The 60,948-nt window shown below is 50.4% G+C and overlaps 1 protein-coding gene across 1 annotated transcript; it reads left to right on the top strand.

Annotated features, from left to right (window-relative positions):
• On the top strand, window positions 13,712-38,158 carry A4GALT (alpha 1,4-galactosyltransferase). The gene is given in 4 exon segments (XM_018048862.1): window positions 13,712-13,799; window positions 35,111-35,252; window positions 36,671-36,903; window positions 36,906-38,158. Coding segments are annotated over 2 exon segments (1,065 nt in total). The 5' UTR covers window positions 13,712-13,799; window positions 35,111-35,252; window positions 36,671-36,710; the 3' UTR covers window positions 37,778-38,158.

The raw sequence follows: 60,948 nt of genomic DNA, 5'->3' as shown, positions 1-60,948 counted from the left end.
AAATCCTTGCTATTTATTTCTTATATATATAGTGATGTGATCCCAAACTCCTAACTTATCTTTCCATAGTAGCTGTATCAATTTACATTCCTACCAACAGAGTAGGAGGGTTCGTTTTTCTGCACACCCGCTCTAGCATTTATTATTTGTAGACTTTTTGATGACGGCTATTCTGACTGGCGTGGAGTGATACTGACAGGAAGAGAATAGGATAGTTACACAGATAGTTGTAGCAGTCCCAGCAGGGGACTGTAGATAGAGAAGGAAACCTAGGAAACTTTTTGGGAACCACTGTAAGTTAATGATGGCTCAAGAAAGCTATTGGAACACTGTTCTGTGAAGTAGGCTTGCTTAATGATAAAACCATAAGCAAAACCACAAGATACGCCCGAAGCCATTAGATGGAAGAAAAATGTCACCACCCTTCTACTAATATAATAATCCTAGTTTGACCTCATAGGGTCAGACACTTTCCTGCCTACCATGAAGTGGAAGCGAGTGATATATGTCTACACCTGCGTCCCCTTGAAAGTGAGACTGGAAAGAATTGGTGCCATTTCTTTTCCAAATGATTGGTAGAATCCACCAGTGATACACTCTGGGCCCAGCGCTTCCTGTTTGGGAAGGTTAGGAAGGAGAAACTTTCTATAAGCTTTTATTTAAATCGCTATGGTTGTTGTTTTTATTTTTGGTAGGCCAGAGTCCCTGGGCTGTGACCTTCAGAAGAGTTTCATGGCCCATTTTTCTTCCCTTTTGTAAGACCAGAAGGTTAGAGTGAGTGGAATTGACTAATTTCCCTTTCCTGGGTGGGATAAGGCTCTGGCTCCCCACCAAAGGCTGCCTTCTTACTGAAGGGGCTCGGGACATCCCCCCCCAACCCACCGCCCGGCACCCCCACCTCACCACCGAACTTGCCACACTGACATGCTATTTTGACTTCAAAGCTCTCGAGAAACAGCATTTGAATGAAGGGTACATTCTGACTTTCCTTTTCTTTCTGAAAACAGGAGGCAAAATTTCCAAGTGAAAGATGTCCTCTCTGTTCCAGGAAGAGAAAGCATTCTTATCACCAGAGGCAGGGAGTTAAGAGAAATCTGTGCAAACAGACCCTATTATCAATACAGCATCTCTCATCTCCCTATAGTCCTCCCATGTAATCTCCTGTACTTTGTCGCTCAGTCGTGTCCGACTCTTTGCGACCCCAAGGACCATAGCCCACCAGGCTCCTCTGTCCATGGGGACTCTTCAGGCAAGAATTACTGGGTTACTTGTCCACAGTTGCTGCTCTTTCTTTAACCGAGTATGAAGAGCACTTGGATCTCATCACTTCTCTGGGCCTTTTTGCTGTGAGGGCTCCAACTCTGCTTTGCCGCTGTTACTCTGTTTTATGCCAGTTCGGCTGGCACCTTAAGAGGGTAGATGGACCGTTCTTACTTTCCCTACACTGCAGACGGAATGTATTTCAACATGGCTCGTGTATTTCAGAATGTGTTTCAAAATGGTTGGTTTCCTCTCTCCCTGCCCAAAGCACCGTGTGAGTTCCTTTGAGTCTTTAACTCCCAGGCTTGGCTACGCTGAGCTGTCTGCAGTGTCCGGCTCCAGCTGCAGGCTTCTGCTCATGTACAGCTGGAATCCTCTGCACCTGCCTCTCCCTCCGGTTTTCAGGCCGCTGCTTTGCCCTGCAACCTCAGTTCTCTGACGGATCTGAGAAGAGCTACTGATTTTCAGCTTGTTCAGATATTTTTTTCTTGTTGTGTGAATGGGAATGATGACTTCGAAGTTCTTTACTTGCTTGACCCCAAAACTGGAAGTTCTCATTATTTCTAACAGGAAAAAAAAAAAAAAACACGTTATCACCCTGATAGCAAACATCTGGCAACTCTCCTAACGGACCATGAACCTAATGCCCCTCAGGGCTCTGCCAAGGTGTCCATCACTCTAAGCCAGTGACTTCCCACAGCCCAGACCCAAGCTAGGGGCTCTAGCACCAAGGTCCCTCTGCCTTTGCCCCCCACCTGGATGGCACCGGTGCCTCAAACACACCTCTCACACGCATTAACTTGAATTCACCATCTTTCTCCCCCAAACTAATCCACAACTCGGGTTTCCTGTCTCAAGTGGCCGGCACAAATCTCAGCTTCATTTTGGATGCTCGGCTCTCCCTACCCCTGCAGTGCCTGCGAGCCACTGGGTTTCATAAACTCTGCTTCTCCCTGCTGGCAACACAAGGTCAGGTGACCCTTGCACCTGCTCGGTCCTCCCACCAGAATCCCTTCTGCACTCCCAGCATTCTTCTCCTCTGAAACCACTTACTTCCTTTCTAGGACAGACCAAGGGTTCTTGCTCACTTTTGAGTGAGCTGTAAGCAGCAGGCAGGTCAAATGTTCCAGGTGAATGTAACATTTGCCCACCCCTCCCCCCGCTCATTCTGCCAGGGTCAGCTCGGATGTCGTCTCTTCCAGGAGGCTGTCTCCATCTCCCAGACCTGGGTGAGCTGCAGCCTCATGTTAACCACTTGCTCTGCAGGGAGTCCTGATTTGCAGCCTTTGCCAATTTCCGTGGTGTAAATATTCCCAGCTTAGCCGATTTCACGCTACCAATGTGATATCACTGAACTTGAGCTGGGAAGAGATGCTGACATCTGTCAGCTCAAGCTCGCACCAGGTGGATGAGCCTCTTGGGGGCTCACATCACACCTTGTATAACCCTCCATCAAAGCAGGGCTCACGGGTTACCCCAGCGGCTCAGTGGTAAAGAATCCTGCAATGCAGGAGACACTGGTTCCATCCCTGGGTTGGGAAGATCCCCTGGAGGAAGGTATGACAACCCACTCATTTTCTTGCCTGGAGAATCCCATGGACAGAGGACCCTGGTGGGTTACAGTTCACAGGGTCGCAAAGAGTCAGACACGACTGAGCAAATGAACATACATGCGTGCTAAGTCGCTCAGTCGTGTTCGACTCTTTGCAACCCTGTGAACTGTAACCCACGAGGGTCCTCTGTCCATGGGATTCTCCAGGCAGGAATACACACACACACACACACACACACACACACACGAAGTATGGCTCACAAGAAAATGCTCAAAAACAAAAACTCTGGTGGTCCAACAGAAGGATAGGTCGAAAGGCTTAGCTCTAATCCCCACTCAATGCCTTCCTGGCTGTGTGACCAGAGGTAAGTAACCAAGCCTCTCCGAGCCTCAGATTTGTTGTCTATAAAATGGACAACATAACATGCTTTTCCTAAACTTGTATAGAAATTAAATGAATGTAAACACTGCAAAATCCTAAGAAGTTAGAGGGTCAGTCAAGGAGTAGGGAGGGACATTCATGGGGTGACGACCAGCAGGAGAGCAGAGAAGCAGGATGTACTATCTTAGTTGGAGCCGACCTGGGAACCCTGGGTGGGAAGGCAGTGGGGAGGCCCAGGAGGGTGGTGTTTGGAGGGCAGTGTAAAGGGGCTGGGATTCATGCTCAGCCCTGGGAGCTTTGGGAAGCTCAGAAGAAAAATTAAATCGGCCGTCTTAGAAGCAGGAAACCATTCAGGAGCTGCTGGTGGGCGAGGGGCACAGGGCTGGTCAGGCCAAGGCCCTTTCAGAGGTTGGAGTGGATGCCATGAGAGGGAAAGGGGTTGAGGGCCGCAGTGTCTTTTCCTCTCAGGAAATGGGGTAAAAACCTCACGCATCTTAGTTATCAAGCTCAGGAGGCAAGAGGCTCACTAGGCATCGTGGGAAATTCCCCTATCCAGCCAGGAATAGGAGAAGAACCCTGTCCTAGGGAAGATGATTTGATGAACTAACCCAGATGACTGCATTTGCCCTGGAGACCTTAACTGGGTCAGAAGAACTCTTCCCCCTGGGACTCCATGGCCCTCTGCCCACACTCTTCTGCAAGACTCAAAACCCCTGTGTAACCCAGGACCTTGTTAGTCAAAGAATAGGTCTGGAATCACTAGCAGCAGCAGCAGTACCTGGGAGCCTCTTAGAAATGCACAGTCACAGGCCCCAACTCAGACCAGTAGCACCAAAATTTGCATTTTAACCAGTCCCCCGGAACTGGTGTGCTCCGTGAAGCTTGAGAAGGGCTGGCATAGGCTCCAAATGGCAGGACCTGGTCCATCTTGTGTTTCTAGGACCTTAAACACTCAGAGAGTACCGAGGGACAGACTGACAGCTGTCTGAGGGCTGTTGTAGGGGAAAAGAAAGGAGAAGGCATGTTTGAAAGGGTGAGAAGGTGAGTTCAGCAAGACTGGGTGGTCGATTGGTTAAGGGAGTGGGAGAGACGAGACGAGGGCCCAAGAGGGTTGATGCTGCCGTTTCACGAGGTTGACCAAGTGGTTGCTCTGAGTACCTACAACTCCTTTGCGGTCTGAACAAAGTTTCAGCTTTGGAAGGAGGCCAGGGTGAGATGGAGGTCAGGCCACAGCTGCAGGAGACACCTGGGCAATGTGCAGGGCCAAGGGAGAAGGGGCTAGAAAAGGGCCCAGGGGCTCCGGTGTGTGGCAGGGGTAGGTTGAGAAAGAAAAGTCCACCAGAAGATGACCAGTCCAAGGGGCAGGATGCCAAGGGCACGGATAATTCATGGTCAGCTGTCAAATGCCACCAGGAGAATCAGAGAGGCAGCCTATAAACCACCCACTGCATTTACTGATGCAGTTGTTGCTATCAAGACGTCTCACTCCCCGGATCTAGGCAGACCTGAAAGCTCTTCTATCTCACAAATAAAATTTAAAAATCCAATTTTTCTTGAGTATCAAATGTGATTACAAACTTGAGTAAGTAACCCTCTGTCGATTTAAAGTGCAATTACACCTTTTTTTATGGCGGCATCCAAGAACACTGTTATAACAATTATACTTAAAACTCTTGTAAAATGTCAAGACCACGAGCATCATTTCCATCCTGGCTTTTATTTCTTCTTAGGGATTTTGCCATACTTGTGGTTTCTCTCCAGGGCTTTGCTGATGAAATCTGGATACCCTCTCATGTTTGTGATAATCTTCCAAAACTAACTGAGGTCACTGTATCCGGATATTTGACCTTGGTCTTTGGCTAGGACACTAGGGCTTGACTGCCTTTCCTGGAGAGTGTGCGTGTGTGCGTGTGTGTGTGTGTGTGTGTGTGTTCAGTCGCCAAGTCATGTCCGACTCTTTGTGACCCCATGGACTGCAATATGCCAGCCCTCCCTGTCCCTCACCATCCCCTGGAGTTTGCCCAAGTTCATGTCTATTGAGTTGGTGATGTCATCCAATCATCTCATCCTCTGTCATCCTCTTCTCCTTCTGCCTTCAATCTTTCCCAGGATCAGGGTCTCTTCTAATGAGTTGGCTGTTTGCAATAGGTGGCCAAAGTATTGGAGCTTCAGCTTCAGCATCAGCCCTTCCAATGAGTATTGAGGGTTGATTTCCTTTAGGATTGGCTGGTTTGATCTCCTTGCTGTCCAAGGGACTCTCGAGAGTCTTCTCTAGAATTCAAAAGTGTCACTTCTTCTCCTCGGAGTTACACTTGGCTAATTAATCATTGTGGATATTTTCTGTGAACCCTTCTTTCCCGGGACAACTGAGACTGACCCCATGTTGTGAACCTAAAGGAGCCTCACCTGCCTGAGGTTCTGTGCGGTCACCATAAGTTACCCCTGTTTCTGTGGTACAGTTCCTGCCTCCCCCATTCCTTCAAGATAATTACAATTACCTTGTAATTGCACATACAAAGCAAACATGTCTCTCCGACTAGCTAACACTAATAAAAGAAAGAAGATACACAAACTAACACATCCCAACTTAATAAGCTCCGTGAAAATCCAAACAAGTCATACAGCAGTCATCTTTCTTATACTACAAGCCCCTTTGAAGGTGTTACGGTCATGTTTCATTTTAAAGTGTCATTATAGCCACGGCTTTTCACGGAGTGAATTTATTCAAATTAACTATAATTGTTTCCATTAACAACTTTGATGCCTGTATTGCTACGGGTTGACTAGCACTGGGGGAGACTTCTAACTGTTCCCTCATCTTAGCCTTATTCCCTAATATTTCTGAGAGTGGCCTTCCTTCCTGCCACAACAGGGCATTCTGGATCATTAATATATACATATATATATATATGTACACATTTACTTATTTGGGCTTCGCTTGTGGCTCAGCTGGTAAAGAATCCTCCTGCAATGCACAAGACCTGGGTTCAATCAATAGGTTGGGAAGATTCCCTGGAGAAGGAAAAGGCTACCCACTCCAGTATTCTGGCCTAGAGAATTCCATGGACTATATAGTCCATGGGGTTGCAAAGGGTCACATATGACTGAGTGACTTTCACTTCCATATATTTATTTATGTTCCAAGGAATCCATTTTCCTTTGGTGGAGAAGGTCTTAGAAACCAAAGTCTCAGCACTGGGGTGCCCCCTGAGACTTGGGGTTGGCAGAGCAGAAGCTAATGTGGCTTTTGGGTCACTCTTGTCAGAAACAAGGCTGGAGATATTTTTTAATTTTGAGATCTTAATTTGACAGTAAATTCTTTCAGCTTGTTGTTTTGTGAACAGAAGTTAAGGATACTGTTGTTAATCCTGTCTTGATGGGACTGGGCCACAAGCAGGAGCCTCCATCCTCAGTAGGAGTTCAGTTCAGTTCAGTCGCTCAGTCATGTCCGACTCTGCAACCCCATGAATCACAGCACGCCAGGCCTCCCTGTCCATCACCAACTCCCGGAGTTCACTCAAACTCACGTCCATCGAGTCGGTGATGCCATCCAGCCATCTCATCCTCTGTCATTCCCTTCTCCTCCTCCCCCTAATCCCTCCCAGCATCAGGGTCTTTTCCAATGAGTCAACTCTTCGCATGAGGTGGCCAAAGTATTGGAGTTTCAGCTTTAGCATCAGTCCTACCAATGAACACCCAGGATTGATCTCCTTTAGAATGGACTGGTTGGATCTCTTTGCAGTCCAAGGGACTCTCAAGAGTCTTCTCCAACACCACAGTTCAAAAGCATCAATTCTTTGGTGCTCAGCTTTCTTCACAGTCCAACTCTCACATCCATACATAACTACTGGAAAAACCATAGCTTTTACTAGACGGACCTTAGTCGGCAAAGTAATGTCTCTGCTTTTGAATATGCTGTCTAGGTTGGTCATAACTTTCCTTCCAAGGAGTAAAGGTCTTTTAATTTCATGGCTGCAATCACTATCTGCAGTGATTTTGGAGCCCCAGAAAGTAAAGTCTGACACTGTTTCCCCATCTATTTGCCATGAAGTGATGGGACCAGATGCCATGATCTTGGTTTTCTGAATGTTGAGCTTTAAGCCAACTTTTTCACTCTCCTCTTTCACTTTCATCAAGAGGCTTTTTAGCTCCTCTTCACTTTCTGCCATAAGGGTGGTGTCTTCTGCATATCTGAGGTTATTGATATTTCTCCCAGCAATCTTGATTCCAGCTTGTGCTTCTTCCAGCCCAGTGTTTCTCATGATGTACCCTGCATAGAAGTTAAATAAGCAGGGTGACAATATACAGCCTTGATGGACTCCTTTTCCAATTTGGAACCAGTCTGTTCTTCCATGTCCAGTTCTCATTGTTGCTTCCTGACCTGCATACAGGTTTCTCAAGAGGCAGGTCAGGTGTCTGGTATTCCCATCTCTTTCAGAATTTTCCACAGTTTATTGTGATACACACAGTCAAAGGCTTTGGCATAGTCAATAAAGCAGAAACAGATGTTTTTCTGGAACTCTCTTGCTTTTTCCATGATCCAGCGGATGTTGGCAATTTGGTCTCTGGTTCCTCTGCCTTTTTGAAAATCAGCTTGAACATCTGGAATTTCACGGTTCACATATTGCTGAAGCCTGGCTTGGATATTTTGAGCATTACTTTACTAGCGTGTGAGATGAGTGCAATTGTGCGGTAGTGTGAGCATTCTTTGGCATTGCCTTTCTATGGGATTGGAATGAACACTGACCTTTTCCAGTCCTGTGGCCACTGCTGAGTTTTCCAAATTTGCTGGCATATTGAGTGTAGCACTTTCACAGCATCATCTTTCAGGATTTGAAATAGATCAACTGGAATTCCATCACCTCCACTAGCTTTGTTCGTAGTGATGCTTTCTAAGGCCCACTTGACTTCACATTCCAGGATGTCTGGCTCTAGGTGAGTGATCACGCCATCGTGATTATCTGGGTCATGAAGATCTTTTTTGTACAGTTCTTCTGTGTATTCTTGCCACCTCTTCTTAATATCTTCTGCTTCTGTTAGGTCCATACCATTTCTGTCTATCGAACCCATCTTTGCATGAAATGTTCCCTTGGTATCTTTAGTTTTCTTGAAGAGATTTCAGTCTTTCCCATTCTGTTGTTTTCCTCTATTTCTTTGCATTGATGATAACTGAGGAAGGCTTTCTTATCTTCTTGCTATTCTTTGGAACTCTGCATTCAGATGCTTATATCTTTCCTTTTCTCCTTTGCTTTTTGCTTCTCTTCTTTTCACAGCTATTTGTAAGGCCTCCTCAGAGAGCCATTTTGCTTTTTTGCATTTCTTTTCCATGGGGATGGTCTTGATCCCTGTCTCCTATACAATGTCACGAACCTCTGTCCATAGTTCATCAGGCACTCTGTCTATCAGATCTAGTCCCTTAAATCTATTTCTCACTTTCACTGTATAATCATAAGGGATTTGATTTAGGTCATACATGAATGGTCTAGTGGTTTTCCCTACTTTCTTCAATTTAAGTCTGAATTTGGCAATAAGAAGTTCATGATCTGAGCCACAGTCAGCTCCCAGTCTTGTTTTTGCTGACTGTATGGAGCTTCTCCATCTTTGGCTGCAAAGGATATAATCAATCTGATTTTGGTGTTGACCATCTGGTGATGTCCATGTGTAGAGTCTTCTCTTGTGTTGTTGGAAGAGGACATTTGCTATGACCAGTGCGTTCTCTTGGCAAAATTCTATTAGCCTTTGCCCTACTTCATTCCGTATTCCAAGGCCAAATTTGCCTGTTACCCTAGGTGTTTCTTGACTTCCTACTTTTGCATTCCAGTCCCCTATAATGAAAAGGACATCTTTTTTGGGTGTTAGTTCTAAAATGTCTTGTAGATCTTCATAGAACCATTCAGTTTCAGCTTCTTCAGTGTTACTGGTTGGGGCATAGGCTTGGATTACTGTGATATTGAATGGTTTGCCTTGGAAACAAACAGACGTCATTCTGTCATTTTTGAGATTGCATCCAAGTACTGCATTTTTGTGGGGGGCGGGGAGGGGGGCTTCCCTGGTAAAGGGTAAAGCATCTGCCTGCAATGCAAGAGACCTGGGTTGGATCCCTGGGTCAGGAAGATCCCCTGGAGAAGGAAATAGCAACCTGCTCCAGTACTCTTGCCTGGAAAATCCCATAGACAGAGAAGCCTGGTAGACTACAGTCCATGGGATCGCAAAGAGTTGGACCCAACTGAGCGACTTCACTTTCTTTCACTTTCACTGCATTTTGGACTCTCTTGTTGACTATGATGGCTACTCCATTTCTTCTAAGGGATTCCTGCCCACAGTAGTAGATATAATGGTCATCTGAGTTAAATTAACCCATTCCAGTCCATTTTAGTTCGCTGATTCCTAAATGTCGATGTTCACTCTTGCCATCTCCTGTTTGACCACTTCCAATTTGCCTTGATTCATGGACCTAACATTCCAGGTTCCTATGCAATATTGCTCTTTACAACATCGGACCTTGCTTCTATCACCAGCCACATCCACAACTGTTGTTTTTGTTTTGGCTCCATCCCTTCATTCTTTCTGGAGTTATTTCTCCGCTGATCTCCAGTAGCATAGTGGGCACCTACCGACCTGGGGAGTTCCTCTTTCAGTATCCTATCATTTTGCCATCTCATACTGTTCATGGGGCTCTCAAGGCAAGAATACTGAAGTGGTTTGCCATTCCCTTCTCCAGTGGACCACATTCTGTCAGGAGGAGAGGAAGCAGAAAACAAGCTAGGGAGACTGGGGAGGGCAGGATCAGAGCACGAGGAGGTGACTCTTGGAACAAACCTGGTTGGAGGCAGGAGAGAACTGGAGGTAACAGGGCAAGGGGCGGGGGTAGACTTGGCTTTTTGTTTTCTCGTCCTTTTTATTAGAATGGGAGAGGCTCCAGGTGGAGCGGAAAGTGCTGCAGTGAGAGCTGTATCAATTAGGATTCTTCTGTGTTCAAGTGGAAAAGAACCCAGCCCATCTTGTTAAACCAAGCTGCATAAAGGGGAAGCCGAGGGCCAATCAGATCAAGCCGTGAAGGACGCAGAGGCGCCAGGGATGCTCCCCAGCCTGTGTCTAGCCTCCCTGGGGGTGGGCTCTGTTCTGAGACAGGCCCTCCCTTCTTGTGGTGGCCAGGAAGCAACACAGCTCTGGTCTCCCCACTCCTCCTCCTGAAGAAAGAGAGTACACCACACACCCACCCTTCTCTCCCAGACTTCAACAAAAGTCCCTGGAAGGCCAGGCTGTGCTTCTCAGGTAGCACTTTATAGATCGGTAAACAGTGGCCAGCCCCCTCAAACTCCCCAGTAGCTGCCCCAGCAGCCAGGCCAGCTCAAATGAGAGGAGGCTTGGCCTCAGAGGCCCCTGAGGACTTGGGATCTGGCAAACTCAAATCCCAGTCTCTGCCCACCTTAATATGCCCTGTGAGCTTGGGCTGGCTTCCACCTCAGCCTCAGCGTTCTCCTCTATAAGATGGCGAGGTGATGACGGCATGATCTCAGAGGGCTGTTGTTCAATTAGCCAAGCTGAGAGGCGGTAGATTCCCTGGGGACATCTGAGCACAGCACTGGCGATGGCTTCCAGGAGAAAGCCATTGCCCTCTCGATTCTGGATTTTTTTTTTTTTTTTTCAGTTCTCTGCTAAGGTCCAGGTCCAGAGTTGGTCTCTACTGGGTGCTGGCCTGCCTTCACCACCTTTCTACACCTTGTGAATCTCACTCTTTCACAGGAAGAGGGCAGGAAGTGGCTCAGCCCTTAGACAGGCGATGGGACCCCCAGAACCTTAGAACACTTTCATTCTCATGTTTAAGCTAGTGATAGTGGTGCTCCGCCTAGGGCAGTAACATAAAGTTTCCTTTTAAAATACGTTTATTAGAATCAAATAGCCAACATAAGGGGCTTTCCAGGTGGCGGCAGAGGTAAGGAACTCGCCTGCCAATGCAGGAGACATAAGAGACGCAGCAGGTTCTATCCTTGGTTCAGGAAGATCCCCTGGAGGAGGGCATGGCCACCCATTCCGGTATTCTTGCCTGGAGAATCCCCATGGACAGAGGAGCCTGGCGGCTATAGTCCATGGGGTCGCAGAGTCGGACACAACTGAAGCGACTCAGCGCACACACACAGCCAACATAAAGGGAAAGTATTGTAACATCAGCAGCAGTGAAGGGGTATGGGCTGATCCATTCCACAGACGTTTACTGAGTTGCCCACTTACTGTTCCAGACACTGTTTCAGGAGGAAATCACAGCAGGGAACAAGTATAATAAGTCAGCAGGAACCCCCTGCCCTGGGAACTCACATTCTAGGGCAGGGGGTTGGCAATAAAGTGAGTGCCCGAGAGAAACAAGAAGCAAGTCACATGTGGTGATGCTGATAAGCGTGGGGGTGGAGGAGTCAAGAAGGAAGGCGGTGGGGAGTGCAAGACAGGCGTGTCTGGAGGCCATGCACGTCTCACGGAGGAGCTGAGCCCAAAGCTTGAACCTGGAGAGAAGTAGCTGCAAGGGTATGTGGTCAAGGCTGTTCCAGGCAGGGGAGTGCCAATAGCAAAGGCCCTGGACCGGGAGAGAGCCAGCAGGGAGGCCAGCGTGACTAACCCGACCCACGGAGAGGAACGGGATGTGGCTAGAGGACAGGGGTGAGGTTTTTCTTCTGAGTTCAGCGAGGAGCGTGAGGTTCCTGAGGAGACTGAATTCGCTGGAGCAGGTGGGGCAGAGGAGAGATGTGAGCTGGATCTCGTTCTGCCACCATCCCTCTGGCTGCTGTTTGACCAGGGGGCTGGGGGAGGCAGGGATAGCAGTGAGAAGAGGCCCCTGCACTCGGCCTGGGGAGGGGCAGGTGGCTTGGACAGAGGGAGGGGTGAGAATGTCAGCTTCTGGGTGTGTTCTCAAGGCGGAGCCCATGGGATTCGCTGTTGGAGAGGATGTGGGGTGTGCGGTGGTGGGCAGAGCGAGGAAGCCAGGGGTTTTTTTTTGCCGGTTTTGTTGTTCAGTTGCTCAGTCGTGTCCGATTCTTTGCCACCCCATGGACTGCATGCATCCCTATCCTTCACCATTTCCCAGAGCTGGAGTACCTAGAAAACGGGCTTCCCAGGTGGCTCAGGGGTAAAGAATCCTCCTGTCAATGCTGGAGACGTGGGTTCAATCCCTGGGTTGGGAAGATACTCTGGAGAGGGAAATGGCAACCCACTCCAGTATTCTTGGCTGGAGAATCCCATAGACAGAGGAGCCTGGTGGACTCCAGTCCACTGGGTCACCCAAGAGTTGGGCAGAACTTAGCAATTAGACAACCACCACCTAGAAAATGGAGCTCTCATTAACTGAGAGGAAGATGCAGGATGCCAACTCTGGGGAAGGAAGACGGACATTGGATGGAGCGAGATAAGGGAGGTCTCCAGCACACAGATCTGTGAGCTTTGGAAGAGGGCCAGGCCACTGGGTGTCCTCAGCAGATAGAAGCCGCAGGTTGGGGTGACATTCAGAAGCTGGGGGCTGCTACAGAGGAGAATGGGGGTCACTGAGGAGCAGGAGGAGAACCAGGCAAATGTGGTATTAGGGCAGCCAAGAGAAGAGGGTGCATCGGAGAAGAGGGAGTGGGCAGCAGGGTCAAATCCTGCTGGAGGGACCAGGAGGACAAAACGGAGACTTAGCACTGTATCCAGTGACTGTACATCACCGGAGCCCCAGTATGACGGTTCTGGGGGATCAGTGGGAAGAGGGACAAGAGCCGAATTAGATGGGTTTTTAAGGAGAATGGAAGGAGGGAGACTAAACAGCTCTTGGAGGGCTTTTGCGTAAAGGGAAGGGGAAATGAGACAGCAGTAGCTGGAGCGGGCAGAGGGATCGTAAGAGAGTTTTTGGTGGTTTTTATCTACCCTCCCTCTGGTTTGGGTTTTAGGTAGAAGTAACCTTGTGTGAACAGATGGGAATGACTGGAGAGAGGGAAAAGAGGGCAGAATCACGTGATCAGCATCGGCTTGAAGGGTGGGACCTTGCGGACAAGTGGAAAGGGCTTCCCCTGGCCCTCCTGAGTGAGAGGATGGGTGAGGAGGAAGTGAGCACACCTTGGCACGTGCGCAGTGGACCAGAGGGTGAGAGGGAAAAGGACAGGGCACGAAGGTTGTGCAACACGGGGTGGATGCAGGCAAAACCTTTAGCACCGGTCGCACGGCGATGGAGGAAGGAGGTCCAGAGGCAACAGTCAGGCCCGAGTTCAAATGCCGCTACTGCCCTTGCCCAGCTGCTTGACGTGGAAGTCACTTACGGCCCTGAGCCTCGTTTGGCTCATCTGTTAAATGGGGGGAAAGGGATCGTAAAGCCACAGACTGCGCGGCAGGGAGGCACGGGGAGTGCTCCGCACCTGTGGGCCCGCGGGCTGCTGGGGTCCAGCCCCGGGCGCTGGGAGCCGCGCGGACTCACAGGACCCCCTCGGGGCGGGGCGGGGCGGGGCGGCGCTGACCCCGCCCCGGGCTGAGGAGCGGCGCTCCGCCCGCCGGTCTCCCGGCCCTGCCCGCCCGCCGCCTGCCGCCCGCCTGCCGCCCGCCGGGCCCGCGGGGCCGCGTTGTCCGCCGGCCGGAGTCGCAGGAGCAGAGGTACGAGTGGCCGGGCTCCGCGGCACAGGCCGGGGGGCGCCCCGGGCCCGGGCGGGGAGGCGCGCTCCGAGAGAAGGAAGGGGTGGGGGCTGCGGAGGGCTCGGCCGCCGCCCGCCGGGACCACCTGTTCGGGAGGGTCGCTCGCGTGCGCACCGACTGTGCGCGCTGCTTCCCCGACCGCCGCCTCCGCCCCAGAGGCACCCAAAGTTGAGCGCGGCGGCTGGGCTGGGAGCCCAGCTCGAGAAAGGAGGGCGCGCCCCGCCCGGGAGCCCTCCGGGCAGCGCCGCCCGGGCGGGGGTCCCCGCGGCAGGAGCAGAGCGGCCGCGGGGGCGAGAAGCCCGGGTCCGAGGGCCGGCTCCCCCGGCCCGCGCTGCGCCCTTGGGCGAGCCTCGCCTCTCTGCCTGGGGGCGCGTAAAAGTCCCGGAGGCCTCGCGGCCCGCCGCGATCGCCCCTGGCCCCGAGGGGCGCCGCTGGGGAGAGGGGTCGGGGGAAGCGGCCGGCTGCGGGGGGAGACTGCCGGGGGATGGGAGGCGTCCCCCTGGGCCTTTGAGGATGCTGAGGCTTTGGACGGCGAAGGGGGGAAAGGCTCTCTCCAGGTGGAGGGACCGCCCGGGTCGGAACTGGGAAGTGGGGAGAGCAGGGTCTAAGCGCTCCGTCCCGGGGATCCGGATCCGCAGACCACCCCCTCTTTCCGGCGTGCTTCTCTCCTCCAGATGGGAAGCGTCGAGTCCCAGCGGGAGCTTCGGTGCGCTGGCAGAGGCTCTTTCCGGGGATGTCCAGTCTCAGTCCACGCCCCTTGGAGCTAGCCGAGTCCCCGGCCTCAGTTTCCGCTTCTGACACGTGCCGGGCGGAGGTTCCCACCTCCCGGCCAGACGCGGCCGAGCCCCCAGCTCTGAGAGGGTTAGGACCTCCCCTGACCTCGCGGCCCTCTCTCTGGAGGACACCCTTTTGGTCTCCGCCAAATATGGAGTGAGCGGCCGCTCCGTGGTGGCCCTTTGAGGGTCTCTGGACTCCTTCGTGCCCTCCTCCCTCAAGCCACCCGGGGCACCTGGTGTGCTACCCCTCTGGCAGCCCCTCCAGCCCCACCCCAGCTGCCCAAGGACTCCTCCTTTGTTACCACCTCCCCAAGATGGGGGAATCACCCTGCCCAGAGGGACAAAGCAGGGCCCAGGCTGCCCGCGACGGTCCCCTCCTGCTCGCATCCCTGTTCCCACAGCCAAAGAGCCCGGCAGCCAAATCAGGCCCAAATGAAAAATAAGCAAGGAGAGTCAAGATGGAACCTTCTCAGTTGCTCCTTTTCCTTCCAAGCCTGTTTCCAGTGCCCCTCGTGCCTGTCCCTGCTTGTCCGCTGTGGCCACTCCATATTAGAGCGCAAACACCGAAATGGAAATTCTTTACCATTTTGTTTTGCTTCCTTGTACCTGTGGAAGCCCTAGAACTGCCTAGGCCAGTGGACTTGGTCTGCTGTGTGCCAGGGCTGGCAGCATCTTTCAGAGCTACTTGTGCTGAGTCGCTCAGCCGGGTCCCGACTCGTTGCGACCCCCATGGACTGTAGCCCGCCAGGCTCCTCTGTCCATGGGGATTCTCCAGACAAGAATACTGGAGTGGGTAGCCTGTCCCTTCTCCAGGGGAGCTTCCCGACCCAGGAACTGAACCAGGGTCTCCTGCATTGCAGGCTGATTCTTTATCAGCTGAGCTGCCTTGGGAAGGTAACTCACTTGGAACTTAAGGAGCTGTGGCACACCGCAGCATCAGGTTGGCCCCCGTCAGCGCCTTCCATGGGGCCATGGAGGTCCAGCTCTTCAGGGACCCAGGGCAGCCGAGAATGCTGTTCCCCGTGGGTCTGAGTTGGTACCAGGGCAGGGTGAGACAAGGTGGCTGCCGGGGGCATTTGTAACCAGATGGGAAGAGGAGTGGATGAGAAAAGGGAAGCTTAATCTGTGAAAACAGCTCCTCCCTGCCCCACCTTCCCACCCTCACCCCCACCGGCTGCTGCACCTCCTGGTGGGGGCAGTTCCACCTTCAATCTGGCCACCCAAGCTGTGCTCATTACTACGCTCCTAGCGTGCTCTTACCTCCTGTTGACTGCCCTGCCCTGCATTCTGTTGCCTTCCTCCTTCTCTCCAGATTGGAAGCTCCTGGAGGGAGGAAACTTGCAAGCCTGACATAGTAGGTGTTTATTGCCTTTTGCTTGAATGAATGAACTGAAAGTGGGTGGGGGGGGGGGCGGATTTCATATTCACATCACTTGAAGATGTGCTGTGCTTAGTCACTCAGTCATGTCTGACTCTGTGACCCAATGGACCGTATATACGCCAAGCTCCTCTGTCCGCGAGGATTCTCCAGACAAGAATACTGGAGTGGGTTGCCATGCCCTCCTCCAGGAGATCTTCCAACCCAGAGATCGAATGACTGTCTGAGCCACCAGTTATCACTTGGAGATAACTATTGTTAAAATTTGCCAGACTTTTTAAAAAACACATTGGTACATATTGGAATGGGCTTCTCTGGTGGCTCAGTGATAAGGAATGCACCTGACAATGCAGGAGACTCAGGCTCCATCCCTGGGTCGGGAGGATCCCCTGGAGAAGGAAATGGAAACCCACTCCAGTACTCTTGCCTGGGAAATCTCACAGACAGGGGAGCCTGGTGGGCTACAGTCCATGGGGTCATAAAGAATCAGACGTGACTGAGCAACTAAACAACAGCAATATATTTGGATACCTTGTTTATACAAACGTTGCAAATTCCTTGTCTTTCCCTAATTCTTTTTTCATATTTTTCAATGCTTAGACATTGTGACATCATATTTAGTTAATGAGTTTCATTTGACATTTAGGTTTTGTTGGGTGTTTTTTTTTAATATTTGGCTCTTTTAGATCATGTCACATTGAGTTAATAGATAAATTTATGCACTGCTGGATATTTTTTTCTGGAGAGGGAATTACCTGGTAGTCAGTGTAGCATCAGCTGGCTCTCCAGAGGAACTGTGCTGTTCTGTACTTCCTTAGGCTGTGAACGTGCATTTCCTGTTATTTCCTGGAAATGAAATTACTGGGGTCAAAGAGCATGAACATCTAGTATCTTTAAGTAAAAGTAAGTAAGTAAGTAAAGTCACTCAGTCGTGTCCGACTCTTTGTGACCCCGTGGACTGCGGCCCACCAGGCTCCTCAGTCCATGGGATTCTCCAGGCAAGAATACTGGAGTGGGGTGCCATTTCCTTCTCCAGGGGATCTCCCCGACCCAGGGATCGAACCCGAGTCTCCAGCATTGGAAGCAGATGCCTTAACCTCTGAGCCACCAGGGAAGGTTCTTATTCACTTGTTTGAGTTCATCAGTGAGACGCTTGCCCCTTGTCTGGTCTCTTGGTGGCAAAGATCTTCTCCCAGGTTATGACTAGGCTATTACTATTTTTGCTGCTGATGGTGTGTGCATTTGAGCAACACATTTAAAATTTTTATTTTACTGTATCTGTGCTTTTGGATAAGGGAGACTTGGCTGCATTTATAAGCTGATGGGAAAGAGCCAGGCAAGGGAGTGGCTGAAGTTCCTGAAGAGGGAGGGGCAGGTCGGTAGATGAAGTCCCAGAGGATGCTGGAGGCCGGAGAGGGCTGGAACTGGTCTAGAGGGGGGCCTTCTGAGCTGGTGAGGACAGGAGGTGTGAGGGAGGGGATGGGAGGGCATCTTATGAATCGGCTTTGATCTTCCCAGAAAAGAAAGTAAAAAAAGCATCAGCAGGTTCTGGACCTGAGGCCCCCAGCACCCTATGCTGTTTGCCAACCTCATTTCCCCTGAGTCCTCCTTGTTTCCCTGGGAGGTGGGAGGTAGAAGGTGTTATCACCCCCATCGACAGACTCCAGAGGGAGGGGAAGTACCTTGAAGAGTTTCCGCCTGCCCTTGAGCGTCCTCTCCGACCTCCATCTCTAGTAGCTAGCAAGAAACAGTACCCATCTTCTGTGTCTAGAGCTTGGTGAGTGAGCATCCCTTCCTCTCCTGCCTGCCTCTGTTTGTCTTCCCTCTGGACAGACCCCAGTGGGGCCAGGAGCTTCCAGTTCTGCAGAGCTGGCCCCAGGGACTAGGAGGGCCCCTTCCATTCAGGGCAGTGCCCCAAACACTCCTCTCACCCAGCAGGAACCAAGTGCTGCAGGGGCAGCAGGGCCTTCAGGATGTCACACCTGTGCAAAGTCTGAGTTGCTGGGTAGACGTGAAAGTAAAACAGAAAAGTGGTCCTTACATTCCATGAACAGCTTGATTTGAAAGTGCAGACGCCATTGTCCCAGACACAGATATGGAGCCCAGAGACACCCCCACCCTACCCTGGGTGTCTGTAGTCATCGATTGCTTTTTTCCAGAAGCTTCCAAGGCAATCTCCTGATTTGAGGACGGGCTTCGGGCTCAGACAGTAAAGAATCCGCCTTCAGTGCAGGAGACCTGGGTTCGATCCCTGTGTCCAGAAGATCCCCTGGAAAAGGGAACAGCAACCCACTCCAGTATCCTTGCCTGGAGAATTCCATGGACAGAGGAGCCTGGTGGGCTACAGTCTATGAGGTCGCAAAGAGTCAGACATGACTAACACTTTCACTTTTCTTTCCATTGATCAAGCCCCTACTTGATCTAAGGGCTTTTGTTAACCTGATCTCTTTTTTTTAAACCCCCTCAGCCCTCTTGAGCTGTCAGTCCCATCTTACAGATGAGGAACTGAGAGTCAGCCACCTCCTCTTGACCACAGCAAGATCTGAGCCCCTGGCCACAGTGCAGTCCCAGTTGAACGGGACTGGGCTACAGACAGAGTTATTTCACCTGGCTATTTTAATCCCAGGGTGTTTGAATCCCAGCTGGGCCTCAGTTTCCAATCTTAAACTGTAATTGATAATAAGAGGACCTGCCTCAGGCAGCTACTGGGAAGATTACATGAGTTACTGAAGGAGAAACCACTCTAACCAGTAGCTGTGCATGGTAAGCCCTCAGGAAATATGCACCGTTGTTGTTATTAAACCACATAGCTCCATTCCTGACAGGCAGCTTTTAATAAACGCTAACTTGGCCACACCCGTCTCTCTTCCGATGAGAGGATGGGAAGGAGGACCAGCCCTGACGCTGGAGAGAACTTGGACTTTTTAAGTTCTCGAGACCAGTGATGACCTGTATCGAGACCAGATTGGCATTTCCTTTGGCCTAAGCCGTTCATTTCTAGGAAGGGTCCTGCAGAAGTAATTAAGGATGTGTTGAGAGGTCTAAGTGCTAAGATACCACAGTGTTGTCTATAAAAGCAAAAAGCCACATTTCCAGCAGTCAAAGTGCAAAGTGAAAGTCGCTCAGTTGAGTCTGACTTTGTGCGACCCCATGGACTATACAGTCCATGGAATTCTCCAGGCCAGATTACTGGAGTGGGTAGTGTTTCTCTTCTCCAGGGGATCTTCCCAACCCAGAGATCGAACCTGGGTCTGTGCATTGCAGGTGGATGCTTTGCCAGCAGAGCCACAGGGGGCTCAGCCACAGAGGGGCTCACAGGGGGAAGCCCCTCCAGCAGTCAAGGTGGGCTACCCTGGAGAGGTAGGGCGTGGAGCTGTGTCTACTGACATGATAGAGGCGCAGCGTGTGTTTCCAAAGAGTTTAATTTAGGTAGAATTTACAGCCTGTTGTGCACGTCCAGTTTGAAGAGTTTTAGGAAATGGGTCTGGTTATATAACCACCACCACCTGGTTTCAGGAGACAGAGGCCCCGCATATTTTTAAGTGGAAAGTAAAACAAGGTGTAGAGCAGTGTGGGTAAGGATCACTTTCTGTGCGTCTCCTGGACACAGCCTGCGTAAACACTGCTCCGTGTGAGTGGAGGCGGCCGAAAAGGACTGGAAAGCATATGCCAAAATGCTGACGTGTCACATACCCTCACCTCAAACCTTCAAGATAAAGAGCAAAGCAAGAGCTGTTCCCTGAAAGTGGTGACTGGACGTCCCCTGCCCTGCCCCCCAGGCATGCACGCACACATACACACACATCCCTCTAGAAAAGCTGGGAGCCCCACCAACCATGATCCCACTGTTGGCTAAGTGTCTGTGTATACGCACTGTGGAAACACAGAGGCAATACTCAAAGGTATGAAGAAAACCATGACAGTATTTTGATGGATTCTTGGCAAATGGCAGCTCGTCTTCCCTACGATGACTGAGAGGTTGCTGGGTCGGGAAGGTGGAGGGACATTTTGGGAAGAAGGAAGAGCTTGTTTCAGAAACTTGGTGTTCCCAAAGCCTAGTGCCTTGAGCGAAAGAGAAGAGCTGGGTTTTCTTGAAGCTTTTAACCATCATTTTCAAAGGCATTGAGGATATATCGGGATGGCTGTCGTGCCATCACGCACTTATCGTGCACCTGCTGTATGCCAGGCCCTCCCTGATTTAATATCAGGCTGAGTGGGCAGCGTCTGGCTTGGTGCCCACTTTCCTGCAATCCCAATTCACTCCCAGACCAAATTCACCCTGGTGGTTCCCCCATAGGACTTGCTCAGGGGCTCTGAAGGTCTGCCAGGGGTCTGGGCTAAGGGGGAACACAGGGTTTGGGGTGAGTGCTGTTCACACTCCTTTGGAAGGTAGCCACGAGCTCCTCCTGGTGTGTACGTGTGCAGAAATGGGGGCCCAGCCACAGTAAGCGTCAATATCTGGGTGGCTTCCTAGGTGAGGAGAGACTTGGGGGCACACATACCTGGGTGGTGCCCATCCCGCCTCCCCCCTTCACTAGCCCAGCAGCCGCTCTGCTCTGCACCTGAGTTTTTCATTGGTAAGACCGGCCACCGCGGTGGACATGGAGACCCAGGGCGCATGGTGTACAGTGGGGTGCCTGGTAGGCGGTGTGTTCCAGACAGATGGCAAAACTTCCTTCGTACCTTTTCTGCTCAGGAAGTTCCTGGGCAGGGGAGTGTGGAGGGATGTTTTGAGAAGAAGAAAGAGTGGGTTGCAGAGGCTTGGAATTTCCAGAGCCTGGTGGCTTGAGCAATAGAGCAGACGTCAGCTCGGCTAGTCTGGCAGTCATGCGCCGGGAGCGGGCAGGGCTGGGGAGGCAGAGCTTGCTGGGGTCCGCAGGCTTGTGTGGGGCTGCAGCAGGAGGCGGCTGGGGTGGCGCGTTGCAGGACAGGGACGAGAGATGGAGAGAGCTGGGCTGGGCTCGGGGGAGGGAAGGAGGGGTAGAGCGGAAATCTGTTTAGTGGAGCTGTGCCCCCAATTCCCTCTCTCCGCTTCCCTCTCCCCGGATCATCACAGTAGCCTTGTAACACATTTCTGTTGCTTGCTGCACATCCCCTGTGACTTAGACCCATAAAGCAGCCAGATCTTAAAGATTTCTTTAAGACAAGTCACACTAGGGAATTCCCTGTCAGTCCAGTGGTTAGGATTTGGGGCTCTCACTGCCAAGGTGGGGAGCTAGGATTCCACAAGCCACACAGGGTGACCCCCCAAAAAAAAGTCACGCTATAACCCTTTCCTCCTCAAAATTGCCCACTGGCACCCCCTGCCAATCAGTTGTCAAGTCCTCCCTGTGGCCCTCAAGCCCGCTCCCCAGCCCAGCCCAGCGTCCCCTCTATCTCTCTAGCCTCTCCTGGTGGTGACTCCATGGTCAGTCCCTCAGGCACACATGCCTGAGGGCCTTTGCACTCACTGACTTTCTTCCCTGGGCACCCTTTCCCCAGAAATCCATCCAGCTGGTGCCTCACCTCCTTCTGGCGTCTGCACACATGTCAGCTTTTCTAGAGAAGCCATCCATAACCATTCTGCACCCCTGCCCCTGGTCCTCCCAGTGCAGGGTCGCTAAGAGCAGATGTCTGGGTGTCCAGATCCGTGGTGAGTTATCACTCCCTGCCTGAGCAGAAGGTGACTTCACCCTGATCCTGAGAGCTGGAGCCCAGGCTCTACTGCAGAGTGACCTTGGGGGGCTGGGATGGCCTCAGGGAAGATAAAAGCCTCTGAGACTTTCAGATGCAGACATACCTGAGAGGAGATCCTGGCGCCACCCCCCTCGACCCCTCCCCCCCACCAGGTATTAGCCATGTAGTGTTGGGAAGGTCACCTTTCTCTCCCGGGACAGGTGCACACTCGGGTACTTGAATATGAAGGGACACGGCATGCGACCATATTTTGTGCCCTTGGATGGTGAGGCGGGAACATGTCAGTTACACCTTCTGACTGTTGTCGTCTGCGCGGGCTCAGGGTTTGCCGGTTGGCAGATGGCACTCCCCGAGATTAGTTGCTCATTTCATCCTGGCTTTCTGGGCAGTTTAGGGATCATTCATGCATTCTTTCAGAAGATATGTATTAAGCACCTTCGATGTGCTAAGGTCTGTGCTGGCCCTGTGATGAGTCAGAGTGACCTTGTTCCTGGCCCCCTGGGAGCGGGCATTGTTTTCCAAGATATGAGTGTCACTGTGTTTAACCAGTCCCTTCAAGGAAGACCTTGGGTTGTTTCTAATCATTTGCGGTTGCAAACAAACCTGTGAGCGGTACAAATATCACTTATCTGTAGGATAAATTCACAGAGTGGGACTGTGAGGCGAAAGGGTATGTGAATGTGTAATTTTGATAGATGTTGGTCAGTTACTCTCCACCCCTACCAGCACTGTACGGATGCCCGTTTCCTCAGAGCCTTGCCTGAAGGATGTGTCGAAGTTTTAGATTCTTGCAAATCTGATGGGTGAGAGATGCTATCTGACTGTTTTGACCTGCATTTTTCTTACTTACAAAAAGCTCCCCCATCTTGCTTATCTGTTTAAGCATCTGTGTGTGTGTGTGTGTGTGTGTGTGTGTGTGTGTGTGTGTGTGTGATGTGACCTTGGCTCATTTTCTTTTGGATTGTTCGTTTTTACTCCTTGATTTGTGGGATTGCTTTCTAAGTTAGAAAAATGAGATGTCTGGTATCTGAGAGAAACAAAAGCCATCCCAAGATGTCACTTGTATTTTTTACTTTCTCAGTATTTTGCGCAAGGTTGCAGGGAAATTTTTTCTTTTCATGACTTCTGGATTCCATGCATAATTAAGAAAACCTTCCCAACTCCGTTTACTGAGGAATTCACTCGTGTTTTGTCTGAAACATTTATTATTCCATTTGGGGTTTATCCTGGGCATATTCTGAGCTATCCGCTCATCTGGTTCTTTTTCCCTACTGGCTTCCCTGCTTGCCCAACAGCTGTATTAAAAGATCTGTTTTCACTTGCGCATTTGTAGATGCTGCCCGTGTTGGATATGCAAATGCCATACTCTTTCTGTGATTTGTTTCATTGCCCTGTTTATATGCAAAAACTAGGTTCTTTTAATTATTGGTGCTTCGTGTGTCAGTCTCTGAAAGACCAGTCCTTCTTCATGTCTTCCTTTCCTCAGAGTTTTCCTGTAGGTTTTTGCTTACTTTTCTTTTTTAAATTTTATTTTATTTCTCCACTTGGCTGGGCTGAGCCTTCGTTTCTCTAGTTGCAGCGAGTGGGGGCTGCTCTCTAGTTGTTGGGCTTCTCCTGTTGCAGAACACAGGCTCTGGGTGCACGGGCTTCAGGAGTTGTGGCTCACGGGCTTAGCTGCCCGGTGGTATGTGATCTTCCCAGACCAGGGACTGAATCTATGTCCCCTGCATGAGCAGGCAGATTCTTTACCACTGTACCGCCAGGGAAGTCCCTTGCTTATTTTCTAAATAAACTTTAGAATCAGTTTGTTGAACTGCAGACCCGAGTGCAGTTTATACACTGGCTAAGAGAACATCGACGTCTTTAAAAAGCTGAATCTTCATCCAAAACCACAGTGCAAGTTCCCACTTGTTCAAGTGTACTTTGCATTGTCAGCGGCTTTAAATTGTTGTTCACATGAATGTTGAACATCTTTTGTTAAGTTTAACCCTAAGTACTGTGATGGTGGTTGTGAGTAGGAGTCTTTTCATTATATCTTCTGCTTCCAGCTGCTTTTTTACATTTGTGTATGTGTCTGTCTGTTTCCTATCACCTTATGGTATTTCTTTATTAGTAGGAGTTTTTCAACAGTTTCTCTTGACTTTTCTAGGTATATAGTAGTATTGTATAAAAATAGCAGTAATTTTAGCTTTTTCTATTTGACTTTTGGTGGGGGTTGCCCCCTGTTTGGAGAAGGCAATGGCACCCCACTCCAGTACTCTTGCCTGGAAAATCTTATGGACGGAGGAGCCTGGTAGGCTGCAGTCCATGGGGTCGCTAAGAGTCGGACACAACTGAGAGACTTCACTTTCACCTTTCACTTTCATGCATTGGAGAAGGAAATGGCAGCCCACTCCAGTGTTCTTGCCTGGAGAATTCCAGGGATGGGGGAGCCTGGTGGGCTGCCATCTATGGGGTCTCACAAAGTCGGACACGACTGAAGTGACTTAGCAGCAGCAGCAGCAGCCCCCTGTTTGTATCATAGCTTCACTGGTAGCTCAGACAGTAAAGAATCTGCCTGCAATGTCAGAGACCCAGGTTCGATCCCTGGGTCAGGAAGACCTCCTGGAAAAGGGAATGGCAACCCACTCCAGTGTTTTTGCCTGGAGTATTCCATGGACAGAGGAGCCTGGCGGGCTGCAGTCCATGGGGTGGCAGAGTCAGACATGACTGAGCAACTTTCACTTTCATTCAGTGTTTATAGCTCTAATTTCTCTTGTCGGGTTGCTTTGATGAACACCTCCAGTGCCCATGAGGGTGCTGGACACTTTGTCATTTTCCTGTCTTCAGCTAGAGTTCCCTCATGTATGAAGCTGAGTATTCACACTCCTGTGTGAAGCTGGTTCTTGGCTTTGATATTGATATACATAATTTTCTTAAGGAAGTATCCATTGATTCCTAATTTATCCAGAAAGTGTGGGAAACCTTGTCAAATTACTTTAGCATTTCTGGGGATAATAGTATGGTTTTTCTCCTTAGATGTATGAATTTGGTGAATTATATTAAAGACATCCTAATATTGAACCATCCTTGCATTCCAAGAATAAAACCCACTTGGTTTTATTTTGTTTTGTTATGACCAGGGACTGACCCAGGGCCCCCTGCATTGGGAGTGTGGAGTCTTAGCCACTGGACCACCTAGGAAGTCCAAACCCACATGGTTTTGATTGTTCATTCTTTTGATGTGCTGTTGAGTTCTATTTGCTTTTTTTGTTTAGGATTTTTAATTCATAAGTGATATTGGTCAGTAGAGTGTCTTGTGCCATCTGTCTCAGGTTTTGATGTCTATATTATACTAATTTAAATTCTTTATACTTAACTTAGACTTGTCTGGTGGCTCAGTCAGTAAAGAATCCATCCGCCTGTGATGCAGGAGACCTGAATTCGATCCCTGGGTCAGGAAGGTACCCTGGAGAAGGAAGTGACAATCAGCTCCAGATTCTTGCCTGGAAGATCCCGTGGATGGAGGAGCCTCGTGGGCTACAGTCCACGGGATTGCAAGAGTCCCATATGACTTAGTGAATAAACCACCATACTTAATTTTTTTTTAAGTGTTCCCTCTTATATTTTGCTATTTAACACCTTTAAAAGTATTGAGATCTTCTGTTATGTAAATTCATAAAATTCCTCTCTAAAAATATCTTATTGCTTCTCTTAATGATCTTGTATAATTCTATTTCTTATGTAAAAGTTGGCCTGTCTAGACTGACTGTTCTGGCAACAGTCTTGATTTATTACGTTTGTCTAGAAATTATTTTTTTCAGGTTTCAAATGTTATTTGCAAAGTACTATCTTACGATTAAAAAAGTTTCCCTCTGCTTCTTTGGTTCCTTTCCCATTTGGCATGACTTGGTTTGCACTGAGTGCTCACTCCTCATCTCCTCAGTTCTCTTGTTTTCTTAATTAGGTTAATTGCGATTTATATATTTCATTGAATTTTTTCCAAAGAGCCCATTTTTTGGCCTTATGTCTTAGTTCTACTGCTTATCTGCTTCCAGACTTTTTTCTACTGTAATTTTTCTTTCCTTGGTCTTCTTGTTTATTTTCTAACATTTTAAGAAAAGGTTTAAGTTCTTTTTCTACCATTTTTCGCCTGCTGGTTTCTTTCTTCTTATCGGTCCTGTTTTACTTGTCACATGTATTGGAGGCTATAAACATTCTTCGGATAAATCTGCAGCTGTGTCTTATAGATTCAGATTCTTAAGTATTTTGATATGGTTGTTTTCTAGAAATGCCATAGATCCCGTTTGTACTTCCCTTTTGACTCAAGAATTGTCCAAGAGAGAGGTTTTGTTTTTAAAAAAATCTTCCTAACTTTTACGTTAATTTCTAGTCATACTGCTTTGTATTTATAAAATGTATGTTTTATGCTTATGGGTTTTGTTGAGGTTTTCAATTTTCATAAATGTTCCATCCGCTCTTGAAAGTGAATTATTTATTATTATGTCAAGAATTTGATATAGAGTAGTACTTTTTTATTATTTTGTAGATCTTCTGAATTATTTTGTGTTTGATCTACTTGTTTCTTGGACTCAGAAAGATGAATTACAGTCTGTTATTAGTGTATTACCATCTGTTTCTCCTGACATCCCTGTAATTTCTTCTTCCTGAAAATTGCTGCAGTGTGTTTGACGCCTTGTGAATTATACCACTTGGCATTATAAGTGGCCTTCCCTTGGCTCATTTAGAGATGCCTGGCTTTAATTCCCATTGTCAGATACTAAGATTATGGCTTCAGCTTTGTTTTTGTTTGTATGTGTCTTTAAACGTTTGCTCATTCTTTTACTTTTAACCTTCTAAATCACTTTTTTGATGTTTGTGTCTCAAGTACAAGATAGAGTTGGAATTTGCTTGGATCTAAACTAAAAAATCCTTTTCCTTTGTATAGATAAGTCAGATCTGTTTATATGTATTGATATGGCTGATGTCTATGACCTGCTGTGTTCATATGTACGCATGCCTTTGTGCTTGTGGGAGGACTACATTCCTCTTTGTATATAATATACACACATATGTATTTACTTGTTTGGCTGTACTGGGTCTTAGTTGCAGCATGTGGGATCTTTCATTGTGACATGTGGAATCTAGTTCCCTAACCAGGGACTGAACCCAGGCCCCCTGCCTCGGGAGCACAGAGTCTTAGCCACTGGACCACTGGGGAAGCCCCTGGGAGGGCTATATTCTGATGAAAACAAACAAACAAACAACCCAAAACAAAAAATAGGAATCTTTCCGATATTTGGGAAAGCTTGTAATTTGTTCGAGTGGCTCCATTTTTTTATATTTATCCTTCATATCATACTCTTAGTCCCTTCTTTCTTTAGGTAGTGTCCGTTGTTTCTCGTCTATGAACAACAATACATTTAACTTGCTTCTTCTCCATCCTCCCCTTTCTCTAGTCACTGGTCGTCTCAGCTGATACTGTGCTGAGTGAGGTGTATATTGTTTCCATCCAGTGCTTCTGGAAGCTCTCCGTCAGGCAGTGTTCCTGATGTTTGCCACTTCCTGCTCATTCAGTGACATGACAACCTGAAGAGATGTCTCGGAAAAAACCTCTTGAGGCAAGAGCGAAGCGCTCTGAAGAAGGGCTGCGCCACCCACAGTCGATGCAAAGTGTGAGCCAAAGGTTAATATATGGTTGTCCCTTAGTATCCACGCAGGGAACCCCCACAGCTACCAAAATCCTCCCGCACTCAAGTTCAGTGATGTAAACTGGACTTGATGCTGCCATGTAGGAAAGCGCAGACAGTGACACTGAGGAGAAATCATTCAGAAGAGTCGGGCTTTACGTGTGGTGAACCTTCAGGAACACCTCACTCAATTTATTTCACGTATATTCCTTCCTAGGGAGTTCCTTCCTTCCTTCCTTGCATCCTATGTATACACAGACGTGATAGGTGATTTTAAAATCTAACTTAAGAAAAAATTCTTGCAAAAGAAACATCCTACATAATAAGAAAGCAGAGTGGCTTTGCTTAATTGGCAGCGTTTTTATTTTTTAGTGGTTCATGATGGTGCATCTTATTAGATGCAGTACCATTGGGTGGTGTTACCCTTCTTCGTATCCCTTTGCACTCTAAATATGCTCAAGCTTTTACCGCTTTAGTTTTTACCCCCAGCAGTTAGGGATGAGGCCACCAGAGCTTGCTCTACTTTCCACCTTCTTTTTGCCTGTCCTACCAATTTTTTGTTTACATTTTTACGTTGTCTGACTAGATACCACTGTTGTTCCATCCTGTCATCCTTATTCCTACCTCTTTGGTGGGTGGAGAGGAGCTGAAGTTAAATATATTCAGTCCTGTTAATAAAGTTAGCCCAATCACCATTCGGTTTTCTGTACTTATTACTCATAATCCATTATTGCCCAAGTGCTTATATTTTGAAACTTGGTGTGTAACCTTAATATTTAAAGAACAGCTTGGCTATACACTCAACCCTCCACATCTCTAGATTCCACAGCCACAGAGTCAACCAACTGTGAGTCTAACTTATTAAAAGGAAAAAAATTCGAGAACATTCCAAAAAGGAAAACCTGACTGTGCGGCACACTTGCAACTATTAATGTAGCATTTACATTACTGAGCAACTAACACTTTCACTTTTCCCTTTATATTGGGTATTATAGATAATCTAGAGATGATTTAGAGAATTTGGGAAGTATGTCTAGCCTATATGCAAATACTACACCATTTTATGTCATGGACTTGAGCATCTGTGGATTTTGGTGGCTGTGGGAGTCCTGGAACCACCCTTCGTGGACATGGAGGGATGACATATATTAATTTTTGGCTCACAATTTCTTTCCTTGAGGATCCTGTAGGTGTTGCTCCACTATCTGCCATTGAGTGTCTGCTGAGAAATCTAATACCAGCCTGACTCTGTTTCCTTCATAGGTCTTTCTGTGTGCGTGCTCAATCGCTCAATCATGTCTGACTCTTTGTGACCCTACGATACTGTAGCCCACTAGGCTCCTCGGTCCCTGGGATTCTCCAGGCAAGAATACTGGAGGGGGTAGCCATTCCCTCCTCCAGGGGGTCTTCCCAACCCAGAGGTCGAACCTGGGTCTCCTATATTGCAGGCAGATTCTTTACCATCTGAGCCACAGGTAGCTGCCCAAAGATCTACTTTTGTGTCTTTATAAAGTTCATTCATCTGAAAAAATAATAAAAAAGTTCATTCATTTTGCTAGAAAATGTCTTGGGACTTAACCATTCTGGGTCACTGATCTCTAGTACTACATGGAGTCCTGTTTCGATTTCATGAAATGAAATCTTCCCTTATTTCAGAAAAGTTTTCCTGCATTATAATTTTAAATATTTATTCTGGCCCATTGTTTCCACCTTCTTTAGAAACCCTAGTTATGCATTTGTTGTATCTCCTTTACGTCTTTTCTCCATCTTCTTGAATTCTCTCATCTCTTTCTTTCTATTTGGTTTTGCCCCTTTGTTCATTTTGATCCCTGTATCTCTTACTGTACTTCATGCCTGCTCTCCCTGGGTTTCGTGCGGTTTGGTCTTCATTTCTGAAATGGTTTTGTCTTTTTCTTCTGGTTCTTTCCTGAGGTCTATCAGTTCTCACTTATTGTCTTCGTATCTTTTTCAAGAACTTCTCCCGTTCTTGTGTTTCTGCTTTCTGGTCTCCCTTCAAGCAGGAATTACTTTTTTCTCAGGGCTTTTTATTTTACTTGTTTTCAGTTCATGCCGCCATTCTGGATCAGAATTTTTGTTTGTCTTGTGGCGATATTTTTATAGTGACTCATCTTATAAGGGAACACCAGTGTTCCTTTCCCTCTTCATTCATGTAGCATCTTTGGATGGATGTTGTGTTTATGCCTTTAACAATTTTTTTCCCCCCTCTATTTGAATTAGCAGGATTTTCCTGGACCAGCGACTAATAGGAGGTTTTGATGGAAATTGGGAGACAGGCCAGGATCGTTCTCTAGATTTCTCTCCTGAAAGACTCCCTCTGTTTTTGCAAGAATGGATTGTTCCTTTAATATACGGCCTTCCCCTGCAGCTTCCCTTCTGTTGCCTCTCAGAACCCAGCCTGACTGAAGAAGCCACCGCCTCCAACCTTGAACCCTCCTGGTTCATTAAGCCCTTGGCTCCTGTCTTATTTGTCTTCCTTTTTTTAATTTGTTTATTTTTTGGCCACACCCCATGGCATGTGGGATCTTAGTTCCCCAACTAGAGATCACACCCATGCCCCCTGCATTGGAAGCACAGTCTTACCTACTGGACCAACAGGGCAGTCCCTCGTCTTCCTTTTAGAAGTGGTGATTGCTGTGGTCCTGCACTGCTGGGCACCCCCAGTCCCACGCTCTTCCCCACCCCCACTGCCGCATCTGCTGGTTTCAGGTGCCTTGTGTAACACTCGCATGTGACTTGGAGTTTATGAGTTTGTCCTGCTCCTGGTTTCTTTCCCTAATGCTATAGTTTGTGGTTTATTTTTTTCCTTTCCCTCATGGCTCAGTCTGACATCAGTAGAAGAGGGGAGACTCAGAACTAAGAATGTGCCTCGTTCCTCTTGGAGACAGAGGGCTTCTCCTCCTGTTTTTCTGTCTGTCATAACCCCTCCAAGAGCAAGCCGCTGCCTGCTAGATTCTGGCTTCAGGAATTTCTGTCCTCGGAACAACTTACAGGCTTTGGAGGGGGAACATTTTGTAACCTGAAAACAGCCACTTGTACCAGGATCGCTGCCTTTTAATATCCGTCAGTCTTAATCAGGTATGCCCTGAAAGAGTGGGGATGGGGTCTGTGGGAGGACCGGACAGCAGCTCCTCCAAGTAGGGTTTGGAAGCTGGAGATACTGATTTTTCACACCAAGGAGGGTCTGAATTCTAAGACCAAAAGCCCACCCCCCTCAATTTTATTAATGTACAGGGCATGGGGGCAGGCCCAGGCCCAAGGTCACAGAGCCAATCAGTGGCGGAACAGAAGCTGTCAGCAGGGACCTGGGATTGAATTCTATACTCCATTTCCTGGCTGGGTGACCTGCCCCGGGATCCCTCGGTGTATAGCCTCCATATCTGCTCAGCCATTAACTTATCAGGGAGGTAGATCAGCACAGGCCCTGTGTTCCCACAGTTAGAACTTTCGGTTAGTCCGGCTGTCCCTTCCCCGTGGTGCAGAAGGAATCTGAGGCCCAACAAAGGAAAGGGAGTTGCCTAAAGTCACAGAGCAATTCAAGCGGGGCTGGGCAGACCTGCAAGCACCCTCCAGCCCCCGTGCCACTAGCATGGACCCTTGGACAAGTCACTTATGTTTTCTGAACGTTGAACAGGGGAGCGGGTGCAGGAATGAGCTGGAATAATCCTACAGCCCTCACTGGGGATCAGGCTGAACTGGGAAACGCGCTGACCCCAGCCGGGGCCGGTCGGGGCCTCCTGACCCCCATGAGATGCGTCATCCTCAAGCAGGAGGATGCAGTCGACTCTCTGATCTTTTTTTTAAATTAACCACTTTATTTTATTTATTTGTATTTTGGCTGTGCCTTTTTGTCATGTGGGATCTTGTTCCCCGGCCAGAGATGGAACCCCAACCCCCTGTGATGGAGGGGCCGTCTTAAGCCCTGGACCGCAAGGGAAGTCCTCCCCTATCTCTCTGTTACCCATGGCACCCCCACCTCTGCCAGGTCCCCAGCCCTAAGTCTCCTGGTACTTAATGAATCCCTGTGTCTTTGACTTGATATGGGGCACAGGTGCCAATTGGGGCCTTTGGGTTCCTAGCTTGGGGAAGAGCTTCCTTGGGGTGAGGGGAGGCAGCTGCTTATCCAGTCCTTTGAATGCTGTCAACCTGGCCTTTGGCCCCTGTCTGTCTCTGTGTCCTCCCACTGTACCCCTGCCCCTATGCAGAATCATGGGGTCAAGGGCCAGAAAGGGCACCCCAGGGTTGTTTGAGAGGGAAGGAGATGGAGAGAGAGACAGACCTGATGGGGCAGCAGGGGAGAGGAAGGGGTAGGAGGGGCCAGGGACAGAAAGGAGAAGAGAGGAAGAGGCGGGTGGGGTTGCAGCGTCGATGGATTGCTGATTGGTTGATTGGAGAAATCTTTGGAAGGTGCCATCCTTTGCTTCGAGGCTCTTCTCTCCTCTCTGGTCAGGGTCCTCCCTCCATGTCTGAGAACAAGGTTCCGCCAGCTGCTACCTCTGCAGTCCTAGGGGTCTCCAGGAAGGAGAAGGACCCTCTGGCAATGTCTCCTCCATCCTTCCTATGCATATCTGCACACAGGTATTGGTTTCCAAACCCTACACTGCCCCCAGCCGATAGCAGAGCCAGCAAGGGCCACGTGCAGGTCAAGATGCACGCGGTACCCAGGACAGCCTCTGCACTCCCCTCCCACAGGTGAGGAAACTTACGTGACCTGTCGGGGGCTTCTCTGGTGGTCCAGTGGCTAAGACTCCACACTCCCGATGCAGGGGGCCCAGGTTTGATCCCTGGTCATAGAACTAGATCTCACAGGCCACAGTGAAGATCAAAGACCCCACGCGCTATAACCGAGACCCAGCACGGCCAAATGAATAAATGAATAAAATAAATCAATAAAAAGAAGAGAGGACTTCCCTGGCAGTCCGGTGGTTAAGACTCCTCACTTCCACTGCAGGTGACTTGAAGTACGATCCCTGGTCAAGGAACAAAGATCCTGCAGGTCATGGGGCAAGGCCAAGAAAGATTATTTAAAATTTTTTAAATCATTTTTTAAAAATTAAGTGACTGTCACAGAGGTGGAGGACAGGTAGTTGCTCACATCTGCTGAGTCCAGAGCTGGGTCCTGGCTCCCAGGGCCCGTGGGAGGGAAACACTGGAGAAATTGCAACCCTGACGTCTGGTTGCATGTGGGCTGGTGTGAGAGCTGAGTTCTAGTCCCACCTCGACTGTGATTCTCTGTGTGGGACTGGGCATCACTAAGCCTCCATTTCTTCCCCTCTCGTGTGAGGGGCTGGGCAAGTCGCCTCTAGTTTGGGACAGTCGGTGGCTCCTAAGCCCAGTAATTGCCAGAGAGCTCCTGTCCCGCGTTTACCAGGTCTTGTCCTCATCCTTGCCTGATGAGCAGGCCACCAGCATCCATGGTGCCTTCTGCACTCTGGGAGCAGAGTGTGGGGCCATCACTGTGGCTGGCGAGCACTGCACAGCCAGTGCCCAGACCTGAATCCCGTGCCCACCCCCAGAGTTAGGAGTAGAGTGTATGGAAAGGAAATCGGGGTGCAGTTATCAGAAGTGGGAATGGATGATGGACCACCCAGACCAGCAGACGGCCACCCTGTCTCCCCTGGGGACCCCAGTTGCATGTGACTTATAACCCTTTTCTCTGCCATGGGCTGGACACAGGAGCCCAGCGAGGGTCAGAGGTGGAGGCTCCCTACTGGGGGGCAGGGATGGGTGTAGGCCATGGTCGAGGATGAGGTCCCAGAGCCAGGTCCCAGCCTTTTCTAGACCTATGAGCTTGATGCCCTTGATGCCATGCTCCTGAGGTGGGAGCCACAGAGCCAGTGCCAAGGGCCAGCTCGGAAGGGGACTGGCCAGACCTTCAGCCTTCAGTCTCCGCCAGCCCTGCACTTCGTACCCTTCCTTCCTCCCTGAGCTGGACACGGCGCATCTTGATGATGGGGAGCCCCACAGAAGGATTTAGAGCGGGATATGACTGCAGTTAGGTGCTAACAGGGAGTACCTCCCCAGGGCAGGGCTGGAGATGGCGGCCGGGAGACAGGGGAAGGTGGCAGGAACGTGCCAGGCTGGACTGACAAAGGCCAGGACTTGGGCTGTGAGGCTCTCCTGGGGACTGGAGAGTGCTTTGGGCCTGAGGTCACACGGCTACTGGGCTGCGGCCAGCTCCGCATCATAAACGGTTTCCATTCCCGGGTCTTGGGCTCTGGCACCAAATACGGTGCTGCTGCTCGCGTCTGGCTCCCTCAGCCACGGCCAGCACATCCTGCCTCCTCTACAGGCTCCTATCCCCGCCCCGAAAACACAGCCCATGGGAGAGCCAGGACCCTCCGGGCCCCCACACAGCCCCAGCCTCGCTCCATCCACTGCCCGTCTGTGTGCACTCAGCAGAGTGGTTCACAGAGGATTAAAAATACTCAGGACCAAAATAGCCTCTCTCCCTGTAGGGGAAAACCAGGGCCCAGGAGCACAAGGTTATGGGTTGACATCAGCGGCTCTGCCGCTCACAGCCTGGCTGGGGCATCCCAGGCAGCTCTCTCTGACCCCCCAGTTTCCTCCCCTCATGTGCTCACTGACTATTTCCTCACTTGTTGACTTGATAACTCATTCATCTGCTGATTCATTCATTCACTGATCACTCACTGATTGGCCCCTTCATTCACTCGCTTGCTCCTTTACGAAAGTACAGACCCACACGCTGAGTCACTCACTTACTCAGTATTTATTTATTACATACCAAGACCCAGGCAGTATTCTAGACACTGAAAAAATAAATAAACCTACACCAGACATACCTGTCCTCATCGGGGTTCTGTTCCAAATAAATAACCAAAACGGACAAGTACACAAACATACAGTGTATTAGAATAAGTACTAGGGCGAACAGACCAGAGGAGGAGGCTGTGGGGTGTGGGGGAAGCTGGGATCTTAGAGGGGCCGGGGCGGGGAGGACGTGGGAAGATGAAGGAGCCAGCCCTGTGAACATCTGCAGAAAGAGCATTCCGAGCAGAGGGAACAGCAGGTGCGGAGGCCCGGAGTCGGCAGCCTGGGGGGGTGGGTTTAAGGAAGAACCGGGAAGCCAGGTGGTGATGGAGAGAGAAGCAGGTGTGAGGTCAGGGTGGGGGGACGTGCCACCCCCTCATGAACTAGGCCTCCCACCTCACTCATCCTCTGAGCAGAGGAGCAGCCTGGCCAGATTCGCGTTTTTAAATCATTACCTTGGCTGTTGCCTGAAAAATCCCATGGACAGAGGAGCATAGTAGTTTACAATCCATGGGGTCGCAAGAGTCGGACGCGACTGAGCGACTTCACTTTCTTTCTCTTCTCTTCTGGCTGTTGAGCGAGTGAATCAGGCCGTGAGTCGGTTTCCTGTGTGACTGCTGTGTACCCAGCGCTGAGCCGGGCCCTGGGGAGAGAGAGGTGTGCAGGTCTCCTCCACGCCCATGGCTGACTCCCTTCTCATCAAGTGTCACCTCCTCCAGGAAGCCGCCTGCTCCCGCTTTGCTGGCCCCTTGGCTCCAGTTCCGCCATCATCGGGTTGATTGCCTCTCTCCGCGTGGTCTCCCCTTGAAGCCGAGCACTCCTCCAGGGCAGAGCTGTGCCTAACTCTTCTCTTCTCCCCAGCATGTTCCCCCAGGGGCAAAGAGGGTGGAGGACAGAATGAACAAGCGAGCCGCAGGCCCGGCCTGCCTGGCCCGTGTGGCTGGGAACCAGCCTCACCCTGTCTCTCGCCATCTTTTGCAGATGGATTTGCGGGCATGGAGAGCGTAGGGAAGGACCCGGTTCTTGCTGGCAGAGAAGGCTGGCTGCTGACCCAGGGCGTGTCTCCAGGAGGCCGGCCAGGCTGCCCGGTTCCCCACCTCGCCGCCATGGGCCACCCAGGCTGGTCAGTTTCCAGCCCATGCCGTGGCCACGGTTCCTGGCCTCAGCCTTGGGGAGGGACGGGCCCCACTGGGCAAGTCACAGCCTCCTGGGACCCCGCTGTGACCACAAGACCCCTCTCTGTCCTGGGGAAGGGTTGACTGTGGCTCCCCCAGGCTGCACCCAGTGCCCCGCCACTTGCACCCAAGCTTCCTGGCCTCTAAAGTGGAAACTATGCAACTGTGCCCTGGCGTTACTGAGGCCTGGATGGATGTGGATTCAGGAGAGTAAGCACTGGCTAGGATTCTGTTCATAGGACTGTCCAGGTCAACGTGTACCGAGTCCCCAGGCAGCATGTCTCAGTGGTGAGAGCACAGACCTGGAGCCAGGTGGCCTGGGTTCAAACCCCCTGCCCTGCTCCTGGCCAAGCAGAGGACTCTGCATGAGTTACCAGACCTCTCTGTGCCTCAGGGTTCTCACCATGTGAAAGGAGGATGATTCCCACCCCACAGGGTGGCTGTGTTTAATGACTTAATATGTTTGAAGTGTTCAGAAGGCCCCCTGACATGTGCATGGTGGGCAGTCAGTATTCGCTGAGTGAATGAATATAATCCTTGCTCCAATATGACCATCCTGCAGCTGCTTCAGGCAGACACAGGTCCCATGTGTCCCAGGATTCACACGGTCCCACCACAAGCCTCTCTTGTTCCTCCCAGCCTCCTGCAAGGCACCCGGGAATGTTCCTGCTGCCGGCCAGCCACAGCCTGGGCATCAAGAGAGAGTGTGGGTCCGAGGGCAGCCGTGCTAGTCAGGTGACAGAGTGACAGCTTATATAGCACAACCTCCCTGTCCCCCTCCCTCCAAGCAAGGGCTGGGAAAGCCAGGAGCCCGGGAGATTCTGTCATGTCCACCCCAAGGGCTTGGGGACCCAGCAAGCATGCCCACGTGCCTGGAGTCTGCCCGTCCTGCCTCTGAGTGAGCTTGCATGCTGGCGCCCAGCCCCTCAGGCCTCCTGCTGAAAGTCCCTGTGGCTGCAGGCAGCCCTTCCTCTTATTCCAGCTCCAGGCCCAGCTGGTGGAACCGAATGGGGCTGAGAGATGCCTGCACTGGGTCTCACATCACAGGCTGGCAGTTCAAAGGGGACAGACCTTGCAGAGAGGCCAGAGCCTGCGCTGGGCCCATGCTGGCCTCACATTGTGGGTGGCACTGGCCCAGCCCTTGGGGAGCTCGCCAGTATATCACAGAGTGGAAGGGCCTCTGCCCACATCTCAGCCCATGACCTGCTGCTCCCACTGTAGAGCTGAGGTCAGAGAGGGGTTCCTGAGCACCTGGCCGGCCCGTGGGGTCTGGAAGCCGGGCTCAGCCATGGCTGGTGTCTGTGGGCAGTGTTCTTGAGCCGGGGAAGCCAGCAGGCTGCCTGAGTGTGGTGCTCGTCTCTTACAGACCAGCCGATTCCTGCTGGAGGCTCCTGACATTTGGGGAGATGACGTCGGCGCCCCCCGACTGCCTGCTGGGGCTGCTCCGGGGCACCCCGAGGCAGCGGGTCTGTACCCTGTTCATTATCGGCTTCAAGTTCACCTTCTTCGTCTCTGTCATGGTCTACTGGCATGTTGTGGGAGAGCCCAGGGGCCAAAGAGTGCTCTCTAACCTGCCTGTGGACGTCCCCTGCCCCCACGTGGTCCCCCAACCCCCCCGCCCCCCGGCACCCTGCCTCCAGGCAACATCTTCTTCCTGGAGACCTCTGACCGGACGAACCCCAACTTCCTGTTCATGTGCTCCGTGGAGTCAGCCGCCAGGGCGCACCCCGAGTCCCCGGTGGTGGTCCTGATGAAGGGACTGCCTGGCGGGAACGCCTCCCGCCCGCGGCACCTGGGCCTCTCGCTCCTGGGCTGCTTCCCCAACGTCCAGATGCGCCCCCTGGACCTGGAGGAGCTCTTCCGGGAGACGCCCCTGGCCGCCTGGTACGCGGCCGTGCAGCGGCGCTGGGAGCCCTACCTGCTGCCGGTGCTCTCAGACGCCTCCAGGATCGCGCTGCTGTGGAAGTTCGGTGGCATCTACCTGGACACGGACTTCATCGTCCTCAAGGACCTGAGGAACCTGACCAACGCGCTGGGCACCCAGTCCCGCTACGTCCTCAATGGCGCCTTCCTGGCCTTCGAGCGGCACCACGAGTTCATGGCGCAGTGCATGCGCGACTTCGTGGCCCACTACAACGGCTGGATCTGGGGCCACCAGGGCCCGCAGCTGCTCACGCGGGTCTTCAAGAAATGGTGCTCCATCCGCAGCCTGAGCGAGAGCCGCGCCTGCCGCGGCGTCACCACCCTGCCCCCCGAGGCCTTCTACCCCATCCCCTGGCAGAACTGGAAGAAGTACTTCGAAGACATCAGCCCCCAGGAGCTGACCCAGCTACTCAATGCCACCTTTGCGGTCCACGTGTGGAACAAGAAGAGCCAGGGCACGCGCTTTGAGGCCACGTCCAGGGCCCTCCTGGCCCAGCTCCACGCCCGCTACTGCCCCACGACGCACAAGGCCATGAAGATGTACTTGTGAGGGGGCCTGCCAGCTCACCTCCCTGCACGTGGCAGAGAGGAGCTCTGGAGCCCGCCTTCCCAGGGGAGGCTAGATGGGAGGGCTAGAGATGGGGAGGCTGGGCCTCTGCAGCCCCAGGGTCTGGGGCAGGTGGTGGGGAGGATGGGGAACTGTTGGCCAGAGAGCTGTTACTGCAGGGCGCACTGCGGCCCCTGGGGCCTGCTCTGGTGGGCCACCCCCTGGGCCCGCCTACCGTCACAGAGTTGAGACGACCAGTGGTGAGGGGAGCGTCTCCAGACAGAATGAGCTGGAGTGAGCTGGCTGAGCACACCTGGGTCTTGTTCACAATGGGCAAGCCTGGTGAATATGAAAGCACCTCACAGAGTGGCAGGCTGGGCTGAAGTGCCCACGAGGTTGGGGGTGCGGGGCCGGGGCGGGGGGAAAGGAGCGGGTAGGAAGGAGGGGGAGGAGGCAGCTGGTGGGGGAGCTGGGCGGCAGACCCAGTTTCAAGAGCCCAAGGGATGGGGCGCTTTCGGGGTTTGGTTTCTTTTTTCCGGGGTGGCAGCCAGCAGAGTTGGCCTGGGAAGCTCTTTGGGGAAGGCCCTGCCTGTCCACCCCATCCTTTCTCCCAGAGACGTTGCAGGAGTGACACGGGCCAGCTGCCCACTCGGGCAAGGGGCCTGGAGTCCATTTGGCTCAGGAAAAGCATTTTAAAGAAAATACCCCCTACCCTGCCCGCAGTAAACAAATAAAGTGAGTCACCCACATCCAGTGCTTTCTGGTGGCTGAAATGCATTCATTCGCACCGCTCTTGTGAGCTCCACCCTGCAGCTGTGGGCAGGCATCTGGGCGGGCAGTGGTGGTGACTCGCCTGAGCGCACACAGCCTGCCTTGGTCAGAGGGGTCCAGGGCTGCTGGGTGGGCTCTGGGCCTGGGTGCCGGAGAATGACTGTGGTGGGCAAGGGGAGGAGCCTGTCTTCCCACCTCATTTTTCAAGGCTCAGACAGCCTTGGTTGGGTCCCCCCAGCACCCCCACCTCCACCCCATAATCAGCCTGATTCTGTTCTGGCCTGAACTGAGCCAGATGAGGAACCCACCACCTGGGCATATGCCTCCTAGGTTAGAGGAGCCCCAGGGAGAGAGGTGCGAGGCCTATGGGGTCCTTCCTGGCTCACGCTGGCTGGCTGGCTGGCTGGCTGAGAACCTTGGAGAGACTGCAGTGCCATGCTGGCAGCCCAGGGATGGGCCAGAGGAAAATCTCGCAGGGTGAGGCCCCAGCTGGTTTGTATTGAGGAAGAAGGCTTTCTGTGAGAGCTGTGCCTTCCAGCAGGCTGGAGAAGCCCTCCCTGTAGGGCAGAGGACTGGGGATACTGTCAGGAACTCGGGGTCAGCAGGCTGCTCTTTGGCAGCCAAGGCAGAGGTGTTTAGAGGCCTCTGGATCCTGCCAGTAGAAGATCGTGGGCAGCCTGGTAAGGAGGTGAGGTCCCTGGCTCTAGGGGTAATCAAGAGCAGGTGATGTTTTTGATTAAAACAATGAATGTATGAGGTAGTTCTCCAGCCACAGCATCATCTCACCTTTATTTAAAATCTTTTAAAAATGAGTAGATTTTAGTTTAATAGTACAGCCTGGGGTGAGAGCTTGCCCTCCTCATCACCTGTGGGTGCAACACCCACAGTCCAGAGCCCTTCCTGGGCCCCTGGGCCTGGAGTGGATTCCAGAAAGATCCTCTGCTTCCTTCTGCCCCATCCCAAGTTCACCATCGCCTGATGCCTGGCAGCGTCAGTCTGCTGACCCTGTCAGAACCTTTGTTGGGCATTCACTGTTAAATTCTTGGAAAGGAGAAGGGAGGGGTGGGCTCCCGTGGAAGCCTGCCCTGGCGACAGTAATCAGATCCTAGGAATCCTGTTGTTTGTTTCTGGCCAATGTTTTTACAGATATTTTTGTCTGGAGGAGATGAGGTCCCATCCCTCCACTGCGGGGCAGTGTGTGGTCCTGCAGGGGGCCCGTGGCAGGTTTCCTGTCAATTATTTAATGAGCCCTCCAAGCCGACCAGTCACAGACAAGCAAGGAGGTAGCATTTCCAGCAGCTCTGGGGTAGGGGAATAATTCCCCCTTGCTGTTGTATCAATATTCGACTAGTTTAAACATTAAATTGGAATGTCCTCTATCTGAGAAAAAAGATGGAGGATAATTTAGGACGCTGTTCCTGGAAGTCTGGTTTCATGGTTCACTTGTTCCTAAATCTCTGTTTGTCCTAAAGTGGACCAGCCAGCGCAAGGCATGCTGGAAAGTCTGCTGTGAGGTGGACAGGGCTGGACAGGCCTTCAGGACCTGACAATGGACAGAAGACTCAAGTGCAATCTAGGCTCCACAGTGGGGGTCGGGGAGGTCATCCCCTTCCCTGGGCTAGGAGCAGGAGGGAAAGGTGGTAGGTGAGACTAGACTCGGTGGGATCTCGGGAGGAGGCACCCTCAAACAGGAAGACATTCCTTGCAGATATAGTCCACCACCAACAAAAACTGGAACTCAGCACCAGCACCCACCAACTTCCAAGGAAGAAAGATCAGAGAGGAGGTCCTGGCTGCTAGAAACAACTCAGGTGGCTGAAATCAGGAGGGCACTCATTTTTTTTTAACAGAGTGTTTATTTATTTGTCTGTTTGGCTGCATCAGGTCTTAGTTGCAACACTAGACATCTTCATTGTGGCATGTGGGATCTTTCTCTGCCGCACACAGACTCTCTAGTTGTGGTACACGGGCTTTGCTGCTCCAAGGCAACTAAGGCAACTATGGGATCTTAGTTCCCCGACCAGGGATCAAACCCAAACGCCCTGCATTGCCAGGTGGATTCTTAACCACTGGGCCACCAGGTAAGTCCCAAGAGGGCATTTATTATCCCACATGATATATTGGCTAAGGTACTTGAGAAGCTACTGTAACAAAAAGACCCCAAAATAAAGTCACTTAAATAAAGTAAAAGATTGTTTCTCTCTCAAATCATTGCTCCAAGGTGAGCGTGCCAAGGCCGATGGGGCTTCCAAAAGACTACATGTGTGCTAAATCGCTCCAGTCAATGTCTGACTTTGCGACCCCATGGACTGTAGCCCACCAGGCTCTTCTGTCCATAGGATTATCCAGGCAAGAATAGTGGAGTGGGTTGCCATTTCCTCCTCCAGGAGATCTTCCCTACCCAGGGATCAAACCTGTGATTCCTGCATTGCAGGCGGATTCTTTACCACTGGAGGTTCCAAAGGACTCTAGCTGTTGCAATCTTCCAGCAAGTGGGAACAAGGGGAGAGAGTGCCCAAGGCAAATGTCTTTTTTTCTTTTTTTGAAGTATAGTTGGTTTACAATGCTGTGTTAGTTTCTGCCTGCTAAGTCTATTCAGTGGTGTCTGATTCTTTGCGACCCCATGGACTGTAGTCCTCCAGGTTCCTCCGTCCATGGGATTCTCCAGGCAAGAATACTGGAGTGGGTTGCCATGCTCTCCTCCAGGGGATCTTCCTGACCCAGGGATCAAACCTGCATCTCTTAATGTCTCCGCACTGGCAGGTAGATTCTTCACCACTAGAGGCACCTAGGAAGTGTTGGTTTTACTGCGCAGCAAAGTGAATGAGTCGTATACATAAACAGGAAAAGTGAAAGTGATTCTTTACTGTCTGAACCACGAGGGAAACCCACATATACATACATCCACTCTTTTTTAGATTCTTTTCCCGTGTAGGTCATTACAGAATATTGAGCAGAGCACAATAGGTCCTTATCAGTTATCTATGTTATATATAGTCGTCTGAAGGCAAACATCCTTAAGGAAATAATACAGAAATTGCAGGTATCACTTCTGTTCATGTCCCATTGGCCTGGACTTAGTCACACGGCCACACCCAACTGCCTAGGATGCTAGAAAGAGTCGTCTGCAACTGGGGCTCCCAGATGTCCAACTAAAACTCAGTAAGTTTTATTACTAGAAGGATGACAAGAAGAATAGCCACTAGAGGACAGTTAACAATGCCAACCACAAGCAGCAAGGAGTCTGGTGACAGGGTTTCTCCAAGGTGGATTAGTTCAGTAGCTCACCAGTGTCTTCAAGGATCCAGTATAGTCTCAAGCTTGTTCCCTCATGGCCTCAAGATGGCTGCCACTACTCCAGCATCACACCCTTAGGCACTAAAGCAAAAAGGCAGAAAAGAGAATGTTCCTTCCTTGCGTCTGTGAAAACTCAGAAATCCCCTTCTCCAGCTAACTTCCTCTAACTCTCCGTGGCCAGAATAGCATTACGTGTCCATTTCTGCTCCGATTACTAGCAAAGAGAGTGGAATGACCAAAACTGGCCCAGGACCTGTTGAGAATCGCCCTCAGGGCATGCGATATTTCTGCTTCATAATCATTTCTAAGAACGGAGAGGACAACTTAACTAAAGGAGAAGCTGAACTGTGATGCAGTCTCTTTACAAGGCTCAGGCAACTCCCTGATGCTGAGATGGACTTGCACAGCTGTCCTGAGCTGGGGCAAGTTCCTAGGTCCTTACGGTCCACATTGATCTGTCACTGGAGACAGGCTGTCCCTGAAGAAATGACCTGGGATGAGCCGGTTTCTTCAGCCCAGGCAAATGAGCTCTTCTGGTGTTTCTGCCTCAGGAGCTTGGAGGTACGATCCCGTTGTCTCAGCCCCAGGCCTCTGAAGATGGGCCGCCAGTCAGCTGAGGCCAGAGTCTCTGAGGAGGTGGGATGCAAAGTGTGGAGAAAAATCTACAACTGGGACGAAGTGTCACTGCTGCCTGAAGAGCCCAGAAATAAACCCTTACACTTATGGTCAATTATTTTTACATGCGTAGCAAGACAATTCAACGAGGGAAAATAGTTTTCTCAACATGTGGTGCTAGAAAACTGGATATCCAGATGCAAAACGAATGAAGCGGGACCTCCCCACACACAGCATATTTGAAAACCAATTCAAAATGTATTGTCCTGTAAGGGTTAAAACTATAAGACTCAGAAGAAAACACAGGATTGACTCCTCACCAGTTTGGATTAAGCAGTGGTTTAAATACGACAGTAAAAGCACAAGTGGCTAAAGAAAAAAAATAGTTAAATTGGACGCCATTAAAATTAAATTTGTTTTTATGTTTCAAAAGGACAGCATCAATGAAGAGAAAAGACCAAATTCCCTGGCGGTCCAGCGGTTAGTCAGGACTCTGCACTTTCACTGCTGAGGTCCCTGGTCAAGGAACTAAGATCCCACAAGCTGCCGGGTGCAGCACACACGCAAAAAGAGAACCCACAGAATGGAATAATTTATTTTCTCAGTGGAGGTGGGGGCAGTGCTTGTAGGATCCTACTGCATGGTTTTTAGGATCTTAGTTCCTCGACCAGGAAGGGAACTCTGTGCCCTGTGCAGCGGAAGTGCAACCACTGGACCACCATGGAATTCCCTGGAATCAATTATTAATTTTTATCAATCATATATCTGATAAGGGACTTGTATCTGGAAGATATAAAGAATTCTTACAACTAAAAAGCAACAACAAAAAGCAATTAAAAATGGACAATGGAATTAAAACATTTCTCCAAGGAAGATAAACAGTGACCAAAAAGGACATAAAAAGATGTTCAACATCATTAATCATGGGGAATGGAACCAAAGCCACAGTGAGACACCAACTTCACACCCACTTCAGTTCAGTTCAGTCGCTCAGTCGTGTCAGACTCTTTGCGACCCATGAACCGCACCACGCCAGGCCTGCCTGTCCATCACCAACTCCTGGAGTCCACCCAAACCCATGTCCATTGAGTCGGTGATGCCATCCAACCATCTCATCCTCTGTCATCCCCTTCTCCTGCCCTCAATCTTTCCCAGCATCAGGGTCTTTTCAAATGAGTCAATTCTTTGCATGAGGTGGCCAAAGTATTGGAGTTTCAGTTTCAACATCAGCCCTTCCAGTGAAGACCCAGGACTGATCTCCTTTAGGATAGACTGGTTAGATCTCCTTGCAGTCCAAGGGACTCTCAAGAATCTTTTCCAACACCACAGTTCAAAAATATCAATTCTTTGGTGCTCAGCTTTCTTCACAGTCCAACTCTCACATCCATACATGACCACAGGAAAAACCATAGCCTTGACTAGATGAACCTTTGTTGACAAAGTAATGTCTCTGCTTTTTAATATGCTTCCTAGGTTGGTCATAACCTTCCTTCCAAGGAGTAAGCATCTTTTAATTTCATGGCTGCAATCACCATCTGCAGTGATTTTGGAGCCCAGAAAAATAAAATCAGCCACTGTTTCCACTGTTTCCCCATCTATTTGCCATGAAGTGATGGGACCAGATGCCATGATCTTAGTTTTCTGAATGTTGAGCTTTAAGCCAACTTTCTCACTCCCCTCTTCCACGTTCATCAAGAGGCTTTTTAGTTCCTCTTCACTTTCTGCCATAAGGGTGGTGTCATCTGCATATCTGAGGTTATTGATATTTCTCCCGGCAATCTTGATTCCAGCTTATGCTTCCTCCAGCCCAGCATTTTTCATGATGTACTCTGCATAGAAGTTAAATAAGCAAGGTGACAATATATAGCCTTGACAAACTCCTTTTCCAATTTGGAACCAGTCTGTTGTTCCATGTCCAGTTCCAACTGTTGCTTCCTGATCTGCATACAGATTTCTCAAGAGGCAGGTCAGGTGGTCTGGTATTCCCATCTCTTTCAGAATTTTCCACAGTTTATTGTGATCCACACAGTCAAAGGCTTTGGCATAGTCACTAAAGCAGAAATAGATGTTTTTCTGGAAACCCACTAGGACGGCTATAATCAGAAAGCTGAGACAATGACAAGTGTCAGAGAGATGGCATACATGGCTGGGGGACATAAAATGGTGTAGCCACTTTGGAAAACAGTCGGGCAATTCCTCAAGAAGCTAAGCATGGAGTTACCTCATGACCCAGAAACTCCCTTTACCTGAATATACCCGAGAAAAGCATGCATCCACACAAAAACACGTATATGAATGTTCTTTTTTTTGGCTGTGCTGGATCTTAGTTGCAGCATGTGGTATCTAGTTCCCCAACCAGACATATAACCCAGGCCCCAGGCACTGGGAGCACAGAGTCTTAGCCACTGGACCCCCAGGGAAGTCCCACATACCTGAGTGTTTATAGCAGTATTATTATAGCCAAAGGCGATAACAACCCAAATATCCACCGACTGATGAATGGGTATGTCCATACAATGGAATATTATTCCGCAATAAAATGGAAGGAAGTACTGCCACATGATATAACACAAATGAACTTTGAAAACATGAGGAGTGAAAACATCCAGACAGAAACGGCTTTAGAATCGTTATGAATAGATTCATACGATTCTAATAGAATCACATAATACTATTTATATAGACTCTACCAAACAGGCAAATACATAGAGACAGAAAGCAGATTAGTGGTTGCCAGGGGCTGGAGGAAGTGAGGAAGGGAGTGACTGCTAATAGGAACAGCGGTTCTTTTGGGAATGATGAAAATGTTCTAAAATTAGTAATGATGGCTGCCTAGTTCTGCGAATATACTTTAAAAAAAAACCAATGGGGCAAATGCTATGGTAATAATATTTTTAAATATATAATTTATATTTTATATGTTATATGTGTTTACTTTATCTGTTTACCTTGGTCCCAGGGATAAGCAGACTAGCATGGCCTTGTGGCAGTCCCAGCTTCCAATTCAGTGAAACCATTGATCTGTCCACGGTTGGAAACATTCCCCCTCCAAGTTTCAGGAAAAGCAAACAAAAATTCTGTGAGCAATCGCCGGTACAGTCCTGATTCCTGGCTGTGTTTTGTTACAGGCTATGTTGGTCTCTGATTCACAGACAGTGTTGCCTCGAAAGTCAGGACATCATTTTTCAGGTGTTGCTTCCCAACTAGTCATCCCTAGAGTCTTCATGGTATGGGTCATGCCCCCACTGTCTTTGACAAGCTGTTTCTTTTATTTTTTTTAAAAAAAATTATTTATTTATTTTTGGCCATGCTGGGTCTTTGCTGCCATGCCCGGGCTTTCTCTGGTTGCAGCGAGTGGGGGCTTCTTACTGCAGAGGCTTCTCTTGCTGCCGAGCACGGGCTCTAGAGCATGCAGGCACCAGAACATGGCACACAGGTCTAGCTGCCCCCGGGATGTGGGATCTTCCTGAACCAGGGAGCGAACCTGTGTTCCCTGCAACCAGGGAAGTCCCGAACCAGCTGCTTCTGAGTGGCAAAGCATCTTAGAGACAACAGGTTACTAAGGGCCCACTCCACCCTGGCTTGCAGATGTCATGTGCCCCATTGTGCTCGCCCAGCTGCCAAGCAGGACAGGGGCAGGGGAGCGGCAGCTCTGACCCCAGCTTGCTTTAAAGTCATGAGTGAGACGGGAACCCCATCCCCACCTCACCCCAGCCCCCGCCCCAGCTGAAATGTTTAGGAAGAGTTCATTTTACTGGAAAGGAAACAAGGATTGAATAGTGATGGCTGAGAGAGAGAGAATTTTACCATCAAGATCGCTGCAAGATAATATTCAAAATGGAAATGATGAATGGACTGAAAACAATGTGAATGGACTGAAAAGTTCTTGTTGCTGTTGTTTGGTTGCTGAGTCGTATCTGAGTCGTTTGCAACCCCATGGACTGACGGCCACCAGGCAAGCTCCCCTGTCCATGGGATTTTCCAGGCAAGAATATTGGAGGGGGTTGCCATTTCCTTCTCCAAGGGATCTTCCTGACCCAGGGATTGAACCCGAACCTCCTGCATTGGCAGGTGGGTTCTTTACCACTGAGCCACCTGGGAAGCCTATACCAAAGACCACTGAACTTTATCCTTAAAAATGCCTGAGAGGGGACTTCTCTGGTGGGCCAGTTGTCAAGACTCCACGATTCCAATGCAGAGGTAGTGGGTTCAATCCTTGGTCCAGGAACTAAGACCCCCATATGCCTTGTGCCAAAAAAAAAAATTATTTTTAAATGAGAGGATACTTTATATGTTATACATATTTTACCATAGTTAAGTTTTTTTTTAATGATAATAAAAAGGAGATGGGAAGTGTGAGGCCAGGTCAGGAAGCACTATGGCAAAGTCAGTGGCTCGAATTTGAAAGCCATCCAACAGATATGTGTCAAGGCTGACTTGTGCTTAAAAGCCAGAAGTCCCAAACCAGAAGGTCCTCAGACTTCAGGGAAATTGAAACAGCTCACTATTTGCCTTTAGCAATTCACTGTTTTTAAAGCAGCACGGACCTCTCTCATGACAAAACTTTCTTGGTCTGAAAGACCACAGCTGACTCCAGTGAATAACTGTCTGTTTAAACGGGGGCAGGGGGAAGGCAGGATGATGACCATGATAATGGTATGATTGACGATGGTAGTGGCAGTGGCTGCTAACATTTTCCAGCCCTTATTCTCAGCCAAGCACTATCATGGCATGCTAAGCCACTTCAGTTGTGTTCCGACTCTGTACAATCCTATGGACTGTAGTCCTCTAGGCTCCTCTGTCCGTGGGATTCTCCACACAAGAATACCGGAGTGGGTTGCCAATCCCACGGACGGAGGAGCGTGGTGGGCTGCAGTCCCCGGGGTCGCTACGAGTCGGACACGACTGAGTGACTTCACTTTCACTTTGATGCATTGGAGGAGGAAATGGCAATCCACTCCAGTATTCTTGCTTGGAGAATCCCAGGGACAGGGGAGCCTGATGGACTGCCATCTCTGTGGTCGCACACGACTGAAGCGACTTAGCAGTAGCAGCGCCACCTAAGCAGTTTTTATACGCTAACTCATTTACTCCACGTTCAGCCTTTGAGGAAGGGTGTATATTGACCCCACTTCGCAAGATCTGGAAACACCTAAGTCAGGATGATTTGTTTGTAGTCAATGTCATTTTGACATTGGTCTTTCCACTTCCGTGTTTGGCCAGTCTGACTCCTGATGAAGCATGCGAGGTGAGTCCCCCTGGATAAGATCAGAGAGAGGCCAGCATGGGAACTGTGCCCCTGGAACCAGCCACCTGGCTTCCCTGCCCTCAGACCTCTGTTCTCAGCCAATGCTTCCCGGTCACCCTCTCTTCCGTTTCTGCCTCTGCCTTAGCCTCACCATGCTGGGGCTCCAGGCTCCATCTCCTGGCAACCCCGCCTCTCCTTTCACGTCTGTATTTGTCTCCCCCAACCCCTGAGCCTCCCCATTCTGTTCCCTGTCCCAGGAAAGCCCCCGCATAACCAGAAGCCTAAGAGAAGCCAAATAAACCTGAATTATTTCTTCACCAGGAAACTCCACATCCTAGCCATACTGGAAAAACAAGCTTTTTTTTTTTTTTAATCAGTGTTCATGAAACCTCCAATTACTTTGCAATGTTTTGGCAGAGAACAAAACAAACAAAAACCAGCATTTCACGAAATGGATTTCTGGCTCTTGCAGAATGATCATCAACTGTCCCTACTTCCCAGAGAGACTGAAAGGAAGATTCATTTGCAAACAGCTTCTTACTTTCCATTTGGGTTTTAAATATATTCTGACCCCTAGTTCAATTACAGAAGGTCAGAACTGAGGTTGGAAAATATTCATACAAAGAAAAGGAAGACAAGATCAGCATCCAGTCCAGAGCCAAGAAACTGCTGGAAGCCCTCAGCCCAGCCCAACCCTTTTCCATCAAAAAGCCACAGAATTTCAGGACTGAAAGTTACTGTAGACCTACTGGCCCAGCTGTTACATCCCTGGACAAGCATTTTCCCTTCCATTTGGATTGTCTATAAATTACCATGATTTGATATGTGAAAACAAACACTGGCGTTAACAATGGCTTAAAGAAGGTAGACTCTTGAGAAACACTGGGACAGCAAGGAGATCAAACCAGTCCATCCTAAAGGAAATCAACCCTGAATATTCATTGGAAGAATTGATGCTGAAGCAGAAGCTTCAATACTTGGGCCACCTGATGTGAAGAGCTGACTCACTGGAAAAGACCCTGATGCTGGGAAAGATTGAGGGCAGGAGGAGAAGGGGACGACAGAGGATGAGATGATTGGGTGGCATCACCGATTCAATGGACATGAGTTTGAGCAAACTCTGGAAGATGGTGGAGGACAGGGAAGCCTGGCATGGTGCAGTCCACAGGGTCACAAAGAGCTGGACACGACTGAGTGACTGAACAGCAAATGAAGGCAGAATTATTTCTCTTTTCTCTTAGGTAAGACGCCAGAGGTGGGAAGTTGGGGCTCAAGGATTTATCCACTCCCGAGACTCATTCAAACACCCCAGGCTTTGGCTACTCTGTCTCTCCATTCACACTCAGTTTTCACTCATGGTCCAAAGCAGTTGCTCCAGCTCCTGCCATTGCACCCATACTCAGCCAGCAGACCTGACCCAGAGATCACTCTCATCACGTCTGCTCTCAAGGGGAACTGGGGGAAAAAAAAAAAAAAACACACAAAAACAGTTGTTAGTTGGGAAGCCAGGTGCCCAACCAAAAAATCTGTTACTATATAAGACAGAGAAATGGGTATCAGGGAGGAACTGGCCATGTCTGCCACAGAGGGCTCCTATGGAAAAATGCAAGTCATTTTGTGACACAAATTTCCAGAATTCATTGTGCTGAAGCATGAAGAATGTCACATTTTGTTTTATTTGGAACTCGCTAGCATCTTGGGCACAGTTCCACTTTGTTGTTAATGCCAAAATCACATCTCAAGAAAAAAATGTAATGGCTTTTGGACTTGGCTGCTGGTGGCCTCTGGACTGCTTAGGCTTGATTCTGGGCTCTCTTCTCACAAGGCAAATGGCTTTGGGCAAGTTACCTACCTGCTTGTGACTCAGTTTCCTCATCTGTAAAATCAGGGATGTGGTAGTCTTCAAAGAAGACCCCAAACAGTCCCAGCCCCCTATACACACAGGTCCCCCCTCCATCAAGACCTGAAGCTTACATCTAACCCTGGAGTCTGGGATGGGACTAGGACCCACCAGAAGTGCTGGGCGTGCCACTCTGGGCCTGACATTTAAGAAAACAGGCAGTTTCTACTTCTTCCCTCTTGTACCTGAATGCCATGCTGTGAGGAAGCCTAAGCAGCTGCCTGGACAGGCTCGCATGGAAGATAACTAGGCTCCTAGCTCATCCAACAGTTTCCACTGGGCTCCCAGCCTTGTGAGGGAGCCCTCTGGGAAGGGAATTTTCCGGGCAGTCAGCTATCCCTGTTGATGCCATGTAGAGCTGAGGGATGATCCTGCTGAGTCTATGAAACTGCAAACTGTGAGCAAGAAATGATTGTCGTTTTAAGCTGCTAAATTTGGGGATGGTTTTTAATGCAGCAACAGATGTTGTCTAAGCACTAAGTTGTGTCTGCCTCTTCTGTGACCCCATGGACTGTAGCCTGCCAGGCTCCTCTGTCCATGGGGTTTTCCAGGCAAGGATACTGAAGTGGGTTGCCATTTCCTTATCCAGGGCATCTTCCTGACCTAGGGATAGAATCCCCATCTCCAGCATTGTAGGCAGATTCTTTACCACGGAGCCACCAGTGAAACGCACAGCAGTGATGACCAGAAGGCAAATTGATAGGTACAGCTAGGAAGCTGTTGAAATAAAAACTTTAAACATGTGGCACTGGTTTGGGAACCAGATGGTAGGAAGGGCCTCGAGGAAACTGTCAGTGAAGCTTAAAGAACCGTGAGGAGATTGCTATTGGATGCTGAAGAAAATAGGACCCCAAGAAAAATAAACATCATATATTAACACATACATGTGGAGTCTAGAAAAATGATGTAGATGAACTTATTTGCAAAGCAGAAATAGAGACACAGACATAGAGAACAAGCATATGGACACCAAGAGGAAAAGGAGCGGGGGCGGGGGGGGGGAAGAATTGGGAGATCGGGGTTGACAGATATACAATACTATGTAAAAAACAATTAGTAAGAACGGACTGTACAGCATGGGGACCTCTACCCAGCTCTGTGGTGACCTAGATGGGAAGGAAATCCAAATAAGGGGATATATGTATACGCAGAGCTGTACAGCAGAAACTAACACACTGTAAAGCAACTATAATCCAATAAAAATAAAAAAATAATTAACTGAAAATAAAGTTTGAAGAAAAAACTGGGACCCCAGTAGGTAGCCAAGGTTGGATAAAAGCAGGCACTTGTGAGTAGACACTGAGTGAGTAGGTGGCCTGTTTCGTCATCTGCGGAATGGTGGTAATATAGACATCTCCCTCCCAGAGCGGTCGAAGGAATGGATGAGTTAAGGTGTGTGCACAGTGTCAGGCAAATAGCAAACATTCTCCTTTCATCATCAGCTGAATCATCTAATGAACAAATGAACGGAATTCATTGTAAAACCATAAGGTAGACAGAAAAGGCTATAATTAACCTCATTTTACAGATGAGAAAATTGAAGCTCAGAGGCATTAAAAAGGTTGCCAGAGACAGTTCAGTTCAGTCGCTCAGTCCCGTCCAACTCTTCAGCCAGAAACAGAATGGATACAATTATTCTCATTTTACAGGTGAGGAAACTGAGGCTCAGGAAGTTAAGTAACAAACTCAAGGTCAAAGGCAGTGTCAAAGGCAGGCCCAGGCTTCCTCTCTGTTCTCAGTCACATCCCCCTCTTTAGGACTCTGCCCGAACCCAGCAGGATTTCACAGAAGGCACAAGTGGCCGCCGTCACCAATGGCCGGGAGGACAAGTGGCCTGAGATAATGGGAGGTTCTGCAGTAGCTTGAACCTTCTGGTTCAGGTCTCACCTGCTCAAGCTGCAGCGAGTCCCGTGGGAAATGTTGGCTCAGGAACGCCCCACCCCCCTCCCAGTGGGCTCAGCACCTGAGCCTGCCTAGGAGGATGGAGGTGGGGGCAAGGGGGAGGGCTGGACTTGGAGACCCTCAGGACCTCACCCCCAGCTGGCTGGTGCACCATTATTGGGTCCCTTGGATTTAAGGTGCTATGCGGCTGGAACTTCCTCAAGAAACAGAGATTGCCGGGAAGGGAGTGTTAAGAGCTCCTAATGGGTAGCAGACAGCAAGGGCTGGGTGTCTTTCTGGATTTTTAGTCAAAGGATGTAGTCTGTTTGGAAGGAAGGGAAGTGGAAAAGCATGGAAGAAAAGTCCAGAGTGTGGAAGTCAGAGGCGGGGTGGACTGGCACCTATGGGAGGTTTTGGGGCGGGGGTGTAGACTGCAGTTCGTAAACGCTCACGCGGATGAAGAACGTTCTTTGTGCCCGGCTCTGAGCTCCATGAACCCACCAGGTGGGAACGCCCAAACGCGAGCCGTCCGCGGACCCCAGCGAGGCCTCCGTGCAAGCTCTCCATCCCACCGACCTCTGGAGAACCAGGGGCGCAGGAGAACTAGGGGGACCCGGCTAGACGAGCCGAGCGCAGCGGGGCAATAAACCGGAGAAAGGCCGACGCGGGAAGGAGCTGGAGGGGGACAGGAGGAGGATTTTTGTCTTGAGCGCTGGGGTGCTCGGTGCTGCCTCCTGGGAGGCAGAGGAGGGGTTTCGGAGGCGCCCTCGACGACGGCCGCGGGGCGGGGGACGCAGGCCTAGGCAGGTGGACCCCTGCCCCTCACCGGCGCCCCAGCCGGCCTCTCCCACCCTGGCTTAGGATCCCCCGACCCCCAGATCTCGCAACCTCAGGGCTGTGCCCCCGGCCTGGAACCCTTCCTCCACGCATTTAACCCGCGTCCTGCCAGGCCTCCCCGCAGCCTCCCTCGGCAGTGCACCCCGCCCGGGGACAGTTTCCCCAGAGCCCCAGAGCCCCACAGCCCCACAGCCCTCGGGTCCAGCGTCCTATCCCCTCCCCATCGAGGGGTCTGCAGGCTCCTACAGACAGACCGGAACAGCTGGAGCGGCGGGGACCCGGGGCATGGCGGGTCAGCCCCCTCCCGGGCCATGGACCCCCCACGCCTGCCTCCCAGGGGAGGCCACGTGGGTGAAGGCAGAGACCGCGGGACTGGCGCAGCCGCAGGGAGCCCTTTCTTGGCCCGAAGCCGCCCCCTTCAGGCCAGAGCCTCCCAGCGGGCACGTTCCCTAGCTCGAAGCGTCCCCTAAGTCTGATCTCTGGCCGGGTGCGCCCCTCAGAGTCCCCCCACAACCTCTCCCCAGAATCCACGACTGTAGGTCTCTGAATCAGACCGGGCGCCTCCTGGTGAACACTGGAGAAGGAGGGGCCCGGAGGGCAGATCTGAATCCGCCAAGACCCAGCCTTTTGTCTCTGACCGCCACCCCCCCCATTCCCCTGGGTGACAAGCGCACACCCTGGGCACCCACGACTCACGCTCACACACGTTCACCTGTGCCTGCTCAAACTCGCGTCCGCAGCGCCCTGCCTGGAAGTATGGTCCACCCTTCTGCCCACCTCACCTCCCTGAGTCATCCCCAGATGGTGGTCCCCAGGCCTTGCCTCCCCCCTCAATCCCTCTTGCTGCCCAGGTTAGCTGCAGGGCAGGGGTGCGTGGCTGCTCAGTCCCTCTGTCCTGTCTGACCCCAGGGACTGTAGCCCACCAGGCTCCTCCAACCAGGGGATTTCCCAGACAAAGATACTGGAGTGGGTTGCCCTTTCCCCCTCCAGGGGAATCTTCCTGACCCAGGGATATCATCAGTCTCCTGTATCTCCTGCATTGGCAGGTTCTTTACCCCTGAGCCACCTGGGAAGCGAGGGCAGGGGTAGTGTTGGTATTTCCCAGAACCCCTCAGGGATGCCCAGCTTCCAGACGAGGCCCTTCCACTGCCTACTCACACATAACCCACTCATGAGCCGGGCCCCTGGGAACAGACTACGGAATAAGTTAGCACTGCTCTAAGAGTGGGGTTGATAATGACTGGCGTGACTGCACCTTAACTCAGCGAGAGGGGCTATGTTGGGTGGAATTTTAGGTCATGTGACCGACAGTGGTGGGGGAGGAGATCTCAGTAATCTCCCCCAACCTCATTACTGACTAACTCATCATCTTTCCTCCTCGATTTGAAATGCTACCTGTATCCTTTGGTCTGTTTCTGGACTCTCAAATGGTTCCATTGATGTCCACCCTGCGCTGGACAGGGCTTCCCAGGTGGCGCTAGTGGGAAAGAACCCCCCTGCCAATGCAGGAGACGTAATGAGACGCAGGCTCGATCCCAGGGTGGGAAGATCCCCTGGAGGAGGTCATCGCCACCCACTCCAGTGTTCTCGCCTGGAGAATCTCAGGGACAGAAGAACCTGGAGGCCTACAGTCCATAGGGTTGCAAAGAGTCGGACACGACTGAGTGACTGAGCGCGCGCGCACACACACATAAACACAATTTGCAAGAGTCCACACTTGGTGTCGCACAGTGCTGAGCTAGACAAACGCATGTCAGGGGGCCACCATTACGGAATCACACGGAATAATTTCACCGCTCTGAACATCCACTGTTCATCCTTCTCCCTACTCCCCTAGGACCCCAGGCATTGATCTTTTTACTGTCTGTGTAGTTTTGCCTTTTCCAGAATGTCATATAGCTGGAATCGTACAGCCTTTCCAGACTGACCTCTTTAGCTAATTGATAGTTTGAAGTTACTTGACATCTTTTTTGTGGCTTCATAGCCACATTTCATTTTAGTGCTGAATAATATTCCGCTTTATGGGTGTATATTTCACTATCCATTCAGCTATGGAAGGACGTCATGGCTGCCTTTTTAGGTTTTAGCAATTATGAAAACATTATGAAAGCAATCATTTAATATTAATAAATTATGAAATCATAAAACTGCTATACGTATCCATGTACAGGTTTTTGTGTGGACATAAGTTTTCAAGTCCTTTGAGTAAATACCTTGGAGTGTGATTGCTGGGGCTGCTTTGCATCTCCACCAGCAATGAATGAGACTTCCTGTTGCTCCACCTCCACATCGGTATTTGGAGCTGTGGGCTTTGTTTTGTTTTTCTGTTTCCTTGGATCTTAGCCATTTGGATTTTAATAGGTATGTAGTGGTATCTCACTATTTTAATTTGCAATTGCCTAAACTGAGCGACTGAGCTGAATTGAGTATGTATTGTATTGGCCATCTTTTCCTCTGCTTATGTGCTATATGTATACGTCTTTGGTGATGTGTCTGCCTAGATCTTTAAACCATTTTAAACTGGGTCATTCTTTTTTTTTCTCATTGCTGAGTTAGAAGCGTTCTTTGCATATTTCGCATATAAGTTATCAGATATGTGTTTTCCAAATATTTTCTCCCAGTGTCTGACTTGTCTGTTTATTCCCTTGATGGAGTTCTACTTTAAAAAGCCCCTGGTGGCTCAGTGGTACACAATTCGCCTGTCCATGCACGAGACAGGGGTTCAGTTTCTGATCTGGGAAGATTTCACATGCCGTGGAGCAACTAAGCCCGTGAGCCACAACCATTCAGCCTGTGCTCTCGAGCTCAGGGGCTGCAACTACTAAGGCCACACGCCCTAGAGCCCCCGCCCCACAAGAAAAGCCACCACAGTGAGAAGCCTGAGCACCTCAAAGAAGAGTGGCCCCCACTCGCCACAACTAGAGAAAACCCATGCACAGCAACAGACACCCACCACAGTAAAAGAAAAACATATCTTAAAAAAAAAACCCCAAAAGCCGAGACTTCCCTGGTGATCGAGTGGCTAAACTTCATGCTCCCAATGCTGCCTGAGTTCAGTCGCTGATCAGGGATCTAGATCCCATATGCCAAAACTAAGGCCCAGTGCAGTCACATAAATAAATAGTAAAGAAAAAAGAAGCCCATTGTTGGCCCTGCCTCTGCCTTAGCCTCTAATACAGCTTCTATCAGTAGTAAGGGTATATTGATCCCTGACTTTCTTGTCTTCCCCTCAGTGGATCTGAACCTTTGCAGGAGAAAAGGGTCGCTGTATTAAGCCCCTACTTTCACAAGTGTTGTAATGAAGATTGAATGCTTTTGTTTTTATAAAGCCGTTGGAACAGGGCCTGAAACATATTAAGTGCTCAACTGCTGTGGAAAATTACAATAACAAGCACCGCATCTTTTAACAGCGAATAGAGTCAGTCCTTCCCTTCCTCATTACTCTTCCTTTTCAGAATTTTCTTAGCTATTTTCACACATTTACTCTTCTATGTGAGTCATTTGACTAGTTTTTAAATATCCTATTTGGATTTTTTAAATGAGTAAGTGATTCAGGAAAAGAAAAGGGGCATTTAAACGATGTTGATTAGATTTCTCATTCAAGAATAAAGGCTGTCTTTTTATTTAAGTCTTTCTTCACAGAGGATTTACACAATCCTTACCTGGGGTTATCCAGGGGGGTGGTGGTGAAGGAGGAAACAGAACAGGCTCCCTCTTGAAAGCAGGACTCCAGCTTGGGCCGGACTGTGGACTTTGAGCTATATGCCCAGTATCCATGGAAACGACTTACCAACCAGAAAACCAGACCCCCCCACCCTCCCCTGCAATATGGAAGAGCCCCAGGGCTCATACTTAGACTCTCTGTCGCCTATAAGAATACCCTAATTATCTGTGTAACCGAATAGAATCATACATTCTATTATGCTTATTGGGGTATGACCACAGGCCTATTGATAATTGTCCACTGTTAACTACCTGGGCTTAAGGCATATGAATCACAGGTTAACTTTGTATCTTTCTTTTCCTTTGTTCAGATTAGTTTCAGGGAATTTGGGGAGGTGGATTTGGGCAAGTACACTTAGGGTATATAAGCTTTTCACAAAAACTGGGGTCCTTGGCTAAGAGGAGACTCTGCCTTGGGCCCGCCCGTGTAATAAACTGCACTTGCTATCTGCATTGTCCTTCTGAGTGAGTTTGTTTCCCGGAACACGTGGCTACAACAGTGTCAGGGGTGTTAGTATTAGCCTTCTGCAGACTTTCTGGGACCTGAAAGGTCACCTTTTTCGTCCTGTCCACACCAGTGAAAACACGGTGTCAGGGAGCGGGGAGGGATAGCCAATTATCTGATGACCTCCTGGGATTGAATCCCACTTTACAAGTGACAAAACTGAGAATTCCAGTGGGCTGCCTAAGACCCAGAGCAGGTAAGAGGTGGAGGGATTCAGATGGGGTTGCCTGTGGCTGTTCGTCGTGGGGAGGGCAATGCTGGTTTCCTCGCGTTTATTTTTAGAATTTTCTGTCATTCTCATATTGTCCACCTGGGGGCGCCGGATAACAAGGTTGTGAAAGGAGCTTGCAGAGAGCTCTGGGCCCCCCTGTTCCCTCTTGCTTCCGCTCACCAGCTCCTCCTCCAAGCCGCCTGCCCAGACCCCCCAGGTGACATCTTTTGCTCGCCCTCCCCAGCCCTGAATGCGAGAGGCCTGGCCTGTGCTGCTCAAGGTCACGCATCAAGGCGCGGGCGGTCTGGCCCTATCACTGGGCTCTCAACGGGCCAGCCAGGCCTCGGGCGCTGCCCCCTCACCTCCTGCACCACCAGAACTCCTTTTTCTTCTCCCCTTTTCTCCTGCCGTTCCTTCTCCATCTTTGCCTTAAAGCCGAGGCCCCACACAGGTGGCCTCCCGTGGCTGCCTGGCCTTCCCTCCTCCTTGGTGCCCCCTCTGCCATCTCCCTCTGCCACACCTGTTTCTGGGCCTGCACCCCATCCCTGCAGCTCCCGAAGGCAGGCCCGCAGGGGCCGCCATGCAGTGTGCAGGGCACACCAACAGCACGAGGTCCCCTGGGGTAGAAGTGTTTCCCCACAGGACAGGGCTCTGCAGGACCATATCTCAGGGGGACTGCCCTGGGGTCCTCTGCCCCTGGCATTCCCAGCAGGGATGGACTGTGGGACTTGACTTTCTATTAACCAGACCCCAGGCAACTGACCAAGAACCCAGAGCGGCCAGGTCTTAGTCTACAGAGAGGACACACCTTAGTTTACACAGAGGGACTCACCTGAGTGGGGGCACGTCCCACTGGGGCCAGGGGGTCCTTGAGTCAGAATCTAAACTGTGTATTAAAAAGCAGAAACATCACCTTGCTAACAAAAGGTCCGTATAATCAAAGCTATGGTTTTTCCAGTGGCTATGTATGGAGGTGAGAGTTGGACTGTGAAGAAAGCTGAGCGCCGAAGAACTGATGCTTTTGAACTGTGGTGTTGGAGAAGACTCTTGAGGGTCCCTTGGACTGCAAGGAGATCCAACCAGTCCATCCTAAAGGAGATCAGTCCTGGGTGTTCATTGGAAGGACTGATGCTGGAGCTGAAACTCCAATACTTTGGCCACCTGATGCGAAGAACTGACTCATTGGAAAAGACCCGGATGCTGGGAAAGATTGAAGGCAGGAGGAGAAGGAGATGACAGAGGATGAGATGGTTGGTTGGCATCACCGACTCAATGGACATGGGTTTGAGCCAACTCCGGGAGATGGTGAAGGACAGGGAGGCCTGGCGTGCTGCAGTCCGTGGGGTCGCAAGGAGTCGGACACGACTGAGCGACGGAACAACCACAAGGTGCGGCAGGCATTCACTAATGTGGACCGTCAAGGAGAGAAAGCGTCGCCTTTTCCAGTCTCTTTCCCTCCTTCTGTGGAGAAGAGAGCTCAGTTCAGGGCAAGGACACCTGGCCGCCTCTGAGCACCTTCTGTCGAGAGGACAGCGAGCCCCCATCGGGCCTCTGGCCATCCCAGCGCACAGCTAGAATGTGGTCCCATAATCTCCGCTGTGCCTATCTTTATGGTTACTTTCTATTTCTGACAAGGGATCCTTGTCCTCTACTAATGATGACATAGTTTCTTTTTTAAGGAAAAAGTCAGTCAGTTCAGTTGTTCAGTCTTGTCCAGCTCCTTGCGACCCCATGAACCTCAGCACCCCAGGCCTCCCTGTCCATCACCAACTCCCAGAGTCCACCCAAATCCATGTACATCGAGTTGATGATGCCATCCAGCCATCTCATCCTCTGTCGTCCCCTTCTCCTCCTGCCCTCAATCTTTCCCAGCATCAGGGTTTTTTCCAATGAGTCAGTTCTTCACAAGAGGTGGCCAAAGTTTTGAAGTTTCAGCTTTAGCATCAATCCTTCCAGAGAACACCCAGGACTGATCTCCTTTAGAATGGACTGGTTGGATCTCCTTGCAGTCCAAGGGACTCTCAAGAGCCTTCTCCAACAGCACAGTTCAAAAGCATCAATTCTTCGGCGCTCAGTTTTCTTTATAGTCCAACTCTCACCTCCATACATGACCACAGGAAAAACCATAGCCTTGACTAGATGGACCTTTGTTGGCAAAGTAATGTCTCTGCTTTTTAATATGCTGTCTAGGTTGGTCATAACTTTTCCTTCCAAGGAGTAAGCGTCTTTTAATTTCATGGCTGCAGTCACCATCTGCAGTGATTTTGGAGCCCAGAAAAATAAAGTCAGCCACTTTTCCACTGTTTCCCTATCTATATGCCATGAAGGAAAAAAGCGAATGGATTTAAGGACTTAACAGAGGAGGTGGAGCTCAAGGGAGCAAACCTTTCACCGGCCCTGGGATGGCTGGGGTTTGGGAAACGCAAGGCATGCTCTTCTGAGCCTCCCAACCACCAGGTAGGTGGTGTCATCCCCTTGCACGGATGAGGAGACTGAGGCCCAGAGCCGGGAAGTGACCGTGACAGTGAAAGTCCTTTGGGTGGGAGTGTGCTCCCCTCTTTCCCCCATTGCCACACCTGGCATCCCAGAGCCTGGGCCCCTGCTCTTGGCGCCAGGAGCCCACACCTTGGCTGGTGCCTAGGCTTGGGGGCTGGGATGCCAAAGCCCTGGGGCGTCGAGGGCCTGAGCAGCAGTTCTGTTACCAAAGCGCTGGGCTCCTGAGAGTTACCCCCTGGTGGAGGAGGGAGCACAGACCCACAAGAGGGGTGTGTCCCACAGAGGATGCGTGTGTATCATTGTCTCCACACTGCAGCGGGGGAAACAGACTCCAGCCTGGCCACACAGCCAGTGCATGGAGGGGGCGGGCCTTGAAGCTGGATCTGTTGGACGCCAGACCTGAGTTCTTTCCTGTGCCCAAGCCCCAGCTGTACTGAGGCTCTGAATCCTGGAGACCATGTCCAGGGGGACCCACACCCCTGGGCTTTCTCTAGACTCATTTCTAAATTTTTTAAAAATTTTATTTCGTTATTTATTTATTTTTGGTTGGGCTGCGCACGGGCTTTCTCTAGTTGTGGTGAGTGGGGTCTGCTCTTCGTCGCGGTGCAACGGTGGCCTGGGCTGTGGGTAAGCGGGCTCCAGTAGCTGCAGCCCTTGGGCTCAGTAGTGGCGCATGGGCTTAGTTAGGTGGGGTCCTCCCAGACCAGGAATCGAACCCGTGCCCTCTGCACCAGCAGGTGGATTCTCAACCACTGGACCACCAGGAAAGCCTGGACTCATTTCTTTATGCCCTGCTTGTCCCCACGGGCTTGGGGCCAGACCCAGAAGCATAAAGAGCCCCGAAATCCAGTCCACACACCGGCCGTGGGGCCACTTCTGCGCCGCTGTGGGCATGTCATGGCCCCCGGGAAATGGGGCTGTTAACTCTGCCTGTAGCCTGCCCAGGGCTGCAGTGTGGGCCCAGGGACAGGGTAGGCAAGCTGAGACTGAAGCCCGGCCCTCACGGAGCTCCTCCCCTCTCCTGGACCTTGGGTGTCTCCCGTCCATCTCCCCACACAGGATGCCGTCATGCGGTCAGGCTCCCTCTTCTCCCTGGTGGGACAGGTATGGTCAGTTAGTGAAGGAGCTCGTGGACTCAGAGGCGCATGCGTGCCTTAAGCAGCTTGCCTTAACTGCTGTGAGAGGACATCCCCTCAGAATTTGCTGATGAGGAGCCCAGACGTCTCTGGAGGTTGGAGCCGCTGCCTGGAGACAGGCCCTTGCTTTTGCCCTAACCCACCCCCACCCGGTGGGCCTCCCTGGTGACTCCGTGGCCGAGAATCTGCCTGCCAGCGGAGGAGATGCGGGTTCAATCCCTGGGTCAGGAAAGTCCCCTAGAGAAGGAAACGATAACCCATTCCACTATTCTGGTCTGGGAAATCCCACAGACAGAGGTGCCTGGCGGCCTACATACAGTCCATGGGGTTGCAAATGGGTCAGACACGACTGAGCGACTAAACAATAACCCCCACCAGGCCGTATCTGGGGATTCCGGGCTTGGCTCCCAGGGAGAGCTCGAATCTTCAGAGATTTGAGACGCCATCCGAGTGCAGAATTAAGCAGTCATTTCACCCACCTAATTTGCAGGTTTTTTTTTTTTTTTTTTTTTCGGCTGCACCGTGCAGTGTCTTCATTCCCCAAGCAGGGTTCG

This window comes from Capra hircus, chromosome 5 (genome assembly GCF_001704415.2).
Source record: "Capra hircus breed San Clemente chromosome 5, ASM170441v1, whole genome shotgun sequence".
NCBI lineage: Eukaryota > Metazoa > Chordata > Mammalia > Artiodactyla > Bovidae > Capra > Capra hircus.
Note: the sequence above shows the minus strand (reverse complement) of the source record. Positions and strands in the feature narration are given on the sequence as shown.